Source organism: Diorhabda carinulata, chromosome 5, assembly GCF_026250575.1.
Source record: "Diorhabda carinulata isolate Delta chromosome 5, icDioCari1.1, whole genome shotgun sequence".
Classification (NCBI taxonomy): Eukaryota; Metazoa; Arthropoda; class Insecta; order Coleoptera; family Chrysomelidae; genus Diorhabda; species Diorhabda carinulata.
Genome location: NC_079464.1, coordinates 1,880,523 through 1,951,053, shown reverse-complemented (window position 1 = coordinate 1,951,053; position 70,531 = coordinate 1,880,523). Strand labels below are relative to the sequence as shown.

General features: G+C 34.4%; 3 protein-coding genes and 3 long non-coding RNA genes across 6 annotated transcripts; 4 read left to right on the top strand and 2 right to left on the bottom strand.

The window, feature by feature from the left end:
- Positions 1-10,228: 10,228 nt before the first annotated feature.
- Positions 10,229-10,818, bottom strand: LOC130894629 (uncharacterized). Its single transcript, XR_009059355.1, has 3 exons — positions 10,620-10,818; positions 10,397-10,568; positions 10,229-10,338 (listed from the first exon to the last, which is right to left on the bottom strand). It is a non-coding gene; the product is annotated as an uncharacterized LOC130894629 (long non-coding RNA).
- Positions 10,819-13,230: 2,412 nt separating this feature from the next.
- On the top strand, positions 13,231-14,760 carry LOC130894630 (uncharacterized). The gene is made up of 2 exons (XR_009059356.1): positions 13,231-13,262; positions 13,415-14,760. It is a non-coding gene; the product is annotated as an uncharacterized LOC130894630 (long non-coding RNA).
- Positions 14,761-19,158: 4,398 nt separating this feature from the next.
- On the top strand, positions 19,159-26,203 carry LOC130894628 (uncharacterized). The gene is made up of 3 exons (XR_009059354.1): positions 19,159-19,484; positions 23,827-23,999; positions 25,886-26,203. It is a non-coding gene; the product is annotated as an uncharacterized LOC130894628 (long non-coding RNA).
- Positions 26,204-45,976: 19,773 nt separating this feature from the next.
- Positions 45,977-48,207, top strand: LOC130894212 (matrix metalloproteinase-2-like). The gene is made up of 3 exons (XM_057800857.1): positions 45,977-46,586; positions 46,638-46,889; positions 47,942-48,207. The coding sequence occupies exons 1-3, from the start codon at positions 45,977-45,979 to the stop codon at positions 48,205-48,207; spliced, it is 1,128 nt and encodes a 375-aa protein (XP_057656840.1).
- On the top strand, positions 47,287-52,061 carry LOC130894211 (uncharacterized). The gene is made up of 2 exons (XM_057800856.1): positions 47,287-47,848; positions 47,942-52,061. The coding sequence occupies exon 2, from the start codon at positions 48,318-48,320 to the stop codon at positions 52,059-52,061; it is 3,744 nt and encodes a 1,247-aa protein (XP_057656839.1). The 5' UTR covers positions 47,287-47,848; positions 47,942-48,317.
- A 1,914-nt stretch (positions 52,062-53,975) lies between these two features.
- On the bottom strand, positions 53,976-55,232 carry LOC130894210 (uncharacterized). The gene has a single exon (XM_057800854.1). It carries the CDS (start codon positions 55,230-55,232, stop codon positions 53,976-53,978), a length of 1,257 nt encoding a protein of 418 aa, XP_057656837.1.
- Positions 55,233-70,531: the final 15,299 nt, after the last annotated feature.

Sequence of the window (70,531 nt, the reverse complement as noted above, 5' to 3'; positions counted from 1 at the left end):
GCATTTAGTTGTCTCCTACAAGATTGTCAACAACACCACCTTCATCTTCATCTCTCGAATCTTCGTCAGATAATACATTGGATTCGGGAGGTACTATGTGAACTGCCGAAACTACTACGCTATCAGACTCATCATAAGCAATGTCTAATGCCTCTTTCAATGTAATTCCACTAAAAGAGGAAGAAAATATGTTTTGAATCATTTTGTCTTGCGAAACGCCTAGCGGTCCCACATGGGACCACTCATGTTTACAACTAATTTAAAAAAAATTGGAAAAGAAATTTACTACAGATACATAGAGTCACACTTTTACTTACTACATATATCTTAGTAACATTTATCACTTGAAAAATATGACTGAAATAATATTTTCATGAATCGGATTTTTTACACTAAACATAAAATCACTCGAGTTCAACACAACCGTACAGAACTACTACTAATTCCAAGTAAAATGAATTTAGGTAAACGAAGGGATACGAGTGCCAGCTATGAATAGCTCACAATCCCCTTTCCAAAAAATTGTTTCCAAGGGTGATGAAAAGTTAAGTGGTTGCTGGGACCGTATGGTTCCGCTAGGCGCTAATGGGTTAAGGAGGTACGCACTATTTTATATCCCAACATTGTCATAGGAACTGACTTGTGGTTGCGTCACTAGCCTTCTTATATATTCCAATTTCTGCCATCTAGAAGTGAGTGGAAGACACCAGAACTTTCTCGAACCATCGAGATTATTCTGTACGTGCTATTAGCGCCATCTGTTAGCGTTAGAAGGTACTACCTATTTCCGCTTGTGTTCACCAGGTGTCGTGTCACATTACTCGTTATGGCTCGTACTCTACGACTAATCCAGAAATCACAGATAATGACAGGAAAATTAATAATATGCAATGTTAACGTTTTGCGGACTTCAGTTCGATTTGCAACCTTTTATAAACGTTGCGTACTTTTTCGGACTTTCTTTTTCATCAGTGGACTATTTCACTTTTTACCAATGGCAACAATAATAATATGGTTTTGGCCCTCGGAACTTACTGGAGTAATCAGTATGGCCCTAAGGCTGGAAAGTTTAGAGATCCCTGGTATAAAGGATTGTGTGTGAATAATTGCCTGATCACAGGTACTTTTAGATGTGCTTGAAGAAGACATAAACCAAAAAAAATTCTAAACTATCTTTCTGAAATCGGTTTGAACTCGCAAAACCTACTATGACAAGTTTTAGGACGATTTCTGTGGTACAGACATTTTCCATAATTATTAGTGCTTGTCAGCATAAAATCCATAATATTATGGTCCCATATCTGTTCAAAAACATTGATTGACGACATATGTTCAATACCAGAGGTTCCCCAACTTTTTTGTTTCGTAGACCCCTTGCCACATTTTATGGTTTTTATTAGACCCCCACCTGTTCTTTAAAAAAAAATAATAAATAAGTAGTTCCTATAGTGTAAAAGACAAAAAAACACATTTTTATACAATAACTAATTTATTAATTAAATTTCAAACAAAATGTGTTGTAAAAAAAACAAAAATGAAATTAATTCATTCAATGCGAGGGATGAACTTGATGCTTTAATAACAAATTATCAACATTTGGCTTCAATTTAGTAACATTTAATCTCAAATCTCCTCGGTTTACTATGTCCAGTTTGTTTCTTTTTTTTGTAATAAGATTAGTAACTGCACTGAAACCTCTTTCTACGAGATATGAAGACGGAAAGGCAATTAAAAACTTTCTCGTGATATTCCACACTCCGGGATATGTAGCAGGTATGTCTTTCTGAAGCCAAAATTGTTGATAACCCTTTCTGAACTCTACCTTAAGTTCTTCGTTTGTACTTATTCCAATTAATTCTTCTTGTAATGAGATATCCGTCTCCTCAATATCACCATAAGGATTAATAATCCATTGTGGTATTACTAGCGTCAAAATATCTTCGAATCTCGTTTCAAAATCTGAGTAGAGTGCATTCAAATGATGCACATAGACTGGAACATCGTCTTCTTGGCAGTTTACTTGGGATAAATTGGGAAATTGTGAAAATTCGCTCCGTCCAATGTTTTGCTTCATCATTTTAATTCTGGCAAGAAACGCTGAAATGACCGACTTTGTCTTAATCAAATTTAAACTGTCACCTTGCAACTGCAAATTCATCGTATTAAATTTAGCAAATAAATCGGTCAAATACGCGATGTCCGTTTTTCTTTTTAATAAACTTTCTTTTAAATTTTCATATCTACCATCGAGAAACTCTAGAACAGTTTCAAAAAGTGCAAAAAATCTTACCAAGCATAAACCTTTCGACAGCCAACGCACATTAGTGTGAAGAAGTAATTGGTGGAAGTTCTCGTCGTTATCTTCACACAACTGCGCAAATAATCGCGTATTCAACGCATTGCTGCGGATTCGGTTTACTGCGTCAATGACAAATTGCAGAGATTCATGCAATCTTTCATTCAAATTTTTAGCAACTAGGTGTTGTCTATGGATGACGCAATGTACTGCTAATACCCCGGGTACGCTTTCTTTTAAAAAGCTTATAAATCCACGATATCGATATCGACCAACCATGGCAGGTGCTCCATCGGTAGCTACAGATATTATATTTGATAGAGGAATTTCTTTTTCAATAAAATAATCCCTCAAAACATGAAAAATTGATTCGCCTTTAGTGTCGGTTGCCAAAGTTCTCGCAAATAGCAATTCTTCGTGGATATTTTGATCCATAATAAAGCGAACATATGCTAGTAATAATGCTTCATTTCCAGGTAAAGTTGACTCGTCCAGTTGTATAGAGAAATGGGTCGTTTGCAAATATTTACATAGGAAGTTTTCAATATCATCACTCATTTCATCAATGCGTCTTTGAACAGAATTGTTGCTTAAGGGTATTTTCTTTATGATATCAAACGCAGGTTTGTGTAAAACAGTCTTTATAACCTCTTCAACGGCTGGCAAAATTAACTGCTCTCCAATGGTATGCGGTTTTCCGGATTTTGCTATAAGTAGCGAGATATTATAAGACGCTCGAAAACCATCATCATTTCTTTGTGACGTCAAAGTGAACATTTTGTCCAGCGTGGGTCTCTTCTGAAGATTCTCTTTGAAAGTTTGAAAATATTTCAAATCTTTATCTAATTTATCTGGATGACATCTTCTTAAATGATCTTCCAGCTTAGATGGCTTCATGGCGTCATTGCTAAATACTTTGTTGCATATAAGGCACAATGGCAGTTGTTTATTCGACAATGATGGAATAAAGCCAAACTTCAGATAATCAACATTGTACTGTCTACATTTCTTTTTTGATTGGGACATGCTTAGTATAGGTTATCTGTGGACAACGAAAGCTATTTATATAACATAAAACAATAATTAAAAATTTAATTTATTTATTTTAAATTTTTCTTCAGTTCTAACAACAAGAACAAAATTAATATTTTATAAAAAATAATGTAAGAGGTATTTACTTTTCTTCGAAACTTCGAATCAAATTAGTATTCCTTTCGTTGAGGATAACAAAGTAAAACACAAAGTGCACAGTGCTATTATTCAACTGATGTCAAACACAGCAAAATTAACACTGTTTTTGATTGAACCTTTATGGTCCTAGAGCCAGCTGTCGAAAATCGAGACGATTATTTAAAGCATGAGATTTTCAGGGTAGATAGATAATGATATGAGGATTCCAAAAATCATAGCTTGCCTAATGTCCATCCACGGAATTGCCCCTAAAACGGGCTATTTCCGGTAATTATTTATAGTGCTGAAACAGTGGTATTTCGTTTTAAATTTGACTCAGATTTAAAGATCAGAATATATAGAATACAAAAAAATATATTATTTCTGAACAAGAAAATATTAAATTATCTCCGGCAAGCCTACGGAAACATAGGGCAAATTACCCTTAATTAGCCGCGCAATAGTGATACGAGAACAAATGTTGAATTTTTTACTAGTTATAATCGGAATTAAAGCACCGTACTATCATAGATTTGTAGATTATTTAATTCTGAACAAGAAAATATTTATTAATTATACGGCGAGTTAAAGAAAACAACCCTTAATTCGTAATTAATTAATAATTTTATTGAAATTATAGGAAAAATTAATTATATGCAATTATTTTGTACTCTTTTAGAAATTTGAAATAGATCAGATGATCGGAATTCAGTTAATTTCATTCATCATTATCTATCTACCCTGTAAATCTCATGCTTTAAATAATCGTCTCGATTTTCGACAGCTGGCTCTCGGACTATTAGTGGACCGAAGCCCTCACAAAGAATATGCTTGCACATACATAAAAACGGAGCGTGTCGTCATTGCTCTCTTATTTCTTTCTTAAAAACAATTCTGCTTAATCAAATTTCAACAACAACGGATGTTTAATATTCACAAATCGTGATTCTTTTCATTAGCTTAGATTAGAGAGTGATTTTGCTTCGATATACATTCGTTTGCTAACGTATTTGTTTTCCTTTGATGTAACGAATACAACATAAAATATATTAATAACTAATATAAAATTATATTATTATATAAAAATTATATTAAAATTTTGTAATTTTGAAAACTTCTATCTATTGACCCCCATTTTTATTTCATGGACCCCCAATTTATTTTTTTGCCTACATAGACCCCTTGCAGGACTTCATCGACCCCTGGGGGTCGATATGGACCACTTTGGGAATTACTGTTCTATACCATCAATTTTTACACCAGATTGAGTTACATTAAATTGAAAATTGGAGTTATTAGAGTTACCTCTTCCCAATTATCATTCTCGTTCATGTCTTATTCTGATATTTGATTTTCCTCTAAAGCTAATTCCTCATCGTTTTCGGACACTTCTGCTTCGATGGTTTCATCTAGCAATAAATTATATCTTTCGTCACTATCGTTGAGAGATGACGCAGAAGGTACATAGCATCATCGCCAAACTCTATTACACTAAGTTTATATAAATCAGTTTTCTTATTGAATCTTCCCCATTAGCATTGCAAATGGGAACCCTGATTTGCAAAGCAATTAATGCAGCATATTAGAAATCCAAAGAGATATCAAGTCGCCTCTTTTAAAAATCTTAGACGTGATGACAACAATCAAAATGAAGGATATCTACTAGTCACCTCTGGAATCATTTTGAAATTAGTTATTTTGAAAATGTATTCTGCCGTTCTTCAAAGGAGAAAACATCTACTATCCTGGTTAATGCCTCGATAAATATTGAATCACAACTCCTCTGAGGAGGAGGAGCAATGGCTGGCAATTGCAATGAGAGGTTGTAATTACTGATTAATTTGGACGTCATGGTTTTACTAAAAAAAATTTAGTCGTGTTACATGTATTCCTGGTAATTTTTATAAGGAGAATGGTACAAATTTAGAAAATCCCTTTCTTGATAAGTGTAGAAGTGTTCGAATAGATTCTTATATTTTCAACTTTACTTTGGAAATAATTAGTTATAAGAAGCGGCCGTGATATGAAAGAGACTTTTTTGTTAATTGTGCAATTTAATACTTCATAATACCGTTCAGAAATATCGAATAAAGCTCTGATTAACAAAACTCTAGATCTTTGAATCTACAACTTTAGCGACTGGCTTGATAATGACATAACTTAAAAATTACCAACCAAATTGACTATGAACTGTATTACTAACAATAATTTCCAGCATCATTATTAATTCTTCGGCTAATTGATTTTTTATTCTGGCGTACAAAGAATTTTTTCAAGTTGTTATGAAAAGAAGATATTTATTGAAGGATACATCTCCATTGTCGTTTTGTATGTTTCATGTACATTGTCATATTAAGACAATTGTATATTAAATAGTTTAAAATAAAAGAAAAAGTTATACAACAAACGTATCAAAACTATAAGATAATTTTCAGATCAAAATATTTATATGTTATCCATTTGTTGCTAATTATCTCCAATAAGATCATAAAATTTATATTTGACCTTATAAAACTATATTTTATATTATTTTCCGTTCAAGAAAATCTACCATAATTCTATAATTTTCTCGAATTATTTTTTATAGGTTTCCCTACCTTTTGAAATTTACGGGAAAACTTGAACTTTTTTTTACGTAAAATTGATGTTTGATACATTTGATCGTTAAAAATACATTTTACTACTTAGTTTGCAGTCTTCCAAGTAGTTGGTAAGTTTCTTTGGGTCTTTTTGAAATAGCTTTTCCGGTGAATATAGTAGTTGATTCATTTTTCGTTCGTTGTCATATTTTAAACAGTCTATTAAGAGGTGTTTCACTGTTACTTGTTCTCTTCTACAGTCGTGATAATTTTCAAGGGTTTCGTAGGTTCGGATTTGCTTTTCCTTGCCATTTTTCTTGAATTTTTTTCTTAAAAAATGCTTAGAAGTTGGTATGTATTATATAGTTATTCTTCACTAATTGATCGTTGTTACATTTTTGCTAATCCATCCACTTTTTCTTTTCCCTCTATTCCGGTGTGTATATGAATATTCTTGGATCCAATTTTCTCAACTTCATTAAGTGCTTCTAGAATGGCAAACAGTTCAGCAGAGTGGACAGATGTAATAGGAGAGAGTAAAAAGGATTTCGACAGGTTTGCGGAGTAGAAGATAGCTCCAATTTCATCTTGATTTTTCGGAACATCTGTGTATACCTTATAAAAGTTGTCGTATTTACCTAAGATTCTTATTTTATTACGTTTGTTGGTGTGTCTGATTTATTGAGATATATAGATCTGTAGTAGGGGGTATTGTCCATGGGGGATATCATCTATTGATGATATATCATAGATATTTGGAAATTGCAGATTCATACTGGATAGATATATGTTGATTCTGTGATAGAAAAGAGTAGTAGAGTTGGTTGAGAATTTCTTTTTAAAGTGTTCAGATACGACATTACGGATTATAGAATTTCTTGTATATACAGAGGCCGCGCCGCATACGAGATGCTCAGATATTGTCTTCGGTAAAAAAGTAGTAGGTCCCCAGTTTCTTTAAATAAGCTTTGGATCACTTCCAGTGATAGTAGAATAGTTTTTCTAGCAGAGCTGTAGACGTTCGCTCTGTAGTCAAGTTTGGATCTTATCAATGATATGTATATGTGTAGTAAACTTGCGTAGTCTGCACCCCAGTTTTTGAATGCTAGTGGCCTGAGCAGGTTAATTGTAGGTTGGCTTTTTTTCTTCGATTTCAGAATGTGTTTTCCGTGTTAATTTTTGATCAAGTATCATTCCTAGGAAGTTCATTTCTTTTACATATTCTAACTTTTCTCCATATGGATATAAAGTTTTGGGCTGGAGTTGAGTTCTTCTTGAGAAACATATTGTTTTAGATGTATTGAATCGCAACCCACTTGTTTTTGACCATTGTTCTATTGTGGCTTTTGTTAGTTTGATACTCTTATGCGTTGTTGTCATATGTTTTCGTGTGAAATCAATAACTAAGTCAATTGCATATAATCTGCATTTTACTGGTGATTTACAGTTTGCAATAATCGAATTTATCGCTGTGGTATACCATTTTCTAGTGTCTTCAACTAGAGGTATATTACATCTGCTCGCACTTGGTACTGTCGATGTTTTAGGAAGTTAGAGATATATTTCAATATTTTGCCTCGTATTGACCGGTCGTATAGTGTTTTAATTATTGAGTATTTCCAGGCTGTATCGTACGCTTTACGAATATCAAAAAATATTCCTATGCATTGTTGTTTTATTGCAAAAGCCTCATGTATGTCTGATTCTAGATCTAGGTTGAGATTGTACGTTTCTAACAGTTTTTTTCCAAAAGATGTCTGTTTAAGTGAGCCCCAGAATGTGGGTATTAAAATCTGCTACTATTAACTGAGGATAAGGAATTTCCTTTTGTAACTCAGTATGGGAAGGGGGGGGGCATGACGGGGACCTTAACGTTTGAAGGGGAATAAAAGGCTCAATTTTAATTATTTTGAATGATTATTTATTAAAAATAATTCTTACATTATTAATCTTTGGGAATCAGGAACTTAAGACATGTTACATTAAAAATAAGAAATTAAAAAAATAATTTTGTCAAAGTCATGGAACACTCGATTTTGACATTTGGTAGGTTAAGACGGGGTACCCACTGGGGCAAGATGGGGATGAGAGAATTATTTAATTTTGACCACAATACTCGCAAATAAACTCTGCCTCATCGTCCTAATCTTCTACTCCAGCACAGCTACAGTGTGCTCAATTCCTACAGTGGGCACACGTGACCCATCCTTCATTTGATTCCATGTATCTTCCGTTGCAGTAAAAACAAGGATTATTTTCCTCTTCATCATATTCTGGTGACTATTTTTATTCTTTTTTTTAATGACGATTTTCTTCTTTTTAGTCAATTTAATATTTTCGTTCTTTTTTTGTTGTTTCGCATCTTTTTTGCTCTTTTTGCTTTCTTCTACCTGCCTCTTCTTTTCGATTGATTTTTCCAATTCATTTTTATATGGAGAAGAAGTTATAATAGCTGATTTTCCTCGTTTCCTTTTCACGCGTGAAATTTTCCGGGTGGCAGGGTAAGGCATCACTTGTTGAGGACTAACAACATAAAATACTGATGGTGGAGTAGTTGGTCTTTGGTAGGGATGGCAAAAAATGTAAATCTATCGATATATCGATCATATGATATATCGAATGAAATATATCGATATACATATATATATATATATATATATATATATATATATATATATATATATAAAGTTAATGACACTTATGTTTTCAAAATATCTATGATATACAACACACATACTTTGTTTATTGAAAAGATTAAAAATCAAAACAAATTTAATTCTTGTGACAAAGAACTCAAAAATAATAATTTGGACAGTCTTTTTCCCGTGAGACGGTTCCTATTTTTAGTAGCGGTGCCTCCAGCTTTGGAAAATAGCCGCTCACTCGGTACGGATATCGCCACCACACAAAAATATTTTTCGGCCAACTTGGATAAGCAGGGATATTCCTTTATCATTTCATCCCAGGTTTGGAGAAGATCATCCTTTAAATTCCTTACTGGCAAGCTCAAATATTTAGCCAATTCGGTGTCGTTTCCTGACCTGACTTTTCCTCCTTTTTTGGCGTAAGCCTTTTTTTAATGGCGTTCCCATAAATCAAAATCATCCTCGTCACTGTTTCCTTCTTCGGAAGATTCCGATGATAAAAAGATATTTTCAAAAGTTGCATTTCGTTTTTAATGTATTTAATTATATTTCCTAGAGCTTAAGGATCTCTGAAATTTATTTGTTTAAATCGAGGATCCAGTATTGTGGAAATAGCTGGTAGGTAAGAACTCTCGATGGCACCGAATCTCTTATCAATTTCTCTCAATAAAGTTGCTTTTAATTGTTCACCTACTTCATACAACGGCGAATAACTTTTGTACTGCTCTGTTAGACAGTCGATCATCGGTATTATTTTACTAATTGTTGGATAATTTTCACCACTAATCTCCACTGTCATTTTTTCTAGTGGGCGTAAAAATTTGCATATTTCTTTTAAATGTTCCACTTCAGATGCTGTGATAAGGTCTGGAGCGTTTATATCAGATACTAAAATGTTGTAGAAGTAGAAACCTTTCTATCATATGATAAGTAGAATTCCAGCGCGTTTCAACATCAAGAATAATTTTTTTAATGTTTCCTTCTAAAGTTCCTTTTTCGATTTGAATTTTTCTGAGTTGTTCACTAGCTTTAACGCTTCGTTTAAACCATACTATTATTGATCGTACCTTTTCAATCATAGTCATTAAACCCTCTGTATTTGTTAATGAATTTTCACAAACCAAATTAAGAGTATGAGCGAAGCACGGGATATGCCGATTCTTTCCAAATTTGTCATCTATGGCTTTAACCATATTGGCTGCATTGTCCGTCACCCCAGCAATAATATTATTAAAATCAATTCCCCACATTTCACGAATATCGCCTAATTTTGAAGCAATATAGTCTGCTGTATGAGACTGTGTTAACTCCACAATACCAATTGTTGCTGACATTAACTTTGTATCGTAGACAAAGTGGACAGTAAAACCCATGAAGCTTTTAGTTTGCATATCTGCAGCCCATATATCGGTAGTGATGGTAAAGTACTTACATTTCTTCAAAATATTTTTAAATGCTGTTAAAATCACCTCATACTTCTGATCCACATTGTTTTTTATTGTATTCCTAGTTGGTACTTTGTAGAGAGATACTATATGCTTCAACAAGGCGTCAAAACCCTTTCCTTCCACAGTACTGAATGGAAAATTGTCCTGAACAATAAATTTCACTACTGCATCCGTCACCTTCACATTTTTAGAGCCACCGTCTAATAAGAAACAGAAAAAAAATCACAAAAGGTGATGCATTGTAGATAAAAAATGTACCTTGGTATAATGCAATGTTTTTGAATGTAGACGAAATTGTAGTCTGCTGGAATCCCGAACTCACGTTTTTATTTCCTGCACTAGTACTTGGTTCTGAATCTGACTCAAATTCCGGATTTGTTATAGTTGAAGCTGAAGAATGGTGAGCACTATCTTGCAGATTTAACTTTCCCTGCAAATTTTAAATGTTAAATAAGACAAAATAAATCATATCAAGCTTTACCTCATCTTGGCTTAGTGTAGGACTACTTCCAACAGTTTTGCTTCTTTTCTTAGATGTCTGTGGGTCATCGTAATCAAATCCGTCATCAGTTAAGTGTTTCAAAATAGATGAATGTTTTTGCTTCAAATGTGTTTGTAAATTTGTTGTGTTTCCCGAAGTTTTCAAAACTTTTAGGCATATGCTGCATTTAGCATTTTTGTCACTAACTTTTTGAAAATATTTCCAAATATTACTTCGCGGTGGAGCCATATTGTCAGTGACACTTTTACTTTAACGAACGATAAACAAATACATTGTTTGTATCCACTCTTTTCACTGTTTTCGCTTTTTACAATGAATACGTTTGTAACTCTGTGAATAAGTAGATGAAAACTGTGGTATTATCGAAAAAAACAATTGCTGGCGTATTTATCACAAATATTTATCAACTTTGTACGGGGAAAAATCTAACTAGCTAAATATCAGGCGTCTTCAAGTGACAATTTTTGTGTTTAGTTCCCTACTGCAACAACGTCGGGTTGTAACCTACACTTCTTCACGGTAGTACTAGATGGCAGTGAGTGTGCGGCGATGTTGGTTATCTTATAATAATTTTCGATATATTTTTAAAATTACTGATATTTATATCGCGATATATCGCAATTCATGTATCGATATAAATATATCGATACATTTATTCAAATATCGTTATATAAAATTTATCGATATATTGTTGCCATCCCTAGTCTTTGGTCAATTTCTATATTATTAATCCATGAAGAACATCCAGGTTCAGGCTCTGCCTCAATCATCAGTGATTGGTCCATAGTGGCTTTGTCAGATACTTCAGCTGTCGCATAATATAATAACCCCATTGGAACGGGCTTCATTGATGACATCAAGGTTCTGTGTGTGGGTGCTGTGGCGGTCTAACAACAAAAGCACAGGTTGATCAGGCCTAGCTCCACTAAATTAAATGAATTTCTTGAACCAGTCCAGGAATAACTCAGCAGTCACACATCCAGAATCGCTGCAAACACCTCACGCTCCAGGAGCAGCATTCAGCATTAGCTGCGGGTCCATTCTCTTTCTCGGATACACCATCATTGTAGGCATGTATTGGCCACTAGCACTGAAACATATTTCAACAGTTATTGTAGTACCTCAGTAGTCATAGAGGCGGTTCAGGCAGACACAGACATCCGGTCCAGCCGCTCTGACCGCAGCGCTAACCGCAAGTCGAAAGCAGTGATAACAGCGTTTACTATACTACGTGTAAACCTTCTAATTAAGATACATTAATTAATCAATTTATTTAATTAAACAATTTAATTGCGGTGGAACTGAAAGTTTTAGACTTTTGTGTTTGAAGGATTTTGATAATTTTAGCACATCGCGCGTCAAGCATCGTAGATAATGAAGGTCTTTCGTGACAGTAAGATCCGCATTCGATAATGAATATACTTAATTGTCCGCTCTGTATATAAAATAAATATACATTTATCATGCAAACTGTGGGTATAATGAATTATATTCCGCCTTGTCTGGCCTGTATGATAACGGCGAAAAGGGTGTAGTTACTAGATTATCCAGGTCGTCGAAAAAGTTACTAAACACTGTATAAATAATATTAAGAATTGTGCATTTGTTGTTGAAGTGTATAAAAATTATTTTATCACAAAGCCACAAAGGACGATAAAAACAAACAGGTGTGTGTGAAGAGGAGCCATTCTGAAGCATGTTTAAAAAGGTAAATCACTTTGTTAGGCATTCACAAGTATTTAACGCTTTTACTATTTATGTATCGTAATATTGTAAGATCCGAGGAGAGCCGCGAGCAAGGGTTGATAGAGAATTATGAGATCTTATTGTTCGATCGATCGTAAAATATAAAAAAAGAATATTTTAACACTCTGTATATAAATTATAACTCTTGTATCATTCGAAAAAATGTAAAAATATAGCGAAAGTGATAACAATATATACGTATTTATCATGTTTGAAAAAATATACCTTTTGTGGTTTTTTCATTCGAAATAAAACTATGGTCAAAAGTTGATGCCTTGAATCTTCAGCTTGCTAATAATCCATTTTTGTGGTTTTCACTTCCGTATGACTTTGCAGCACACAGAAATGCAGTTTTTGTTTAAAGGGCAGCCTAGAAATGATATTTTAAATTTTAAAATTAATCTTTTACAAAGATAACGGTTGCGATTTATATAAAGCATTTTGTTTTTCAAAACAGGAATGCTAAAAGAAACGTTATCATATTCTAGGTTTTATGAACAGTTTACTTCAAAAAGGAAATTCGTTGTTGCTATGGTGATTACTTCCAACGAGATTATCATGCAAACTGTGGGTATAATGAATTATATTCCGCCTTGTCTGGCCTGTATGATAACGGCGAAAAGGGTGTAGTTACTAGATTATCCAGGTCGTCGAAAAAGTTACTAAACACTCTGTATAAATAATATTAAGAATTGTGCATTTGTTGTTGAAGTGTATAAAAATTATTTTATCACAAAGCCACAAAGGACGATAAGACCAACGGTCCGTGCTGAAAAACACTTTATTGGGGTCGACGAAGTGAAAGTAGACCGTGTCTTTTTGGACAAACAAACAGGTGCGTGTGAACAGGAGCCATTCTGAAGCATGTTTAAAAAGGTAAGTCACTTTGTTAGGCATTCACAAGTATTTAACGCTTTTACTATTTATGTATCGAATATGTCTAATAAAATAATATTTTTACTGTCAACGGCTACAGAACCATTACACACACAGTTGTAGTGAGATTAGTGGTGTAGTTTATTTTAAAGGTACATGGTGGGGCAACGGCAATAGAGTCGGAGTAATAGAGATTTTTACACCTCCTAAACAATAGGTAATAAAATTTTTGTTATTTATGAAAAATATAGTTTCTCCTACTAACAATCCTAACAAGACAGCCTTGACGATTCGATATAAAATCGAGAAGCAACATCATCCAATTACTGGTAAAACTAACGTTTTATCAAAATTTACTATTTTTCTTGGTCTTCGCGATATTTTTTCTGAATTCCGTGAAAGTGTGTTTTTAACATATCTATTGAGGAATGAGTGTCTAAAAACCTCTCTCGAAACATATCTAACCGCAAGTCGAAAGCAGTGACAACAGCGTTTACTATACTACGTGTAAACCTTCTAATTAAGATACATTAATTAATCAATTTATTTAATTAAACAATTTAATTGCGGTGGAACTGAAAGTTTTAGACTTTTGTGTTTGAAGGATTTTGATAATTTTAGCAAAAAATGTTACGAATAATCACCTATTATATAATTTTGCATACAAGGTGGTAAAAAGTTTTTAGAAATTATGTAGTAATAGTTGATACAATATTTTTTCGAAAAAAATATTCCGAGACCTTCCTTGGCTATAATTTGATTTTCTTGATCATACACTAAAAAGGCGTAAATAAAAACGTACAATGAATAGTCCGTTTCCACATCACCTAGGCGGTAGGACTAACGATGCGCTGTATTTAATCTTTAACGTGGCAAATACATCCCCAGTAGGCCTACGAACCACTAGTTATTGCTGAATCATGTCTAGACTTTGCAGCATCTTTTCATGGCTCTTCATGAGTAGCATCTTTTAATGGCTCTTATAAATTAATGACTCTTAGATAAACTAAGCTATCACTAATTGGTGGCATCTTTTCTTGACTACTATTTGTTGGCGTCTTTTTGTGACTGTTTTAATGAGTATAAATGTAGAGTAGCATCTTTTAATGGCTCTTATAAATTAATGACTCTTAGATAAACTAAGCTATCACTAATTGGTGGCATCTTTTCTTGGCTACTATTTATTGGCATCTTTTTGTGGCTGAGTCTCCGAGATGATTCAGCAACATATCTTTTAATCATTATAAATGTAAACTTATAATATTGCACCTTGATTTAAATAAAGACTTTAAATAATTTTTCAAATTCTGTTTAATAATTTTAAAAATACTTATGTACTTTGATGAAAGGGTATAAGGAAGGGATAGGAAGGAAATAGCTATGAAAACAGCTGATGTTTATTACAGCTAGCATGTTAAATCGAATGTTTCCGCAGAATAGCTATGAACTGACCTCTCAACCTCACTCTGTTTTTCTTAGGTGGATAACTTTACAAAAATACTACTTAAAAAAGATTACCAATACTAGATGCATTGCCGTTTGTATCCATAAGGAACAGAGTCATAGTTTTCAATTCGTTTCCGTTTAGTAAAAGTGGTGCGGAATACTTTAGTTACCTCTTTGGTGACGACAGAATGGTTGGTATTTCTTAATATATTTCGAGTAGTTACCTACTCTTCGGTGGCATCGTTAAGGACCATATCTTTTAATTTATCGAAATTTACTTGTTTATGTGTGCTATAATTAAGTGTTATCCCTTTAACTTTTATAATATCAATGGTTTTATCTTTATCTGTTGAATAAACCCTATAAACATAGAGCTTAGGGCCGCCTGAGACAAAGTCTGTAATATAACTACCCTCACCGTATTCAGCTAGCTCGTCCGTCATCTCGCCGAGATAGCTTCCAATGGGTACTTCATACGTATCTCCAGGGCGCGAGACGTAGATAGCAGAATCAGTATCGTGGTACATTACTCTATCACCTAGTTTCTCGAGATATGAATATAGTTTTAGTCTAGCATGTGCGGTCGTGAAGGCTGCCAAAACAACATTTACGGTCGGTAGAGAAGTGTATGCCTCATCTTTAAAGGACCAGTTAACGATGAGAGTGTTCTCGTTAACTGGGAATATATGGTTAACTTCTTTGTAAGTCTCTCTAATTGTCCAAGTTTTCCGCAGAAGCTAGTAATTATAGATTTGCCGACTTGTCTACGCCCAGAATTGTACTCAATTTCATCGGGGTTTAGCTCTACTCCCTCTCTGTCAAAATATTCTTTTATATACATCTTTTTGTCTTCATCAGTCTTACATTCTGGAGGCCACCCGCTAGCTTGTTGTTTTATTTTTAAAAATTTAGAAATCTATTCAGCAAAAAGACCGCCAGACTTTGTGGAAGGATCGTACTGTACCGTTTCATATTCCCAAATTTCATATATATCTAATATTTTATAGCCTTTTTCCAAAGCTTTTGTCACCTCGTCCATTACCCAAGTCCCCGTAATTGCACGCTCTTCGTCCGCATGACTACACTCTTCCTTTAACATATTTTCACAACAAGTACGGCATAGAGGGAAAATTAATTTATTGTTTGTTTTATATGGAAGAACGGGATGATAGAGATTTGTAGGTGGTAACACTTTACATTTAATTAATCCATTTGTAGTCTTTAGATCTAAAGCATAACATGCTTCTCCCACATAAACCTCTGGATGACCTATGGGGTATTTTCCATATTTGTTTATGTACGGATAGAGGCTGCAAATATCCCGATAATTTATTTTCTCCCCTTCCTTACAAGAATAATATAATTTTGTGGCGTCTGTTCGCCCACCGTAAAAAGCGTCACGAGGCTCTAGAGGTGTTTGTGAAAAGAGAGGGTGTTTTTCAGTATATTTGCTGATTTCAGAATTTTCGGACATCTCCCGACGAAAATCACACTCCCATTTCACAAGCACTTCGTAACCTAACTGTCTTAATTTTTCATTTTTTGCCGAGGTTGCTTCGTAACGTTGTTCATATGTGAGGGATGGATCCTCATAGGTAGGTGTGCCACGTTTGTATTTAATACATTTTGGACACCCATGAAAGTAACAACCCTCAAATTCAAAGACTTCTCGTGTGGTATTACAGTACCCGTCCAACTTAAGACCGTTAATAACAACTTCTCTGCCCCGAGATGCGTGTTCTATTTTTATACCTCTCTGCCGTTCTTCCCAAATCAGCCATTGAATTGCTATCTTTGATTGTTTATCCCGACACCTATAGCCATTCTTTGGAATCAGACCGATGGTATTTGGCTTCAAAAAATTTCTGCGGAATATCTTATTACACGCCCCGGGCTTCTGTAAAAGGATCCACCCCTCCTTCTTTTAAAAGCAAATCTCTGAATTTCAAGCATGAGCGAGCGAGAATACTGACGTCGTCAATGCAGTACGCTATGATTTCTTTTTGGAAATCAAAAACGTAATTTTGCTCAGAGAGACCTTTGTGCCAGGATATAAGTTGATTTCTAGCATCCTCTTTCTCGTCTAATTTTGGAACATATTTTAAACTGTGAGGGTCATAGTATTCGAGAGCAGGTAACGGACCAATATAGTTCCAATTTTCTTTTTTATTAAATAAATGTGGAAAGTACCCTTTTTTTATATTTTTTAAATCAAAGACTTTGGGTAACTTTGCTAGAGGCATCGGAAAATAATTTAGCGAGTCGATAAAACTGACGTTACCCACTTTTAATTGTAATAGTTTTGTTCCTCGTGTAATTAGTTCAGGTGTGAGATCTGTCTTTGTCATTATATGATTTAACATAAACTGATTATCGTAGAGTCCACCTGCATGACCAACTACGATGATTTTCTTGAATAGAGTGCGCTGGTTTAATACATATTCCATAAAACGAGCAACGGGGTCTATTTTTAGAACTTGGTATCTAACACCACAATCACACCATTTTATATCTGTACCTATACATAGTGCACAGTGTTGTTCAAACACACACAAATTACAGTTATGACGATGAGTACCGTCAGGCATAACCTCTTCTTGTGTACACTCGAGGTCGTAAAATATGAAGAGAGTACCGTCCATTGTGGGTTTATGTGTATCTATTGGCATGTAACAGTTGTGGGGAGAGGGTTTAAATTCTCTACACACTTTACAGAAAATCTCACCACATGTATGTACTCTATCTTTCCTAAAAGTTTTTAGGCATAATGTACAAGCTACCACCCGGTCGCAGAGTTTAGTCTGAATGTGATAAGCATAACAATTTTGCCCTCTAAAATAGCGATTACAGTTGGTGCACACAATTTTTGTGCTAAAAGTACAAGGTGGAACTTGTTCATAGGCAGGACAATTTCTTTCACAGAGGTGTGAGGTCTTGTGTGTGTAGGGGCTGTGACAATTTTCGCAGAAATATGAACAGCAAAAAGCAGATGTTAAAGAAATTATTACGTTATAGTGATTTTCGTGATACAGCAAATTAATTTTCTTACAGCCACCTATTCCTTCAAACACGACATCACGACCTTTTGCACCATAGTTGTAAACAGTTAAAGTATAGTCTGTCAAATATTCTTGAAATTTATTCAATTCTGGTATACCACCACCCTCTTTGGGTATCTCGATACCACTAGATTCTAATAGCTCTAGAGTTTTTTGCGTCTGAAGCCCCGTAATTTTACGAAGCTTCGTTTTGTCGGGGTCATTATCAACATATGCTTTGGCCACAACTATGGCTCTAGCCAGGCATAGGTGGTCTTTATTAACTATTGTTATAATACCACTACGACGAGCACATTCTTCGTCAAAGTTGTTATATTTACGCCCACGCAAATTACCTTTACCGCTAGGCATTTTTACAGTTGTTGCCCCGAGACAAAACGTTTCGGTATCGAAAGCCGACGAATTAGACTGGTACACTTTCGAAATCATATCCCATATATCTTCAAACTTTATTTGTGAAGCCTGTCGAAAAGACAACCATCCATCGCCACGTGTAAACTCTTTAGAGCAAAAAGTGAAACCGATCTGATCACTTGACTCTGTTCCTTCAGTTACTCTAGCGACAACGCCCTTAAGACCGTCTTTGATCCATTTTAATAGATCATAGTCTTCGGGAGCCGGGCGAATCTTAAACTCTATATGTCTACCTGTTAAACCAAATTTACGAACTTTCTTAACAATATTTTTGGTTACCAAAAACTTTTCCATTGTTTCAAACAGTAACAAATTCTATAAATAAGTCAAGATAAAAAAATGAAAAACACAATAGTGAAAAAAGAAAAGTTTTTCGACAAAACTCAAAAACCTAAAAATGTTCGATAATCAAAAATTCCAAAAATTTTTCAAAAGTCGAAAACTCACAATCAAAAATTATTTTAGACTTACCGCAAGAGCATGTCTGAAACGTCACGAGAGCTAGAGAGAAAAGAGGCTTAGCAGCTCTGTGACCTGCTTTAAATAGAGAAAATTTGTGGGCGTGGCTTGAATGCTGTCACGTGATCTTCTCAAGAGAAAATATCTTTTTCCGAGGTTCTTAACATATGATTTGTCTTTTTGAGGTTCTTAACATATGATTTGTCTTTTTGAGGTTCTTAACATATGATTTGTATTTTTTAATCAGGGAATTACTACTGTGAATCATTTATAAAGATATGGGTGTAATTTTTCGAGTTTGAAACGCTTAAACCAGCGTGTGGTTAGATAACCTCACTTTTATTATTTCGATAACGTCTGGCTCTATCAGCTGTTATGATTAATGTGGAATCTCCTTTCCAAAATAAGTATATGATGGTAAAGTGACGCGCTTGCATATAAACATAGATAAGAAAAATGGTGATAATTTGAACAGTTTTAATTGAAAACTCTTATCTCTAAAAAAGGTATTGCGCAATTTTAGATAACATTGCATAATTAGTGAAAATGTCTGAAAAGTGGCGTGACAAGCATAAAATAGTGATAAGAAAATTATTTGAAAAATTTCATTTGAAAAGTTTATTGAAAACTCTCTAAAAAGGTATTGCACAATCTTAGATGACATTGCATAATTAGTGAAGAAAGTTGAATAAATTGTCTGAAAAGTAGCGTGACAAGCATAAAATAGTGATAAGAAAATTATGATTATTCTTCTCAGTGCAAAATTATAGTTTAAAGTTGTTGCTAGTTAAGAAAATTATAATAATTTGAAATCCTCATTGAAAAATGATTTATAATTAAAAAGGTACTGCATAAACTTAAAAAGCTAAGTATAATACCGAAAACTTTTATAAAATTGCTATAATTATTCATTAATGTAAAACTTGTAATATAGGATAATTAATATTTAGAGGTGGTTTTAGAAAATGGTGCAAAGTAAAACAATATGAACATTTTTATCTAAACACTATTAGAGTTTTACTGAAGTAATTTTCAAACAAAATGTTTCTGTGCTAAATCCCGTTGAGTTGGATTGATAGATGGAAGATATAGTATCCCACACGTCATTAATAGACATATCTTTGGCTTTCTTGAAATTAATCCATCCTTGTCCTTTAGCGAGGTCTTTGGAGCAGAAAGTGAAGCCTACATAAGCTTCGGGCGACAATTCTTCAGTTCCTTTACGAACAATTTGGTTGATAGCCTCTTTTACCCATGCTACTGGATCGGCACCTTCTGAGATCTCTTTAATTCTAAACTCCAAAGCTCTGGCTGATACACCAAAGCGTTTACATGTTTGTGATTCATCTTTAATTATTATAAATTTTTCCATAATATACGTCTATTCACTACAAGAGGTAAGACAAAAATGGGGTACGCGCGAATGAGCTGCTTAATATATAGAACTTTTTTTCTTGAACCAACATTCTTTACACCAAGCTGTGAACTTGTAATATTCGATTCCTTTCCGGTCACAATTGTACTCTTCATCGTGCTGGTATACTTCTTTTTTCTGACAAAAAGAACAAAAACTTAATCCGCAGTCGCTGCAGTTACACGCTTTCCCCCAAGCACAATTAGGCATCTTCACTCTAGAACGGTTCGTCTTGAAATGACTACCAGAGCCTTTGGAAATGTCTTTTATTCGATTATGTCTGCTCGCCTGAGCTCTTCAATTATTTCCCAAATTCTTCTTCTTTGTTTAGATATTTAAGTGTGTTTACGAGATTATTTGGTCCATTTGGCATCTTCGCTGTAGAACGGAATTCAACTTATTTTTATTCGATGATACCTGCTTCAACAAGTACGTTTGGGTCTGTCCAACCTTGGAGCCACGTAGTTTGTCTTGGATATTTCCTCACTTTTCTACGGCAATTGTTCTTACATAGAGGCTTAATAATCTCATCAAATTTAGTTGATCGTTGTTGATGTTTTAAAAACCCTCTTAAATCTCTATGTACCCCCGACAGTTCCAATATTTGCCTATATAGTTGCAAATCGGTGATGGTAAAAGCTCGCGGGGTTCTGCAAAACACTATCTGTTGTAAGCCGGGTGTATTTTTAAATATTTTGTTGTCTACAATTAAATTTTCGTCATTGAATTCTAAGCGAGAGCGTCCAAGTAGCCATTCTCTATTTTCAAGCACAGGTCCATATATCGAATCATTGTCGTTGCATGTAACACTGTATTGATTTGATGGTGGTTGCTCTATATCCTGTAAATCGTGATTTGGTTGTTCTGTTACGTGTTGTATATGTCCGTCTTGATGTGATAATATAGTTTCAAGTGGTTCTGTCACAGGTTTAAATATACGTTGAAGCTGTTCTTCATGGCCACGTTCAGACCTTTTAAGTAAATTATACTTTTCTCGAACAGCTTTAGCAAGCTTTGACACCTGTTGCTTATATGACATCCTGATGTTAAATGAACATTATATGCGAGTGAAGTTCTATTTACAGCATTGATATCTGCCTTTCCACTGACACGTACCTGACTGACGTATATCTGACACATACCTGACATGTACCTGACGTGTATCTGACACGTACCTGACACGTACCTAACACGTACCTGATACGTACCTGACACGTACCTGACACGTACCTGACGACGCTGTGACGCGTAAGCTGACGCATCTGACGACGATGTGACACCTGTCAACGTTATCTGTCATAGCTGTCAACGTTATTTGACCCATCTGACGACACTGTAACGTGTAAGCTGCCCCATCTGACGACGCTGTGACACGTAAGCTGACCCATCTAACGACGCTGCGACACGTAAGCTGACCCATCTAACGACGCTGTCGCTTCTAGCAACGCTGTACCACGTAAGCTGTCGCTTCTGCCAAAGCTGTGACGTGTAAGCTGTCGTACCTGACTGACGTACACCTGACATATATCTGACACATACCTGATACGTATCTGACACATACCTGACATGTACCTTACATGTATCTGACACGTACCTGACACGTACCTGATACGTACCTGACACGTACCTGATACGTACCTGACACGTACCTGACTTGCAGTATTTAATCTTAGCAATAGAAACCATTGAGCAGGTGGTGTCTTTCTTCTCTCGGGGGTGGTAAAGATACGGGAAAGTGTAGAGCGAGAATACTCCTTTCCAAGGGATGAGCAGACATATGTACCACCGCTCCCTAGAGAGGAATAACATACCTTATTGTGGAAAATAAGCGGGTATTTGTAACATATACTTTTTAATAGTTTTCACTCATGCTTCTGGTAACTATCTGTCAATGTTAACCTTATTTTTCAACGGAATATAAAATAGTTTTAGAAAAAACAATTCATGCCTTGCTCATTTTTTGTTTCAGTTTTTCGAAATAATTATAGCGCTTTTTAAAATAAAAAATTTACAAATTTTGACATAATTTTCTAGGGATTTTTTCTTTTCTATTATGATTTCTCAATTTTCTAATGTTAGAGGGGATAGCTAAGTTGGTTGTTCATTTTTTTGTTTCAGTTTAATTTTTCGAAAATACTTATAGTGTTTTTAAAATAAAACATTTTTACAAACTTGACATATTTTTTCTAGGGCTTTTTTCTTTCAATTTTCTAATGTTAGAGGGATAGCTAGGTTGATTGGATGAAAGTGGCTATTATTGTGTTATTAAAATAATAGAGGAAGAATATACACTGTTTAGAAATAAAATGCATTTCCTCTAATAATTTTCGTCTTCTGACGCGCTAGTCAGAACTTCACAGCTAAAAATGATTATTCTGTTTTTATTCTTTTTTAAAATGTATTATCATTTCAGTATATTCTATATCCGAATTTAAATGTAATGATATAAATATTTGTGTATTAATAACTTACTCGTAGAGGACCGGCTCTCCCAACAACTTCAACATATCATCGCTACAAATAATTATATTTAATACAATTTTACATTTTATGAACACTTTTCAAAATAAACACCACTACTTATTTTTAGCAGTTGAAACTGTAGTCTTTTAAAATTATTTTAGAATAAAATAGACCGTTAAAAGCTTACATTTAATTCATTTATGTTAATTTATGAATAATATTTGGTAAGTTGTGTCTGTTAGTCAACATAAAAAGTTGTCCAAGGGTGACCAAGTGGGGAGGTAGACACAAATTTCTATAAAACTTGACTACTTCACCCTCAGGATAATGGGGGAATAAAGGACTTTGGTTAAGTACTGGGTGAGGGTAATTAAAAACAAGAAAAACTCTATTTTTTATTTTTATGTTTCCATCTGAAAAAATGTTACTACAGATTAGTACATACAAAATATAAAATTTCATAAAGTTTTATATATTAAATACTTACAACCGGCGAAGTTCTCATCAGATCTCTGAAAAAAGAATATGAAATAATTATTTCTGTTTTAATATAAAATTGAAGATTAGAAACTCACGGGTCATTTAGGACCAAAAGTCCTGATGCCGTTGATACGCTAGAAAAAAAGAAAATCGATGATTTTTGGATCGGTTTTACATTTTGAGTACTTACAATTCCGTTGGCTCGCTGTAAAAAAGGTACGTTTTTAACATACTAATTTTATTTTAAAACCTCTTGTTTACTTACGCGTTATGTCGAACCAGACACCCTGCAAAAAATATGTTAAATTTTCGGTTTAAAAATATTATAAAACGACCTACATCTATTTTTAATTACCACAAAGGGGTCGGGGGCACAAAAGACCCAGCGGGTACCTACCGGTGCCCGCTGGTATGTAGCCGATTTCTTAAATTTTTCTACAAACTCGTTCCTAAAAACATAATTCATTAATTTTACCAATAATATAAAGTTGATTACACTTACATGGTCACTTCTAATTTAATAAGCTTTAAAAGATATCAGCAGCTTTTATAAGCCACAAGAGTTCTTTACGGCACTTTTGATTTTATAAATGATTATCTGAGGTTTTTTCTATAACACTCACTGATTATTATTTATTACTATTATTTTTCTTTGATATCTCATGTGCATTTTGACCATCTAATGTTGAGTTATTGACTTGCTGGAATGAAAGCAACTATTTTAAATAGGTAGCACCACACATTTTTCGTTGTATTTTTTGTTGAGAATTCGTGTATTTTTGAAAAAACACCATCTGCTTCTGTATTCTATTACAAAATTTTAATATAGGATGTCTATATAGAGAAAGAATAAACACGATGACCCCTAAACCGATATATATGATTTGGACTACCACTCAGAAAATGTATACGGAAACGAAACCTCAACACATCTATCTCGCAACCCAAGCACTTGGCAACATCTCACATATGATGAAGACTTTTCAATATTTATATTATTAGGTAAGACTGTGTAAAATATTATAACTACAAAAAGGTACAAAAACTTACAGCTCTAAAGTTAAAACTTTGGGTCTCCTAAAAATTCCTTCGTCATTTTCCACAAGTTTCTAAAATGTGTCACTGCCTTATTTTCATAATCTATTTGGTGTACTCCTCGTTTAATGTATTTTGTTTTCTTACTCCTTGTTTCTTAAAAGGGGTTCGGTGCAGCACCCGTGTTACCGAAGTCATCATGTTTATAGTTATATACATATGTATTTACTTTTATATAGTTTATGTCCACAAATCGCTACGTCAAAAGTTACACAAGTTAGCGTTATCCTTTTATGATGTACTATATATTATAGATACAAAATGGATCTTTTAAGATTGTCTACAGTTTCATTTACCCTGTGGTTGCTTCAAGATTGAGAAAACTTATGTTTCTGTATTCTACAGATTTTTAATATAGGATGATTATCTCTAGAGAAAGAATACAACATCAATCTCATTTTAGACTTCTATTTGCCACGTTAAAGATTAAATACAGCGCATCGTTAGTCCTACCGCCTAGGTGATGTGGAAACGGACTATTCATTGTACGTTTTTATTTACGCCTTTTTAGTGTATGATCAAGAAAATCAAATTATAGCCAAGGAAGGTCTCGGAATATTTTTTTCGAAAAAATATTGTATCAACTATTACTACATAATTTCTAAAAACTTTTTACCACCTTGTATGCAAAATTATAAAATAGGTGATTATTCGTAACATTTTTTGCTAAAATTATCAAAATCCTTCAAACACAAAAGTCTAAAACTTTCAGTTCCACCGCAATTAAATTGTTTAATTAAATAAATTGATTAATTAATGTATCTTAATTAGAAGGTTTACACGTAGTATAGTAAACGCTGTTGTCACTGCTTTCGACTTGCGGTTAGATATGTTTCGAGAGAGGTTTTTAGACACTCATTCCTCAATAGATATGTTAAAAACACACTTTCACGGAATTCAGAAAAAATATCGCGAAGACCAAGAAAAATAGTAAATTTTGATAAAACGTTAGTTTTACCAGTAATTGGATGATGTTGCTTCTCGATTTTATATCGAATCGTCAAGGCTGTCTTGTTAGGATTGTTAGTAGGAGAAACTATATTTTTCATAAATAACAAAAATTTTATTACCTATTGTTTAGGAGGTGTAAAAATCTCTATTACTCCGACTCTATTGCCGTTGCCCCACCATGTACCTTTAAAATAAACTACACCACTAATCTCACTACAACTGTGTGTGTAATGGTTCTGTAGCCGTTGACAGTAAAAATATTATTTTATTAGACATATTCGATACATAAATAGTAAAAGCGTTAAATACTTGTGAATGCCTAACAAAGTGACTTACCTTTTTAAACATGCTTCAGAATGGCTCCTGTTCACACGCACCTGTTTGTTTTTCCAAAAAGACACGGTCTACTTTCACTTCGTCGACCCGAATAAAGTGTTTTTCAGCACGGACCGTTGGTCTTATCGTCCTTTGTGGCTTTGTGATAAAATAATTTTTATACACTTCAACAACAAATGCACAATTCTTAATATTATTTATACAGAGTGTTTAGTAACTTTTTCGACGACCTGGATAATCTAGTAACTACACCCTTTTCGCCGTTATCATACAGGCCAGACAAGGCGGAATATAATTCATTATACCCACAGTTTGCATGATAATCTCGTTGGAAGTAATCACCATAGCAACAACGAATTTCCTTTTTGAAGTAAACTGTTCATAAAACCTAGAATATGATAACGTTTCTTTTAGCGTTCCTGTTTTGAAAAACAAAATGCTTTATATAAATCGCAACCGTTATCTTTGTAAAAGATTAATTTTAAAATTTAAAATATCATTTCTAGGCTGCCCTTGAAACAAAAACTGCATTTCTGTGTGCTGCAAAGTCATACGGAAGTGAAAACCACAAAAATGGATTATTAGCAAGCTGAAGATTCAAGGCATCAACTTTTGACCATAGTTTTATTTCGAATGAAAAAACCACAAAAGGTATATTTTTTCAAACATGATAAATACGTATATATTGTTATCACTTTCGCTATATTTTTACATTTTTTCGAATGATACAAGAGTTATAATTTATATACAGAGTGTTAAAATATTCTTTTTTTATATTTTACGATCGATCGAACAATAAGATCTCATAATTCTCTATCAACCCTTGCTCGCGGCTCTCCTCGGATCTTACAATATTACGATACATAAATAGTAAAAGCGTTAAATACTTGTGAATGCCTAACAAAGTGACTTACCTTTTTAAACATGCTTCAGAATGGCTCCTGTTCACACACACCTGTTTGTTTTTATCGTCCTTTGTGGCTTTGTGATAAAATAATTTTTATACACTTCAACAACAAATGCACAATTCTTAATATTATTTATACAGAGTGTTTAGTAACTTTTTCGACGACCTGGATAATCTAGTAACTACACCCTTTTCGCCGTTATCATACAGGCCAGACAAGGCGGAATATAATTCATTATACCCACAGTTTGCATGATAAATGTATATTTATTTTATATACAGAGTGGACAATTAAGTATATTCATTATCGAATGCGGATCTTACTGTCACGAAAGACCTTCATTATCTACGATGCTTGACGCGCGATGTGCTAAAATTATCAAAATCCTTCAAACACAAAAGTCTAAAACTTTCAGTTCCACCGCAATTAAATTGTTTAATTAAATAAATTGATTAATTAATGTATCTTAATTAGAAGGTTTACACGTAGTATAGTAAACGCTGTTATCACTGCTTTCGACTTGCGGTTAGCGCTGCGGTCAGAGCGGCTGGACCGGATGTCTGTGTCTGCCTGAACCGCCTCTATGACTACTTACCTCTTTCCGCAGCAATAATGGATCCCACTTGTTTTCTGCCTTTTCGTGCAATTATTTTCGACCTTGTTTTAGGCACCACTGAAATTCCTGTTTCATCAAAGTTATAAATTCTGTCCAGTGAAAGTTTGTGTTCGTCATAAACATTACCAAGGAAGTTAAAAAACTGTTCAACAACCTGCTTATTAAACCCAGCTGCCCGTCCAGCTGAAGTACTTTCTGGTTTTCTGATCGATAGTTCTGGATGTCTCCTTAAAAATCCCTGAAGACAATTTTTGCCAGCCTCTCCTTTCTCACAGTTAATCATATGTTTCTTCCCATTTTTCACTGCTAAAGTGTACGCCAACACTCTTAAATCTTTAGTTGTAAGTCCGTAAAGACGACTTTCCATATCCAAAATATAATTAGAAGTTCGGTCTCTTCTTCTTCCGAAAATGTTCGACTTTTTGGGTCCAAAGGTACTTTAATTCACGAGCCACTTTTACTTTTCTTTCCAGGGTAGTTTGTGGCACAAAAAATGTTTTTAATGCTACTTTATACCCCATTTGCCCACTAATGATCATATTTACTGCATTTCTCATACTTTCTTCATTCCAATTTCCTCTGTCCGTCTTTCTTTTATAATACTTCACCATGCTTAAAAGAAAAAAAAAAGAAATAAGTTATTGAAAATTAATTAAAACATACTCTATATAATTTAAAAATCAAAACGGGGTACCTATACCCCATCTTGGCTTTCATGCTTTTTTCAATTAAAGAACTTACCATTAAAAAACAACTCAGACTATTATAACAAACATATTCTTACCTGCTAGTATAATAATGGATGAACAAAAATAACTTTCAGTGAGCTCTTGATATTTTATATTGAGATGAAAGGCACATGCCACACAAAACGCGAAAATACAAGCAATTTGATAAAAACAGGTTTTTGGGCGCTAAGTCACAAACACGTAAACTCAGTAACCAGTGACAATGCTGACTGAGAAACAATGCAACGGCGCGTCATTACGAGCTAGAACGGCTGTGATTGGTCGTTCGTACGACACGTGAGATCCTCCGTCCCGTCTTGCCCGCTACCCCGTCTTACCCCCCTTTCCCTAATCTCTTCGGTCGTCGGCTAATTTTTCAAATTATGGATTCTATTTTTAAAATTTGTTTTTTGTTAACTAATTATCATGGGTTTACATTTTGAAATTAGTAGTTGTAGGTTTCCTAGATGGTTAAGTACCCATTTATATTCCATTGAATGGAGGTGGTGAATTTTAAAAAAGGTTAATAGGTTTCAATTGAAGTATAGGCATCCAGTTGGGTTTGGTTTTCGAGATTAATCTGTTTGAAAATTGTGTTCCTAATTTGAGTTCATCTGGTTTTGATCTTTCTATCTTTAAAATAAGGATATATTGTGATAAGTAGGCCTACGACTTCTGTTATTTCTTTAGTATATATTTCACAATACTAACAGGGTCTGTGCAGCCTTCGGAATTTTCAAATAGATCTATAAGCTCTTCATAGGTTACAGGATAATAATTATTGTCTGTTGTCTTTTTTGATTTAGTATTTCCAGACTGTTTAATTTTCTTCTCGTTGTTTTTTGGTTTTGTAAAAGTAAGTGGATGTTCAGATGTTGTAGGGGACGGTGAGAGTTCTGCTGCAGTTTTTTTAATATCGCTTGTCCAGTTCAAGATTGGTTTATTTCAAAAAAAGCGATTTCTCAGGAGAGCTGATTAAAGTTTATGCTTTTCTCTTCAATTGATATCCGATGATTGCATTATCCGAATTATCCGGCTTTCGAGCCGAGGTATGGAGTTGATGTGATTTCGTACACCTTCCTTCATCTCAGGCGGAAGAGTGGGTTGCTTATGGTGTTTTCCTCTTTGGTCTGATTCAAAAATACCACCAATGTTGGATTTTTCTTTTCTTATCGCAGTGTTGAGAGCTCGAGCACTGATATTGAGAGTGGCCAAGAAGAAGATCTTGCATACACGTATTTTTTTCTTATCAATAGTAAAATAAAATACTTTGTTAAGGGCTCTTGGTGTTTTATCTAATCGGCCATAACGGTATCGGGGGTTGACTTCAGAAAGACAACTGAAAGAACGCTCTTTGCAAATGGATATTCGAGAGGTTCCAGTATTTAGTAAAAATTTCTATGCGCGTTTCCTCGCTTATGTTGGCTGCACAATGAAAGCGACATTTAGTTTCATTGCACGGTGGCTGTACCTTCCTGGCTTCCCTCAACTTGACGAATTTTTCTTTGGAGCCATCAGGATTTTTCCGCACTCCCAATGATTCGTAACTTCTTCCAGCGTTGCTCATAGTCTTTGCAATGTTTCTCTTCCATTCTGAAGTGTTCCTTTTCCTTTTACGTACAGGTTTCTCCGCAGTTTCTTCAGAAGAGGCAGGAATGGTTGTTCGTACTTTTGATAAAGGCAGTTGTATGTCAAGCTCTTCAGAATAATCAGAAAAAGATGCTTCATAATCAGGATCCCTTAAAGAATCGTCACAGTCCTCTTTCAAGCAGGACATCGCACTAGAGCGCGAAGAAGACGAACTGGAACATGAGGAACAGCTGCTTGATGAGGTCGATCTCGAAGAGGAAGACGAGTTAGATAGTGATAATGACCTGGATCGACGCCTGGCAGTTATTTGGGGACCTCTTTTATGGACAGCCACATCTGAAATCCAAACATAGGATCATTATTCAAGGAATAATCGAAAATCAATTTAAGTACTAGTATTGAACTTTTACTGGGTAGGTTTCATTTTCAATAGGAGAATGGTTACCTTCATGGACATGACTAGTATCTGAAAACAGAGAATAGACATTATGAAATATTTTCCCCAATCTATTAAATATACTAGTATCCTAGTATTAAAATTATGCAGCACTACTTTGAAAAGGAGCAACATCTTGGTCGTTTACTGGGAAGGTTTCAGTCTCAATTGGAGGTTGATTACTTTCATGAATATGATTAGCATCTGAAACGAGAGAATAGGCATTATGAAACATTTTCCCAAATCCATTAAAAATATTAGAATTGAAATCTCACATTACTACCTTGAGACGCCGCCGCGTCTTGGTCTTGGTTTTTGGGGTAGGGATCAGTTTCAACCGGAGGCTGATTACATTCATGGCCACTAAACATCGTGGGTTTTATCTCAAACAGTGTTGTCTGAAAGTGAGCATAAAAAAAATCCTATATTGAAAATTTAACTTGAGAGGAACAGCAAGGTTTTTAGATAAATTACTTATTAAATTTTGGTTAAACTTTTATGGTTAATCGGGAGCATAAAATGAAAAAAAAAACTGATTAATGTTATATTTTAATTATATTACCTGGTTTTCTTTTTTCCCCTCTTTGTACCTGATTATCCACAAAAACATAACCAAGATCTAAAATTTTATACGCAGGTATATATATATATATATTTATATATATATATATATATATATATATATATATATATATATATATATATATATATATATATATATATACCTCAGGGGGTCGCACTGCGAATACGGGCGTGGCAAGCCCGAGGTACTCTAGCTAGGCTCACATCTCACTCCCAAGTTGTGATCCTTCCCAAAAACCTTCAAATTTCCCTTTTCTCATCCTCCCCGATGCTATTAGGTTTACGAGGGCTAGGGGCTTCCTCTTTCTATCCTTCCCAAAAAAAGAAGAAAGAAGAAAAAGAAAATATGATATATGAGTCAAGCCAATGAAACAAAGTTTACGGTGCAAGGGAGGGACACCCTAGTACCGGTCGGTGTAGAGAGTGAGAGAGCGGGCTCTTACCGATCGTCAGCCAACTACCGCTATGCAACCCAAGAGGGCGACCAGGCTGGGCTGCTGGATACTGATACTGGAAGAGCTGAGAAAAACCCATTCGAGAAAAGTTCTATGATCGACAGGACACCCCCATCGAAGGTGAGAACTCTATCCTTACCTGATCTCAGCCCACCGGGATTACTGGGAGATCGATCGCTGATTATAGAACAAAAATATAAGAGAAAAAAGGAAGAGAGCACTCTGAGCCTTTTGTCTAAAACCAAACAAGCAAAGAAAACTACTCAAGACGTCGGAGCACAAATCTTGAACATAGCGTATAACTTAACAGAGGAAGCAAAAGCTCTAAATCGCACTGTCCATGAAAGTTCTAATACTAAGAAGGAAATCAGGGAAATATCTGCGAAAATACTACGCCTAACGGAGCAATTCGGAGGATATAAAATTCAGGAAGCCCTAAGAAGCCTCTTGTATAAAAAGCAGACAAAAGAAAACGCCAACGAAGAGGCTAAAATAGAACCAGCTGCTAGAAGTAGCACAGATATAGGAGTACAGACTGTTAGTATAATGAAGCAGAACAAGGAAGCGCAGACTAATAATATGGATGTCCAAGAAAAACAAATGACGCTACAAGAGATATCTGCTCCTGGCATAAATAAAGACTCTTTGCAAAGCATTGTTGAGGTACCCTGGGACGAAAAGTGTTTTGTCCATACAAACGTTATCCAAGATAACCTAGAGAAGATAGCGGTTTCAAATAACCTTGTAGTGTATCTAGACCCAAAAACGGCAGGAAAATCAATGACCATTCGTAAAGTTGCAGAAGCCGTGCCTGAAATTAAAAGACTGGGCTTAATGAACAAACCAGAACCACAACAAGTAGCTTATATTGAGTCTACTAGCAAGGTACACTTTGATGAAACCAATGAACTACAAGAAATTGCGAAGAGTATATTTGTAGCCGGAATAGACGAATCCAAAGAAACAATGGAAGTGCTTTTTGAAATATATTGCTTAACGGCAAAAATAGCCGAACTTGCGCAGAAAAAAGCTATAAAGAAACTTACGGTAATATTTCAGAAAGAACTGAATTTATCTGAAATACGTAAAGCAGTAGAAATTGCTCTGATGCAGTTTGAACTAAATGTAGAAATTTTTGTCTCAGACGGTATGACACTAAAAAAAACAAAATAAACGAAGAGAGTCAAGGGACGAAGCTTTATATATCGAGAGAGGAAATCGTTCTTATGCGGAGCTTTTGAAAGCAGTTAAAGAAGAAGTACATAATAGAAACTTGAACAATAAAGTAAAGGCAGCCCGAATGACAAAGGCCGGAGATTTGCTACTTACAATGGAGCGAAATAGCGGAGGAGCAGACGACATAGCTAACGCATTAAAAGATATAAACGAAGAAGGGAAGATAAGAAAACTTGGGGGACAGGAACCACGAGCGGTCTTACACGTCAGAAATATCGACGCGGTCACAAGTAAAGAAGAGATTGAAACAGCGTGAAGTCACTTATGGCCGGAAGCGAAACAGATTATGTTTCAGTCAGTAATCTTCGTCCTGGTTTCCGAGAGACTCAGATCGCAACCGTTCTAGTTGACAAAAAAACTGGTAAAAAACTTTCGGATAAGGGAAATATAAGAATAGGTTTTGTAAGCTGCACCGTTAGGCAGAGAGTTAATGTGCTAACATGTTACAAATGCTGGGGTATTGGACACACGACGTGGCAATGTAGCGGACCTGATCGATCCAAATGCTGCAAAAACTGCGGAAAGGAGGGACACCAAAAGAATAAATGCACTGAGAAATCTTACTGTTTAATGTGTAGTGAATCTGGTCACAGACCACACACCATGCGTTGCCCAAGATACCGAAGAGATATCACAAAAGGCGATATAGTGGGAACAGGCTAAGAAATGGCTAAATTTGTATAAATAAACCTAGGTCGCAGGCGACCTGCATACGATCTGCTAAAGCAAACAATAATAGTGAACAATATAGACATTTCAATAGTGAGCGAACCGAATAAAATACTTATAAAAGACTCAAAATGGTACGTTGATGAAAATTTTGATGCAGCTATAGGCATTACCAATAATGATATTCGTGTCCTAAATAGCGGACGAGGAAAGGGCTTCGTGTGGATTGAATACACAGAATTAGTCGTTTTTAGTTGTTACATATCACCTAACCTTACATTAGAAGTATTCGGAATAATTCTGAACCAACTCAAAGACGCCATTGGAACGCGCAATAAGAAATGCTTAATAGCTGGAGATTTTAACGCGAAGGCGGCAATATGGGGGTCGATTGAAAATGACAAAAGGGGTGATATGTTGTCTGAATGGGCCGCAGGCCTAGATTTGGTTTCACTAAATCATGGAAATACTCCTACTTTTTCCCGAGGAAACAGTTCATCACATATAGATGTCACCTTTGTCTCAAATGATATAAACAAAATGTTTGGGAGTTGGCAAGTACTGGACCAAGAAACATTGTCTGATCACAATTACATCTTTTTTGAGATACCGTCTTTAGAAACACAAAAAGTAGCTCCTGAAAAAATTATTAAAGGATGGAAAATAGAAGGAAAGAAAATCCAATACTTCATATCTGAGATAAAACAAAAAATACGAGAAGAAACAGACACCCTAAACCCTCAAGGTCTCATGGCGGCTATTAAAAAGGCTTGTCAACGCACATTTCAGCCCACATACAACCAGAAAACCAGTATACTGGTGGTCATCACAGATCAGTGAGGCCAGAAAATAATGCCTTTGTAAAAAGAGATACATGACACGTGCAAACAGAATATCCGGAAGCACAGTCGAAGAAAGAAAGAAAGCAAGAGCCGAATATAAAGAAAAAAGAAATTACTTGAAAAAAATGATAAAAGACGCGAAGAAACACTCCTGGAAAACTGTTATAGAGGAAGTTCAAAACGATGTTTGGGGAAAAGGCTACCAAATAGTGACAAAAAGATTTCTACTAAGACCGAAAACAGAAATCTCACAGGATATCATACTTAAGGAAGCAAGTGGACTATTTCCAAAATATGAAATAACCACCTGGCCACATATTGACATGGTGAGGACGGATATAATACCATGGACACAGGAAGAACTTGTAACGGCAGCAAATAAAATAAAACCAAAGAAGGCGGCTGGACCAGATAAGCTATCACCAGAGATAACTAAGTGTGTAGTGAAATACCTGCCAGAAAAGTGCCTCGATGTGATGAACAGACAACTGTATGCGGGGGAATTTCCCAAAATATGGAAAGTGGCGAAACTAGTGCTAATAGAAAAGCCTAAAAAAACGGACGATTTAAAAACGTCATACAGGCCACTATGTCTCCTGGACTGCATGGGAAAAATTCTTGAACACCTCGTCAAAAATAGAAATCGCAAATGAAGCAAAACATGTGGCATGGGCAAACCGTAAGATATGCTTACTTGTAACGTTAGATGTAAGAAATGCATTCAACTCCGCACCATGGAGAGGAATAGCTGACAGCTTGAAAAAGCGAAACATATCGCCATATCTAATGCGCATGATCACAAGTTATCTAACGGACCGGACACTACTTGTAGGTAATACCATTATGGAAGTAACCTGCGGTGTCCCACAGGGCTCGGTACTTGGCCCTCTCCTTTGGAACTTATATTATGACGACTTGTTGCAACTGGATATGCCAAGTAGCGTAAAATTGGTGGCCTACGCTGACGATCTTGCAGTAGTAGTAACAGGAAAGATAAAGACACAGGTAGTAGTAGAAGCTAACATCGCTATTCAAAGAATAGCTGAATGGATGCATTTGAAAAAACTTGATCTTGCACCTGAAAAAACAGAGGCGGTACTTTTGGGTGATCGAAAGGAAGCAAGAAGACTCACCATCGAAGTCTTGAATAACGAAATCACTACAAAACCGCAAATTAAATATTTGGGTGTAACCCTAGACACAGGTGCTACAATGAAAAAACATATCGAAATCGTCTGCAAGAAAGCAGAAGCATCTGCTTTGTCTCTAAGTAGAATAATGCCGCAAAAAATGGGCCTACATCAAGTAAACGAAAAATGTTATGTGCAGTAACTCACTCGATTTTGTTATATGCGTCTCCCGTATGGTATGAAACGCTGAAATATGCCAAATACAGGGATATTTTCCATAAAGTGCAAAGAAAGTTAGCTTTGAGAGTATGTAGTGCTTTCTGCACAGTCTTCACAAACGCGCTGTTAGTGATTTCAGAAATAATACCTATAGAACTGCAGGCTGAGGAACGATACAAAACAAAAGGCAAACAAAGAAATGAGAAGATAGAGATACGTACTGAAACATTAAATCGTTGGCAGGACAAATGGAAACAAGCAGTAACTGGACAATGGACTAGAAGACTGATTCCAAATATTAGAACGTGGGTAAACAGAAAACATGAAGAGGTGAACTACTATCTTAGTCAAATGTTAACAGGACATGGCTGTTTTGAAGCATACTTCCACAGGTTTAAAATCAGTAATACTGACGGAATGCACGTACTGTAGCGAAATGGATGACGCGGAACACACATTTTTCGTATGTGCAAAATGGAACCCACAGCGAATTGAAGTTGAACAATGTGTAGGAGAAACACTTACTCCAGATAATATTTTACACCATATGTTACAGGATGAAAAAAAAATGGAACATAGTATCGGTTATGATCCAGAAAATAATAGAGACAAAAGAAGAAGATAGAAGTAAGCACAGATTAAAATAAGTGTAAAGCAACGCTCGGAATGCTGAAGTAATACTTAACGGTAGTTCCAGCACTCTTCTCAGCAAGTGAATCCACGTATGAGGGGGAAGGGTTTAGTCGGTCGGCAGTACAACAGCCAATAGCCAACCCGACACTAACTAGGCACAATATTGATCAGCCTAGATGTCTGAGAGCAGATTCCTAATCCCCTCCTTTAAATATATATATATATATATATATATATATATATATATATATTGGATATTACCATTTTGCATCCATAAATAATTTACTAAAAGTTGGATTTACCTTGAGTTCGGTTTCTGCTTTTCAAGGCCAAAGCCACCATTTGTTTTCCTCTGTTCATTTTGGTTTCCTGAAAGAGGAATCAGTAATCCTTAGTAAATAAACAAATAGAAAAACAGCGACTTAGTTATCGGAGGAGAAGAGTGTTGAACAAAATAATTCTTCTTAAGGTTCGTATGCGCTACATGAAGAGAAAGATATCTCCATAATAGATCACTTACCAAGAACAATATTACTAAAAATTTCAGTGTTAAAGAGGGCTATGAGGGCTATCTCAGGTTGTCTCCAATAATTACTGGAAATTTAAGAGCTAAAGAGGGCTATCTCAAGTTGGCTCTTTCTTGAAGAGAATAATCTAGAGGGAAATAAGTTAATTTACCATTCAAAATAGAGCCATTATCATAAAAGTTCAGTTTTGTACTAAAGATTGATATGAAAAAGTTACTTACTGTCGGTTTATCACATAATAACCCACTATTGCACAATAGAACTCCACTCTCTCTATGTGTGGCAAGGATCAAAACTAAAATGATTCACTCTTGCATCTAGGTGTGATCCACTAAGTTTTTTAAGAAATGGTCTTCCACAGAGTTAGTAGAGGCAATTTGAAGATAATTCATGCAAAAAAAAGAAAATCGCTTTATTTTGAGTTAGACCAGTCTTGAACTGGACAAGCGATATGTGGTTTGGTTGTTTCAATTTGGCTCTTATCGACTGTCGCTTTTTCTTTTTCTTATGTAATTAGCTTCATAAGTATTCGAGGTTTGTGGTTTGGGAACTGTTTCACTGTTTGGGTATTTGATTGATCCTGTTCATCATGCGATATGTTGTTTGGTACTTCCTTAGGTTGATTATCGTCTAAATTTTTTGGTGTCATTACGGTTTTTGGGTATGAGTGCGTTGAGGTAGTTATAGTGTTTGGCCAATCTTTTGTGGTATTTGTGGATTGTTTGCACTGTACGCATTCTTGATTAGCAATGGATAAAAATATTTTAAAAGTGATTTCTTCGTATGTGATTAAGAATGAATCAGGAAAATATTGGTTGTTCAATGGAGATATGAATATTTGTCTTCTAAAACTTAGAATATGTTGAAATGCTAGATCTGATATGCCTATTCGCAAGAAGGAAGTGTGACAGAGTATTAATTCCTAGTTGTTTAGTTCAAACTCAAGAACTGAGTGAAGGATAGAGGGGAAAACATTGGATAGGATCAATCTTTGACTGTAGTAGTAGCAATCTTTGACTGACGCGCCTGTAGTAGTTCTTGGGTAATTTGGATTTTACCCTGATCGTTTATAAATGTATTCACTAAACTTTCATTTTCCAAATATATACATATTCTATTATTGGAGAGCTTTGAGCAAAAGACTATATTTGTATTTTTTGACTTAGAGCCCTTACGGTAATCTTCTAACCTAGTGTTTTCGATGACATCAAAAGTTGTTTGTTTTAGTTGGTTGGCTGGTTACTGAGAGTATGATTTCGGTTGTTGATTTATTTTTCACTTGGAGTATACTCATTTTGAGGTAGATTGTTATCAATTTTTAGTATCATTTAAATTTCTTAGTACCGATCTGACAGAATACTTTCTATCAGGTATCAAATATCAGGATTTAGTTTTAGTTGAAGTCTTATTTGTCTATTTATTGCTGTTTAATGAAAACTGGAATTCTTCCTGTTTGTTTTGGTTCACTTTGGAATTTACACTAATTGGTTTTAACTACTTATTCTATTTATCGTATCAGAAAACACGACTGTACACTGCAACGGTTCGATGCGGAATACCTTGTAACTTTGATATAAAATTACCAGAAATACGTGTAGGGTAAGTCCGGGAGAGTTGGCTCCGATTTTTTTAAAATGAGATAAAATCAAAATCAAAACGAATATTTAAACGCAAAATATGTATTACATATAAGAACCAATAAAACATTAGGTTATAAACTAGTTTTAAAGAAAAGGCAAACAGGTAATGAAAAAAAAATTTTTTCTCTTTAATACTGTCTGGGCCAACTCTCCCACATACTATGGGCTAGTTGGCCCAAGGATATAGGGTGAGTTGACCCAACAGAAATGTGTATTTCTACTTCCTTTTTTTTGATAAATTTTTACCACAAAGGTCACATAGGTTCAAATATTTCGAACAACTTTCGTGAAACCATATCTGGCAGTTTAGACATTGAATCCAATCATCGGCTTTCGTGGTCACACTATATTTTTCACCACATCCAAGGCATTCTGTTGCATCATCTTCGTCCGGACTATCATCAGACTGAGTCACTAACCCATCTAATGCATCAGTATCATCGTTTGTTGATTCATCTTCAATTTTTTGATTTTTTCTTTTATTCTTTTTTTCATGCAGAGCCTTCCTCTTTGATGTTTTTCTCTGATCTTCTTCTTTCTTCTGTTTAAAAGCAGATCTTTTTTTTTCAATGTGACTTGGGGATGTTAAAACGGCTGCCACTTGCTCTGCCTTCTTTCGTACTTTCTGAATGCTAGCTGATGAGGAGCTGGGCACCGGAAAGAATTTGTTAAGAAGTGTTTCGAGAGTGTTTTTATCGGTATTTATCAGCTCCGGTTCAGGTTCTGACTCTAAGGCTGAAGTAGAGGGCATTTTATCGTCTTTTGTTTGAGTGGTATTATTAGATTCAGTAGCGTAAACTAAAAGGTAAAAAATTAGTTTAAAGAGAGGTCTCTAAATTTACTCTAACCTGCAGAAGTATTGGGATCTAATTTTTCATCTTCAGAATCCAAGTAGGCATACTCTGGTATAGCACCAGGATTAAATGGGCAGATTCCTGTAGACACAGCGTTATCAACAGTTGCTGCTTTTGACCACGCCTCCGACAACAATTGACCAAATTGTATACCAGAAATTTTCCTACCAGGATTTGCTTTTACAAATGTATTGCAAGCTTTATTCCAAAAGGCTTTCAGGCTTTTAAAGAAACACCTGTCCAAGGGTTGAAGGAACTGAGTAGTATGACCAGGTAGACAAAACAGAATAACATTATGTTCATCGGCATATTTCAGCATTTCTACCGAATTACAATGACTGGCATGACCATCCAGTAAAAGTAGTATTCTTGCTGTTTACTTTATTATTTTACCCAAATTTTCGCTTTCTAGCAACTACTTTATTCCATCACTTATTCTTCTGTATACATTTCTATTCTTAGCTTCTTTCATATTCTTCCCCTGTCATACTCATTGTCTCTGCAACATAAGACAAGTTGAGCCTTATTGTCATTTCATATATGGGTCATTCTAAGTTAAGAGGTACTTTCGATGGCCAAGACAAAAAAAATACTTTTGTTTTATATTAATTTCATAATTAACCTATTCATTACTTAAAACTAAATGTTTTCTACGTGGTCACTCAAATTTATTACATAAATGTACGTAGTTTAGTCACAATAAGCTCTAATATAAGAAAAAAGTCTCTTCCCTGGTCTGTCCCCCAACCGACTTTATTTGTAAACCAGTAATTATAAATGTATTAAAATTCAATAATTACTTTAGTATCGTTAATTTTATATAGAAAAATAACTTAGTAACAGTATCTTACAAGTAAAATCGCTTATATTCCAATTTTTTATAAAAAATATCAAATTCGAAATGTGTCCTTCGTGTTTCGTGTCTTGTCCCCTGGCTTTTTGTTTTCGTTTAAAAATCAGTTTTTTTTTGCTAATCTGTGAAAGTTGGGATCTTGAGTACATAGGATGTAACGTTAAGTCGACTGCGCAGTCATTTTGTTGGCCATTTCAGTCACGCCACTCGCTGGTTGTAGAAGTGTTGAATGAATGTAGTCTTTCCTCTGGTAAGTTTTATTTCGCAATTATTTGTTAAAATACTAGTATATACGTCAATATTCAATATGAATTGTGCATACATTGTTATGCTTGGTTGTGAATGGGGAATTCTCCTCAATTTGGGTTTTTGTATTAAATGAAAATTCACATCAAATAACTATAGATTAAATATAAATTAATTTTTAATTCACTCTCTAAATACCTAAAATAATTATTAGAAATGTTGGTTTTTAAACTTTAAAGCGTTTTGTTGCTACAGCACATGTTGGCAACAGCGCTTTAGCATGCCTTCTTCGAGACAGAAACGGAAGATCCCAAAAACACAAACACGACAGAGAAGGAAATGAAACAGCTGTTTATGGAATACATGTGGTCCTATGCCGTAAATAACCTAACTATTTGTTACGGTTGTTGTTGTTGCGGTTATACAAGTTAGTTTAGTTGTGATTTTTGCGAGTTTATTGTGAATTTTATGACTTATTAGTGGCTTATTTAAATTTTATGACTAGATACAAACATTATATTATTTCATTCCTTCATTGAGAGTAAGTTTAAAAATTAAAGAATGAAAGGTTGATTTTTATACAGTTTGTATTTTCAGGATAAATAATCAATATTTCAATATGAAAAAGCTGTGTTTTGTACCTTCATGTTTAAATTCATCGGAAAGTACACCCCACAAATTATTTATATTTGTTCCGAGAAACCCAGTAGTGAGAAAAACTTGTTTGATGCTGTTGGGCGTACATTAGTAAAAACAACATCATATTGTTGTGAAGATCATTTTAATGTAAGTAATACAACATATTTAATATTGTGTTTATTGAAAATACTATAATTTCACTTAAAAGAAGATTCTATAAACTTTTCTTTTTACATGAGAACTGGGAAAAGTCCACGTATTAAAACTGGCATCACACCTCATTTATTTCTACAAGATAGTTGCAAAGATTTCAGTTTTCCACAACTTCAACAAAAACAAGAAATATCATCTGAGGGTGAGGAAAATAGTGAACCTGAACATCCATGCATCTCAACTACATCTAAAAATACTAGAGATGAAATGTACTTGGAGACATTGCCATTTACTTCTTCTAGTACTTCTTCATGGTTACAAACTACATCTAGTGAAGAACAATTTAACAGTGATCTAAGTGAACACGAGGAACAAAATGTAGACTTTAAAAATTTGAGTAAAAAAACAGAAATCCTTGCGATTGAAATGCAGCCTCGATTTTATTTAGGTTTAACTAGTGAAGTTTACTATTTAGTGGAAATTATATATATTCATAAGCATATATCAGAAAGAGACATACTAGTAGTTTTGAAAAAGGTTAGATTAAACGATACATTTTTTCGATTAGGTTTGGATTATTGAGATTGTACTTTTATTTTTCCTATTAAACTTACTATATATTGCTGTTTGTTTTTAGGTGTATATACATTTTTAACTCTTTTTGAGATAAGTTATGTACAACTAATAAATGAGAATACAACATTGTGAAACTATTTTATTTATAAATCCTAGTTAACTTTGGAAATACGTAATTTTTCCAGAATAGTAAACTATTTTCAATTAACTCGTTACAATAAATTTCATTACACGTAACATTATGTATATAAATTTTATTATTTGTTTCAAATTCTGGATCTGCAACTGCAAAAATTGCTTTAGTCTTCTTACACATTTTCATTTGCAACTGCATCTGACCCATGTATTTTTCAATAATTTTTCCATCCTTGACAAAATTACTTATACTAGTCAATGGGCATTTCACTTCTAGGACTGCATCACTTGAAATGGCATCAGGCGAGGCTCCAAAGACTGGTAACATATTATTTAAAACAAGTCCACATTTCGTCGTTTCAATTCCACATATATTTTCAATGCATTTTATAACCCTGTCTTCTAATTCTAATCCTCTCTCCATGGCTTTTGTCTGTACAATTTTTGTAGCACCAAAAATTTTCTCGAGTAAAGAACCTTCTGTTTTACATCGGCTTGCCTCATAAATCTTCGAAGCTGTAATTCTTCCAAATCTTAATTCATACCAGTTTGTATTTTTGGACTGGTTTCTTGTAGCCTCGGAAGCAAGTGCATAATCATTTGCATCCATTTTTTTTAATAGTATTCTAAGAAAAATTCTGGAGTTATGTCGATATCAGCATTTTCTATTTGACAATGAATAAATAGCTGGTGTAACGATAAAGTAGGATACAAAGGACCTCTATCCATATTTAGTAACAAACTATCTATGGATTTTCTTTATTATGTTCTCTAAAATTCTCTATTACTACAGATGAGTTTTCATCAGTCATTGATGGAACTTTTACCATCTCAGACAATTTCATAAATTTTTTCAGCGAACCTACTTTCGATAATTCTGATTTCTTCCAATAACATAACTGTTCCGTAGGAGATGGTTCTTCACTTCTCCTATGCAACCAAAATAAAAACGCTATCGTATGTTTACAGCCTCCTTTGGCAGCAGCATAATCCTCACATTCACATAGATTGATTATATTCTCATTCTCATTTACTATGACATTTACATCATAAGCTTTTGAATGTACTTTATCTTCTGGCGTTATTTTTGCTTTGATCAAACAAATATTATTGTTCCTTTTTAATTGCACATATCCAATGGCAGAATCTCCATATGATTGTCTTGCTGATCTAAAATCAAATTAAAAAACATTCAGTATATGAGAAAGGTATTTATTTGCAAATAAACTAAAAATACTAAGTTTATTAAATATTTTAATATGCTATATTAAAAATGAATTCTTAGCTCATGTGTTTTTTTTCACGTAATTCCACACTTATATAGTTTGCATTTTCAACAAAATAATTTGCTATCATTTCTGAAGTAACACGGGGTGAATTGCTTGAATCAGCTTTAATAAAATCAGTTTCAACCTTAGCCATTTTTACACTATTACACAACTATTTTCAATCTTTCACTTTGATAACTACAAAATTCATCAACAAATATGTAAACAAAAATTTGAGGTTATATTTATATATGTTTATTAAAATACAGGGCTTGCTTGCTTTCTTTGTCGTTTTAAAAGTAACAGAAAAGGAAAGACAAAGTAAATAATCAAATGACCAATCAGATTACAGATATAATCACGTCTACCTACGTTATTCAACCAATTAGAATTGAGAACAAGTATCACACCTATGCGAGGTTGCCAAATATTGAACTAGAAACAAAACGCTTTAAAAATTAAATGTCCAATCTTTTTTTTCAAATTTAACAGGGTAGACATTTCTTTTTAAAAAAAGTACCGAATATGTGTCGTCTAAAATTCGTTGAACTTTCATTATTTGTAATAATTTAACATGACTTTGGTTATAGGAGAATTCCCCATTGTGTACGAAAAACTCTTTTACGGCTATTTTAGGTATCAATCGAAAATGTATCTTCCCTGGCTTATTTCCCATGGCTCTTTTGATGGCAGGGAAGATACCTAATGTCCAGGGGAAATACATTTGTACGTGTTTTCATTAATACTTCTATAGTTTTTTCTTAACCTTTACTGGCATTATGTCTATCTTAGCTTTACAATGTAATATGACTTTTTTACAGAAAAAATGGTATCTCGAAAAAAAATGACGCGCGAAGAACGACTCGAAAAGAAAAGGATTGCAGAACGATTACGATACCAAAAAATAAAAAATTACCCGGATAAATACGCTCAACAAAGAGTTAAGGAAAGGGAAAAATATGAAAAGAAGAAAAAAAAAGGAACTATTAAGATAGTGAAGCAAATGACACCCAGAGAGCAGCGGAAGGCTAGAAAAGTATGGAGAGAAAAAGCAAAAATTCGTAGACGTCGTTTAGCACTCCTGCTGCTGTAATACCACCATGTTCGAATAATGAAGACCCACCGCCCCCTCAAAATATAAACAGGCGAGCACATGCAGCACAGCAAAAGTCAATTCGAGCAAGAAAAGCTAGAAACCTAATAATAAGAAAAAAAGGATCTGAAATAGCTCAACTTAGGTCTGCAAACCAACGCTACATAAAATAAATAAAACGGATCAAAAAACCACCAATTAGCACACCCAACACCAAAGTAAATTCACTTGCAAAAGCAGTAAGTACAGGTGACAAAGAAACTATAAAGAAGAAACTGCTTTTCAGTGAAGTTATTACTCAACAACTTAATAAAAATTTTTCAAATCTCACCACTGACCAAGAAAAAAGGGTCTTCAAGAGAGTGTTAAGCGGGAAAATAGTAAAAAAAGTTTTTTCGAAAGAAATGAAAATGAAACCCTTCAGTAAAATAAGCAAGAAATTAAGACTGATAGACATAAATCGCAGCTCAAGAAAAAACTGTGAGAATTTGAAAACGAGCATAGTCAAATTTATGGAAGATGATTCAAGCAGTAAACTTTATGCAGGAAAAAAAGATTTTATAACGAAAAAAGGCGAGCGTAGGCAAAAGCGTGTTATGCTAGATACTTTACTCAACTTGCATAAACGTTTTGTGGAAAAGACACATTAAAATATCTTACCCAATGTTCTGCAACCTCCGACCATTTTGGGTCGTCCAACCACGCTGTGACAGTCGTAACACTTGCATGTGTGTTACACACAGCAATATAGATTTAACACTGAAATCACTATACAACGCTAAGATAATATCTATCTCGAATTACGTGGACCTTCTAGATCAAGTTTGCTGTAGCAGATTCAATGAAAAATGTTTATCACGCGAGTGCGAGATGTGTTTAAACAAAGGTCTACATTACAAGGAATTCGATAACTCTATTCCACTATTTTACAGCAAGTGGCAAAGTGTACGCCAAGACATCGTCGATTTAAAAACTCAAAAACCACGAAGTGTAACGAAATGTGTTAAAAGCACACTACAGATTCTACCAAGGGACTTGATTTTAGATATGGAATCAAAGATGGAAAAGTTTTTAAATCACGAACTAAATATAGTGCACCAATATCAAACTATACAATCGAAAAAAGAGTCCCTTACTGAATCGGAAGCAATTATACACGTAGATTTCAGTGAAAAATACCTTACGAATTACGCTGAAGAAGTACAGTCCTTCCATTTTGGAGGATCGAGACAGCAAATAAGTATGCACACTGTTGTAGTCTATACTAAAGATGTCGTCGACCAAGAGCTAAAAAGCCAATGTTACTGCACTTTGTCACAAAATTTATCACACTCACCTCCTGCAATTTGGGCCCATTTACAGCATCCCATACTTGACTGTCTGCCGGATACTATTACGAATTTACATTTCTTGAGTGATGGGCCTGTCACCCAATATCGTAATAAAATGATGTTCAAGGTTTTGGCAACAATGCTAGAAGATTTCTACCCTAATCTTCAAAATTTCACATGGAATTTTCATGAAGCAGGTCACGGTAAGGGAGCTCCCGATGGAGTAGGTGCTACTTGCAAGAGAACTGCAGATAGATTAGTTGCGAGTGGCATCCATATTTCATCAATAGATGACTTTGCTAAATCCCTGAGAAAACCTGCCCGAATATTAAAATTTCCAATATATGCCGACATATCGAAAAAAGCAGAAAAATTAGGATCTATTGAAGGTATAAAGACTTTTTCAGGCACCCTAAAGGTTCACCAAGATGCCGGTTGCGTATTTATACCTAATTGCCTGACATTGAAAAGTTTGAGCTGCTTTTGTGACTCTGAGTTTAAATTGGGTACTTTGGATTATCCACAAACACATCCTAAATCTCGTATACGTGTTGATATATATGGAACTAGTGATTCAGAAGATGAACCACTAATCAAATTCGCATCTCAGTAGATGAACAACGTATGCACGACTACAGAAATAGGGAAAACCGTGTGTTAGAGAGAGAGCAGCGAGACAATGTGTAAGAGAGAGAGAGAGAGAGACTTCGTTTTTGCGCATGCGTAAAGTTATATATTCCTTGCGATGATAACAGCGGGAGCGCTGATATACCAGGTCGGTTAAAAAAGTCTTTGGGTTTTAAAAAATTATATATACCATTATTATTCGCTAATCTTGTAACATAAAAGTATAACGTATAAATAAAAAGAGATTTTTGTCAATGTAAGGTATCACGCACGTAATCGAGACAGATTCGTTGCGATGATATACCAGGTCGGTTAAAAGTCTTTGGGTTTTAAAAAATTATATATACCATTATTATTCGCTAATCTTGTAACATAAAAGTATAACGACTACAGAAATAGGGAAAACCGTGTGTTAGAGAGAGAGAGCAGCGAGACAATGTGTAAGAGAGAGAGAGACTTCGTTTTTGCGCATGCGTAAAGTTTCGTTGCGATGAGCGGGAGCGCTGATATACCAGGTCGGTTAAAAGTCTTTGGGTTTTTTAAAAATTATATATTCCGTTATTAATGTGATTGGAAATTAGTTTTTTGAGGATAGCAGAAGAGTGAAGATCATGTTAATCATTATATTAGCTGCAGTACTATGTCCAGTACTATGCGTTGTCGACCAACAGTATGCTATGAAGTATTTACACCGGTTCGGGTACGCAAATGAAAATGATTTGACTAAACTTGAGGATTATTTGTTGAGTTTTCAAGTAAGATATAATATCCCTGCAACGGGAGAATTAGATGAAAATACAATTCAACTTCTAAATAGACCAAGATGTAATGTGAGTGAAGCAGCTTCCGACGATGATCATTCTTTTAGAGTTAAATCAAAATGGACAAAATTTGATTTGAAATGGTATTTCCCTCAGGCAACTCCAGAATATCTTAAAGTAACCAAAAAGGCTTTTGAAGTGTGGAGTAACAGTTCAAAGTTTAAATTTGAATTAATACACAAAATACGGCCTTATACTCCCGATATATCTATTACAGTTGTACGGGGAAAGCACTATTTTCGAGCAAATTGCCAAGGTAGAGGTGAGTGCTCCAGTACATTTGATGGGCCCGGAAAGGTGTTAGCACATGCTTATTTCCCAAAAGGCAACAGTTGTATAGAGCTTCATATTGATGCTGATGAGAAGTGGGATTTAAGTTTGGATGGATCAAGTTCAGAAGGTCAGACTAGCCTACTTATGGTATTAATTCATGAAATTGGGCATATTTTAGGAATTGCTCACAGTGATATTGAGACAGCAATAATGTATCCATGGTATCAATTCAACATTGCTCCTAAATTGGATGAGGATGATAAAATGGCCCTTGAAGCTCTTTATGGGCCAATCAATACATATGTAAATAATCCTTTCAAACCCACATCAGCGCTGCCACCGACTACAAAGACACTTGCACATCAACCAAATGAACCGGATAAAAATTTATGCGACATAATACCGGAGTATATGTTCATTGCCATGGCTGGTGAATTTGAAAATTACCATTTATATATTATTAATGAAAATTCCCTATGGAAAATTGATTTGAATTCGAAACTTATTCCCTCGCAACCAGAAATACTCGATGATTATTTACCTGAAGAAGTGGGTCCCATAATTCAGATTTTTCAAAGTTCTTCAGATAATTTAATAGCAGTCAATGACCGTAAATACTATGTAGCAGATTTTCCCGCTCTACAAATACTTGAGGAAAATAATTTAATTATACCTAAGAATTCTCAAATAAACACAATGTTTCAAAGCAATCATGGGAAAATATATGTATTTTATAATAACAGTAATTATATTGAATTTGACATGAACTTGAAAACTGTTCGGAATAGAGGACAAATAAAAGATATTTTCCCTGGACTACCCACAGATGTTACAGGAGCATTCCAGTACATTGACGGACACATGTACTTTTTCAAAAACACCACATACTACAAATATAATGAGTTTACCAAAAAACTTGTTGCAGCCGGACCCTTTAATTGGAACGTGTTCGATATTCCATGTCCAAATGGAGACCTTTTAAATCATCTCAAAATTTTATTAACAAAAATAATTTCTTTTTATCAATGATGTTGTATATTTTGAAATAAACTCTTATTAAAATTTTTTTTCTGGAAAATTCCCGAACGCCAATCTTAAGATAACTTTTACCTATTAATAAGAAATTTTTTGATAACGCAGGAAATTGATAAGAATAATCGGAAACCATATGGACCACATTTACAGGAAATTACAAAATTACAAAATTGTCGCAAATAAAATATTTTTTCTAGAACATTCTATCACAATCGTATGGAGATAGTGACATGAGTATAAATAAGATTTTGCATTGTATTGGAGTCGGTCTCTTCCACTGCCAGCAAGAGAAAAACCAGCTCTGAAGAACAAATACTAGTATCTGTTAAAAAATTGTGCCTTAACAAAAAAAATGTAAGTATTTTTTTTTTTCTTGTGGGTTACGCGCTCTCTCTCTCTCTTTTCAGATGGATTTAAAAAAAATTAACGCAACGTCTCTAATTACAGAGAGAAAACCAATAACAAAAATACAAGATCTACCTTTGAATACTCTGAGGGCTATAAAGAAGGCAAAAATAGTCAATTCCAAATTCGGAGAATCAGTTTTATTGGATTTAGATACAGAAGTAGTGTTTTTACCGCAAAGAGTCACAAGTGTCTACAAACCAGTCATTGAAGAATTTGAAAAGGAAAAATACGGAATTATATTCAAGGGATTAGTGGATGTTGGAAAAAATCAACGGCTAGCGTCATTTGAAATTGAGGAACTATAGACGTGCCTAAGACACACACACAGAGAGAGAGAGAGAGAGAGAGAGAGAGAGAGAGAGAGAGAGAGAGAGAGAGAGAGAGAGAGAGAGAGAGAGAGAGAGAGGTGAGTACCATGAATATTGTAAAAAAATCTGAAAATTTACTGCAAGTCATTAAAAATGTCAGAAAAATATTGTTTGATAAGATAACGGATAGAGATGTGGAAATTTGGTTGAATCGATTGAAAAAACAAATTAAAGTATGTAATTTGGCAATTAAAAAAGGAGGACTGCATGTAGGTACAATTAGGAAATTACAAACATACATAGGACATTTCAAACATTTTAAACAACTTATTTCGAATAGGAATATAGGTATGGGGCTGAATAATAAACTGAAAAATAGGGTTAAATGGGAAAATGTAGCTTCTGCATGTACAAGAAGAGTTAAAACCGGACTTATAGTAAATTTATATCATAAGGACTTAACGCAATTTTTAAATGATTGTCAAATAATTTTTAAAAATAAAATAAGGGAAATTTTTAGGAAAAAATATTCTGTTGTTAAAGTTTATGTTTGTTTTTGTGGAGAGTTCATTAGAAAATCTGGTGAAAATGAAATTTCTAGTTTCCATTATTTTATGACTAAAAATTCTATTATTGATGTATCGACCGATATAGAGCGATGGTTTTTCGAGAACGTCAAAGATAAAATTAATTTTAAATTATCAGAATTTCAAGAGAGGGACTCTGGTTTTGCATTAAGTAAAATTATTTCTTTAGAAGTAAATATCAATAAATTTGAAATTGGAAACGGCTCATCTTATATTAAACTTCCAGAACCTATTCAAAAAAAGCAAGGGTGCATAAACATTAAAAATTCTGACCAAGCATGTTTTTATTGGTCAATTGTTAGTGCTTTGTACCCAGCCAAAAATCATAAAGAACTCACTTCCTCATATCCATATTATAGCACAGTCTTGAATACACAAGACTTGGAAGCTCCGATGCCCCTGCATCAAATTTCAAAGTTTGAAAAATCTAATAACATTTCCGTCAATGTCTATGCCTTGGATTTAATTGAAATAAATAATAAAAAACCATTTTACAAAGTATATCCAGTAAGACTTGCTAAATCAATACACGAGAAACATGTAAATCTTTTATTAATTCAAAATACATATTTTCCAAAGCTAAACGATTATGAAGCACCTCCTATAGATAATGACAATTCAGAAATCACATATCACTACTGCTGGATCAAAGATTTGTCACGTTTAATTAATAGTCAGTTAAGTAAAACTACATATAAAAAATTTATTTGCAATCGCTGCATAAATTATTTCAGTAGTGAAAGTAAATTGAATGTCCACTTGAAATTATGCTCTGAATTAAATAATTATAAAATGTCTTTTCCAAAATATGAATCTGTTAGTTTTAGAAATTATATATATAAACAAACTACGCCTTTTGTAGTTTATGCCGACTTTGAGTGCATGCTAGAACAATTTACAGATAAAACACAGCTTCATAATAAGACAAATAAATATCAAAAACATATAGCATATAGTGCTGGTTACTATGTAAAATGTAGCTACAACGAAGACTTAAGTTTTTTCAAGAGCTACAGAGTTAAAGATTGCATGGATTGGTTTGCAAATGAATTATCGAATTTAGCTGAAAGTATTAAATCAGAAATTAAAACTATTACACCTATGGAAGAAAAACCAGATTTACGTGTGGCAACAATGTGTCACATATGTGAAAAGGGTTTTTCCTCTACAGATATCATTGTTAGAGATCACGATCATTTTACGGGGAAGTTTAGAAATTTTGCACATCAAGCATGCAATTTAAATTTCAAAAAACTGTTTGTTGTACCTACAGTTTTCCATAACTTAAGTAACTACGATAGCCATTTCATCATTTCGGAATTAAGTAAAAGAGGAAACATCAGTTTACTCCCCATAAATAAAGAAAAATACATTTCATTTACACTTAACGATTCAGATACAAATATAAAATTTCGATTCATAGATTCACTGAGGTTTTTGGGTGCTTCCTTGGAAGAATTGGCTGCTACATTGAATGATAATGATTTAAAAATTTCCAAAAGAGAATTTAGTGATTTAAGTGTCGAACAATTTAAATTAATAGCCAAAAAAGGGGTTTTCTGTTACGATTTTATAGATAGTTGGGAAAAATTAAATACTTGTGAACTACCACCAATAGAGGCATTTTATAATAAATTGGAGGATAAAAACATCAGTATTGAGAAGTATTCTCATGCTCATGCAGTGTGGAAATCATTTGATATTGAAAATTTGGGTCAGTATTCTGATCTGTACTTAAAGACCGATGTTTTACTTTTATCAGATGTTTTCGAACAATTTCGAAGAAAATGTTCAATTACTTATGGTTTAGACCCTGCATGGTACTATACAATGCCTGGATATACTTGGGACTGTATGTTGAAATATGTAGGATGTAAATTAGAGTTATTGCATGACGTAGACATGATCATGTTTATCGAGAAAGCAATTCGAGGGGGAATTTCGGTTTGTAGCAGTAGATTATCGAATGCTAACAATAAGTACATGCCTGAATATGATTCTACAAAACCCTCAAAGTACTTACTCTACCTGGACGTCAATAATTTATACGGGTGGGCTATGTGTGAACCATTACCATACGGAGGATTTGAATGGTTAGATAATGAAAATTTTGATGTTATCTCTGTGGCAGATAATTCTTCCGTAGGATATATATTACAAGTAGACTTGGAGTATCCACATGAATTACATGATCTTCACAGAGATTTTCCATTTGCTCCCGAACACCGTAAGCCTACAGGCTCAAATTATTCCAAATTAATGACAACGCTTTATTGTAAAAAAGAATACACAGTTCACTATCGTAATTTAAAACAAATGTTAGCCAACGGTTTGAAAATTAAAAAGATACATAAAATTCTGAAATTCAATCAATCTGCATGGCTGCGGCCCTATATCGAACTAAATACTCGTTTGAGGGCTGCAGCTACCAATGACTTTGAGAAAAATTTATATAAATTGGCAAATAATGCTGTGTTTGGAAAGACGATGGAAAATATACGGAAGCACCGAATTGTAAAACTTGTTAAAACCTGGAATGGCCGATACGACGCCAAAAATTTGATATCTAGTGTTAGGTTTCATAGTCGAACAGTTTTCAATGAAAACCTAATTGCAGTAGAACTCACTAAATCAGAATTGGTTTTCAATAAGCCTCTTTATGTTGGTATGACAGTTTTGGATTTGTCGAAGCTATGTATGTATCAATTCCATTATGATTACATGATTCCGAAATTGGGTATTGATAGATGTAAATTAATGTACATGGACACAGACAGTTTTGTGTATGAGCTCATCTGTGATGATGCATATGAGGAGGTGCTAAAAGCTGATTTAACAAAATTCGATACTTCAGATTACCCCATCAATAATAACTATAATATTCCACAGGTAAATAAAAAAGTTCTGGGAGTTATGAAAGATGAAAACAAAGGCCAAATTATGACTCATTTTGCAGGCTTGAGGTCTAAAATGTATTCTTTTAAAGTTCAATCAGGTGCAATAGTAAAAAAGGCAAAAGGAGTTCGATATAATGTAGTAAAAAACAAAATAAATTTTGAAGATTATGTAAACTGTTTAAATGATTTCAAAGAAAAAAATATTACTCAACGCTGTATTAGGTCATATGCTCATAACGTATATAGCATAGAACAGACAAAAATTGCGCTAAGTCCTCATGACGATAAAAGATATTTGATTACCAATAGTTATGATACGCTGCCGTGGGGTCATTATAGTATTCCAGACTTACTCTCTTGTAGATAATGAACTCCTCAACATTAAAGGAATTATGCATCATAAAAATTTGTGAAACGATAAAGTCAGCAGCCGATTTCGCAGAGCAATCCCCTCTTCCTCGGAAATTGACCGAAAAAATTGTGAAAAAATTTCCTGTTTACAAATGGAATGCGATGATAAAAGAGGCTGAGAGTAATCCAAATTCTTCATCCATTGGAATAGAATATATTGACTATAATAAAGAAATACCGTTACATTTAAGAAACACTATATTAAGTAAAACAAATTGTTTGTTCAAACATGTTTGAAGAATCTACTTACTGCGTATGGTCTAGTGGATATTGGCTTCCACAATATCGTATAAATGTTTGTAAATCATGTTATTTTGTATTTAGAACGGTCCATAAATATTTAAAAAAGAACATTTTTGTTAATTATGATCACTGTCATGAAGTATTTGATGGTGACGAAATTGTTGAATGTGTATATCAAGAAATGTCCTATTGGTGTCAGAGTTGTTTTAACAAAGTCTTATTCATGATAAAATCACATGAGTCCTGTATTAATAATTTACATGAGATGCCTAGAAATAATCGTTTTGATGATTCTGATATAGACAGTGACATTGATACTTTTGAGGCCGCTATGCAGTAAAAACAATATTCATGGAATGTATCTCTCTCTCTCTCTCATAAATGTAGAATATTGTCTTATGTTTTCTTATAATAAAATTATAATAAAATTATTTTTAAAATTCTTGTGTTTTTTTTTGTTAGTTTCCAATATATCTTTATGTAATAGCAGTAAAACAATATTCATGAAATGTATCTCTCTTGTCGTTGCGTCAAACGTCACATCGTTACGTCAAACGTCACGTCGTTACGTCAAACGTCACGTCGTTAAGTCAAACGTCGAGTGCTGCGTCAAACGATCATCAAACGTGTCTACGTATGAGAATGTTCTCTTTCGTAATATGTCTTCAGAAGAGTACAGACGTCGAATTGAAGAGTTTATTAATAGCATTGGTGAATTAAAGAAAGATATTGCTTTCTATGGAGATAAAAGTGAGGTTATGAAACAAATGCAGAATCTTAGTTTATCTGATAAGAAAGTGACGTGGAGCAGTCTTCACTGGGGGGTGCCTGAAGAGGTCCATCAGTTGGCCCGTAGACTGCCGCAAACTACTTATCCGTTAAGACGTATTCAACCTACACCATGTTCAACAGAACAGAAGGGGATATAAAAAATGAAATTAATTCTGTTTTTGCTATGTCATGTGTAATATTAGTGGCTGTATTTGTTTTAATTTTAAAAATTATTTTGAAAATTGTAAAACGAAAATTCCAATCTTCATGTAATATAAAAGTTGATGAATATACAGAGTGTTTCATTTAAACCCATATTTTAAAAAAAACTTTATTTATAATGGTAATACAGTATTTAAAAACCAGTGACGGAGACGTTGTACATTTCTTTCAGTACATGAAAATAGTCCAGATGCGTGACAGGGGTTTGGATCTTGAGCAAAGTTTCCAGTTTCACAGGGTGTACCATCAAATTTGCAAACGTCAATAATATGTGGAAAATATATGTGACATTTCTTTTGCAGAAACTCGACTTTTTGTTGTCCTCGAAGGTAAATGTAGTCTGCGGCATACAATAACTTGCTTTCTAATATTTCATTTACTTTAGAATATTCTACATCTCCTGAAGAGTATCGAATGCCGTGCACATTTCTTTCCAAGTATGATGTGGTCTTTTTGTCCTCGTTACTTAATGTAGAAAACGGTTGCGGTGGTAAAAATATGTAATGTGAACTTTTGAAGCCAATTTCTATGGTGAGCTCTTTGGCAACGAAAAGACCGTCTACGACAAAACCTTGAATGTCTACAAAAGCTACTCTCATGTTGCGGTCTGCTCGAACACTAACTCACACAACATCTAGTTCAAGCTTTTAACAATTTCGGTGAGGGGGAAGTATTCCATTACACAATCGTGAATTATGATGCAATAGACTTTGGTATTTTCGGGAAAACCTATGTTTGCTTCAATGTCAAGTTTCACATCGACTGTGGATGCCTTCATGCTTTCCTCCTGTTTTGAACAATCGATAACAAACAATGCTCGTTTCTTGAAAGAAGAATAATCCAGCAGGGGGCGCTTCTGTGTGGAGTTGGCGTAGTTGGGATAGAATTCAGTATAGTTAAAATAGGCTTCATTGTAATCATTTTTAGCGAAATCCAATTGCATTCTTTCATTGGGCCAATAATCCCCATTAAGTGACAGTCTTATACTTTGTACGTCGGCATTGTCAAATAAAGTCGGGTCAGCTGTACTCAAGTTACGTTTGCCGGTTTGAAAGAAAACAATAACAAAACGAGGTCTTTCAACTGAAGTGGATGTCTTGACAGCCCAAACTTCATGTCTTGCTCCTTTGGTAATTGAGGGTAATTCGTGTAACTCCCACTTCCTAAATGGAATAACTATAGGTTGATCTTTTTGAATGGATTTCATGAGATTTAATTTTATGTCGTCATTAGGAAAGATATGTTTAACTTTTAGCTCAACGCTTGTAATGTTTATTTTAGCTGTTGTAGTGGAGAGCGTTCCAGAGGCATTCTTTTCAGTAATATATAAGCAATCATTATCATTTCGTGCCCGAACTAGTCGTATTGTTTGACGCCCACATGTAATCATTGAATAATCGTTGAAAATGCTGAAAATATGTTTGAGAGGTATTTGAAGGTTGAAGGACTTGTCGCTAACATTCAGAATAGGATCTTTCGGGTAATTCCAGCCGGCTATAGCCATATGATTGGAATCTTCTTGGTTATAACAAGTCATAGCACGTACGGCACTCACTATTCCAGGGTCCCGAACTGTTTCCATTTCCCTGGCACTTTCACTGTACGTACATGAATCGAATAGAAAGGCTCCAACATTATTTGCTAATTTTACGTCACCAGCTCCGTGTATTTCAAGCGAACCTTTAATGCACAACAATGTTTCGCTCATTGCAAAGAACGAATCAACCTGATTAATGCTAAACTCCACAATGTCACTGCAATTGAATGACTTTATAAATGGAGCATAGGTTCTGTATTCAGCCTTTCGAATTGAATCATCAAACATCGGCTTACGGTAGATATCAAACATTGGAGGCATGTTGTCGTTTTGGCGTTGACGTTTTCCATACATTGTTGTCATTTTTTTTCAATTTAAAACCCAACGATTGCAGAACCAATTTGTTTGCGAACGTGAGTTGCTTCAGCTTTGATGGTAGCTTATCTAATGAAGTTGAATGCTCTGTAGACTGTCTTTTATGATTTATTATTAGTCCCATTTGCTTCGCGCGCTCTAAGCTCCAACACCAACGTACTTAGTTCTCCACGAAAGTTTACAGGCTGACCGTCTTGGTCTAAAGCGATGACGGTGATATTGGTTATTTCACGTTGTGGTATAACAGGTAAATAGAGCAAATTATGAGGAATTTCGTCTATGGAATATCCTGGATCCACTTGTATGACGAATTCGTATATAGTATGAGCAGGTCTGTTTGCATCGAAGGCTCCAGTGGTAATGTTACAATCGAAGCGAATACTAGATACTTTAATGATTTTGACGGGGAGATCTGACGAGTGTATTTTGTTTGCGTCGAGTATTTTCGGTGAAAAACCCAAAATTCTCCCAAGACTATTATCTTCTTTGAATGAAATTTTGTATTTACTGGAAATTTCACATTTCAACGTATTGTGATTGGGTTTTAGTGAAAATATACCCTCTGGTCTAGTTGAATTGTCCACACCCAATTTATCTCGTATAAACGCTTCAAGATCGGCAATTTCGTAACATCCTGTGGGAAAATCAAAACTTTGAAGCTTGCCCTTGGTATCGTAGTAGTAAAACTTACAATTTTCAATGTTTGGTATACTGTGATAAGAATGAAAAGATCGCAAAGCTATTTCGTAATCATTATTCGGATCGAGCACAATAGGCGTAGTAGGTTGAAAGGTAAATTCATGATTGATGCTGTTTACTCTCAGCAACTGTGACATGGTGACTAATGGAATTCGGGTGATGTTTTGAATTTAAATAATACTACTTGTTTATTCTATTTATTGTTACAAAGAAAACAAGTGGCTTGAGAACTCGGAGGACCATCACAATGTGTTGTCCAATCAGGCCGGTTGTAATGGATGAAACAAGGTAGTCGTATTTGTAGTTCAAAATTTCCTCGATATTCATTGGGAAGTTTATGCCACATATCCAACAATTCCCAAGGTCTTACACACTCTATTAGATGTTCAATGGGAAAGTGCTTTAGTTCTTCGGCAGTAAAACTATTCAATGTTTTTCCATGGTAGATATGTTGTAGTAATAGTTCTACGCTCGTCATTGTTGCTGTAGAAATTTCAAACACAAATGTCCGCAATTTATTTGATTGTAGTTTTGATATTGGGTATTGTTGTAGAAAATTCTCGCACTCTTTCCCCCCAGATATTCAACAACTTCTTTCGGCGGCTTCAAATTACCAAATGAATCAAAATACTCTACATCGTTGTTTATCTTTCTGTAAGCCACCCAATGACTCCCACTATTCTTAGAGACATCTAAATTAACCACTGCGCATTCTTGTCTTCGAGGGCCGTCTTTGGGGAGGGTGTCTCGCATGAAAACTCCTCGAAAATGTGGTATTTCAAGTAATTTTGCATAATGCGCAATGTCAAAGTCAGATAGTGCGTGATTGGGTAGCTTTATTAGTTTTTTTTTTGTTTTTTTAAATACAATCCAAATCCACCTTTTGAATACTTTCAAGTATAGGCCAGATCCTACACGTTCCATAGCCTTATTATGACGTACATCTTCCTCCAATTTCTTTTGCGCATGCTTAGCATCAATGACGGTTTTTGCAATCCCAGCAGCACCACCTGACAAAGCTCCAAGTGCCGAAAGACCGGCAAACAAAGGAATAAGTGGTAGGAAACCTCCGGATTTCGCTACAGGTATTACTCGAGGAACCTCGACTTCTTTTTTGCCACCAAATTCTTTAATAAGTGCTTTGGCTGCTCGTAAGGCAAACGTTGCGGTGTCTTTCAAAGATGTTCCTCTCTTCAATGACTTTCCCACTTTCAGAATAACATCTCGATGCAAGGAACGACGTTTGCGACGACAACCCATTCCCAGCTTTCTTTTCACCTTCATTCCGCCTGTTACAAGTAATGCAGCAGCTTTCTCTCCCATTGAAGCGTCTTTTGATTTGACGCGTGCCCAAGCTTTATCTTCAAGTATCTGATCGGCTTTGTGTCGTTCTTCGAGAGACTTATTCTTCCAGTAAGAAATATCGTGTTGTTTACAAGCAGCGTCCAAGGGGTTGATGCCCGTATCTCCACGATCAAGACGTTTTTCCAATTTTGTACCAGCTAAAAAAAAAACAATCAATTTTTTCGGAAAAAATAGTCTTAGCGGTGGTTTACTTACGTCCACAGTACTGATAGCTAGGTAAGTGAAGTTCAATAGGTAGTTTATTGATGAGAGAATTCAAAATACCCTCTCCTTCAAACACCAACATTAAGACTGACACGCTTAATTGGTGACACCTATATTTAAAGAGTAGTACTACGAAAAACGACACACACAATGAAAATAATTCAACAAGAGCAGACTATACCCATTGAAAATCTGGATTTCACCTCAACACCAACTGTTGGCAAACATGGTAAATTGTTGCCAAATTCTTTCCGTGCCATTATATGTGGCCCCAGTGGGTGTGGTAAGACGAACGCCGTGCTGGCGCTCCTATTCAATCCAAATGGCGCGAAATTCAAAAATGTTTATGTCTATTCAAAATCGTTATTTCAACCAAAGTATCAATTGCTACAAGAAGTTATAGCGCAAGTCAAGGGTGTTGGGTATTTCCCATTTAAAGACAATGAGGAAATAATTAGTCCAGAGAAAGCTCGACCAAATTCCATCTTTTTATTCGATGACGTAGCCTGTGACGGTCAGCAGAAAATTCGTGAATACTACTCCATGTGTAGACATAAAGATATTGATGCTGCATATCTTTGTCAAACATACTCAAAAATACCGAAACAGCTTATTCGTGACAATTGTAATGTTATTGTGTTATTCAAGCAGGATGAGGTGAACTTGAAACATATATTCGACGAACACGTATCTCCAGACATGACGTTTGACACATTCAAAAATGTGTGTTCAAAGTGTTGGTGTGATCGCTATGGTACTTTGGTAATTATGAAGGATTTTACCCTTAATGGTGGTAGGTATCGCAAAGGATTCGATAAATATATAAAATTGTAAGCTGCATCTTTAGTCCATACCAAAATGTCTGACGATAAGGTTGCTAATGCATTGCGCAAGAAAAAAGTGTCCGAACTTGCCAGATCGATTCGCAAAAAATACTTGTCGTTGAAATTAGGTAAATCAGAGCAAGATGAGTCTATTAATAAACTATTCAAGCCGATATCTAAACCGCTTGAAGAAATTGTGCAATCCTCAAAGACATTACAAAAAACGATTACAAATTTAAATCCAAAAGAGGAAATAAAGAAGAAGGAAGAACCACCTGATGATGTGTTTACACCTTTTCTCGAAACGGAACCGGTGGCCGAAACCGATGAATTCGGAAATATTACACGTTCTGAATCTCCAGAAGAGATGCGCCCCGAAATTTCCCAGGAAGCTATCGCAGACTATTTGGATCAATATCCAGCCATCAGTCATCAGTTCATTGAAGATTACTTCCAAAAAGATGATAAAATTGATAAAAATTATGGTCCGATATACAACGATGAAATCGGTTGGTCATTAGGCAAACGCCGAATTGCATTTGATGGAAAAACCGGTAATATAAACATACTACCTGAGAAAAACAAAGGAGGAAGATATGTAATTGGAACACCAGGCTTGTATGAGCTTCTATTTTACCGAGACCCCAGTTACAATGATCAAGATTTACAGAACTATAAAAATCTTTTGACAACAACTGAAGTTCATTTAGACACGTTAGATCGTCTTAAGGGGTCGAGTACTGAAAAATATCACTACATCATAAAACCTTTATTCAAAACAAAATTTCTAACGACGACGAATAGATCGTCGCAGGTATTGACTCGTCTAAAATCGATTCCTTCAGCAAAAGGAAAAGGCATCGATCGTTTAAGATATAATGATAAACCTATGGAGTATATTTATTGGGATGATGCGAATGAATTGGTGGAACGTTTGAAGTTGTTGATTGCTTCAAAAGAGGCAGGTAATACGTCACACGACAACGAAATAGTAGCAATTATCAATGAACTCAAGGAGGCTGATATAATAGAATAATACAAGTTGAAACTTGTTCATTTTAATTATGCCAGTCGATAAATTCGGACATAGACATCAAACGTCCGATGCGCGTTTACCAGTGAAAATTACGTTTCCTCATACACAGGACGGTAATATTGATATTGAAAATATGAAAATTTGTAATGTTAAGGAACCGACAACAAATAGTGATGCTGCAACAAAAAACTATGTTGATGTGCAGTTGAATGACCTACGTGCTATCAACTCGCCATTAATTCAAGCACATGGTGTGATGCTGCAGCAACAAGACCGTGATATAAAGGATTTAGCTGTAGGATTGAACGAAATGAGAAATGAGCTTCATAAGACGAAAATCCCCATATTACAGGCGCACATTACTAACTTACAAAATAAAACTAACGAAATTGATACATTTATTTCGCGAAATCCCCCTGTAGCAGCTAGGGATATGGCTACGAAGAAATACGTTGACGCGTCAATTGTTGCAGCCAAAATATTTATTCGAAAAGAATTCACTGCTTCTATTAACATGTGTGTTGAGAGCATACGTGAGTTACAAAAAGAAATTACAGAAAATACCAGATCCGTCTCTGATATGAAAACTAACGTTTCGGGCATTGTAAACAATATTAAGGTTATGAATACGAATATCGTTAACCGCATTAACAGTCTGGAGCTGAAGCTAGCTGGTAGTACGTCATAATATGTATTCTAAAGAAAAAATTCATCTTGTAAACGAACTCCACAAACCGATTCGGAAAAAATTTCCTCGGAGACGCACTATTATTAAGGGTCTTGACGATCTTTGGCAAATGGATCTTGCGGAGATGAGGAATTTTGCATCACAAAATAGGAATCATAAAATGATACTGGTCGTCATTGATTGTTTTTCAAAGTTTGTGTGGACACGCCCACTAAAAACGGAGACCGGAGAGGAGATTACTCGGGCATTCTCGGACATTCTCGCTCACACTAGACGAATACCGAAAAATCTGCAATCTGATCAGGGAAAGGAATTTTACAACAGCAAATTTCAAAATTTAATGAGAAAACACAACATAAATCATTATAGCGTATTTAGTACAATGAAAGCCTCTATGGCAGAGCGAGTTATAAGAACGCTAAAATCGAAACTCTACAAGTATTTCAGTTTAAATGGCACCTACAAATGGATTGATATTCTGCCTGAAATAACTCAAAACTATAACAATACAAAACATTCCACATCAAAATATAAACCTTCTCAAGTCAACAAATCCAACGAAAAATCTATTTTGAATAACACCTATAGTCATTTAAAGATAGCCGGTCCACGAAAATTTAAAGTTGGCGACATTGTGCGCATATCCAAGGCAAAGCATGTCTTTGAAAAAGGATATACACCCAATTGGACTACAGAACTATTCAAAATCACCAAAGTTAAAATTACCAATCCTGCTACGTATTTACTTGAAGACATGCAAGGTACACCAATCAGCGGCTGCTTCTATCATGAAGAACTACAGAAAACATCGAATCCAGACATTTACTTAGTTGAAAAGGTGCTCAGAAGAAAGGGTAACAAAATGTACGTCAAGTGGCTTGGTTTGGATAGCAAACACAACAGTTGGATAGAAAATATTGATATTGTATAGATTTTTCCCCCCCGGTTCGCCGCGCTAAAAAAACCTTGAAAGAGCTCTCTATAAATTGGAGTGAGCTTTGGATATCAAACTCAGTTTTAGCAACATGAGTTCCCAAGATAGTGGTATTGTCGACATCGAATCTGATTCGAGTAACTACAGTTCAGAGTTAGATAGAATATTGGAAAACTATGAGACTGCTGTCAAGTCTGAAAACATTTACCTGCTTTCAACACAGTATCCAATTTCGGGGTATGAAGTAAAATGTGGAATAAGTCCTGCAAGATCATTCACACCTGCTGTTATCTTATCTCAACATCTTAAGTTCAGCAAAATATCTTTCAGTACTTATGAATGGAATACCTTTATCTCAATTATGTCACAACAGATCTTTCTTCATACCGGAGACGAGTTCAAACCTGATTCATTACCATGTGGAGATTACTGTACCATCACCCCATTGAATTACGATGACAGTAAGGTAATTTTAGTCAAGAAACATGGTGTTGAGTATTACATGGATGAAGAAGAAGTATCGCAAATTTTAGAATTAAATAATTTAATTATACAACGTATATCTGTGTTAGAAAATTTGAATTTTTGTGAATATTATTATAATGTTTTGGATTTCTGTAAAAATACCTTCTCCGAAAGTCCTTTACAAATTTTATACGCATTTTGTTCTATTACACCAAACGATATGTTACACAATGCTCTTAGAGAATTTGTATACTTTTATAAAGTTAAAGTTATCAATGATTTAAATAAATAATTATTATTGTTATTGTTGTTTTTTTCATGTTACTTTTAAGTCACCCGGTATACGTTACTTTTAACTGTATTTCAGTAATAAGACGCTATCAGTTAACCGCAGATTTTTATATTACAAGATTAGCGCTCCCGCTGTTATCATCGCAACGAATCTGTCTCGATTACGTGCGTGATACCTTACATTGACAAAAATCTCTTTTTATTTATACGTTATACTTTTATGTTACAAGATTAGCGAATAATAATGGTATATATAATTTTTTAAAACCCAAAGACTTTTTTAACCGACCTGGTATATCAGCGCTCCCGCTGTTATCATCGCAAGGAATATATAACTTTACGCATGCGCAAAAACGAAGTCTCTTTCTCTCTCTCTTACACATTGTCTCGCTGCTCTCTCTCTAACACACGGTTTTCCCTATTTCTGTAGTCGTGCATACGTTGTTCATCTACTCATCTCAAAAACACAAGAAGAAGCCTCAAGAAACTCTACAGCATTCCGTACCTACCACAAGCATTAAAACCAAACTGCACAATGATGATATCCAAAACCCTCAAGATTTGTAAAAAAACATTCTACAATGGGGACTTTGTGCTAGTTAAACTTCAAGATAGAAAAACAGAATATCGTTATGTTGCAATGTGCACAGGTGTTGAAGAAAATAATGAAGTTCAAGTTGTATTTTGTAAAATCTGTGATGGTGCTGGAAAAGGAAAAACCTTCAAAATTAATGATGACGATATTTTTTTATCACTTGGGATCAGGTTATAGAAGAATTATCTACCCCTAACTTAAAAATGAGAGGGCAACGTATTTTTTTATGTTTTTAATGAATCTGTCGATGTCTTTGAACGTGGGTTTTAGAAAAAATTAAGCATTTTTTCCAGTTACCTTTCTAAATTAAAAACATTTTACTAGTCTAAGTACAAGCAAACTTTAATACTGTTATTTAAAAGAGAAGTTTATTTTTATTCCATCATTGTCTATTGATAGTAAAGTTATATATATATATTTGTTTTGATGGAAAGAGAAAGTAAGAACCTTTTCATGTTTTGTACGTAGCGCTTAAGAAACATATGATGTTATAAACAAAGACTGCTAAAAAATGAAAAGCCTGATTATAAATAATTAATGATTAAAATAAAAATGAATAAATAAAGTTGTTTCTTAAAAATAACCCTGTTTTTATATGTCTATCTCTTCTCTGTTCATTAAGTATCCTCCCCTGAGCATCTTGTCTCTCCCCTGTACTGAGTATTTCCTCTGGTCACTTATAAAACGAGATAAAACCAACAAATTGACTGGCCACTTCGTTAATATTTTCAACTTAAAAGTTTCCAGAAAAAAAAGCATAGTTAAATAAAAATATTTAAAAAAATGGTATGCCTTCACTTCATACAACGTATTACCTCTTAACTTAGAATTACCCATATAACAAATGGACTTGAAATTTAATTTTTATTATTCTCCTCAACAGTCAAGGTGCTCTATCTTCCACTTGTATATTTTCTCTAAAACATTCTGTTCTTTGTTCATTATTATTAATTGCGTTAAAAGCCTGCGGGAAGTTTATTGTTTGTTTTAGCAAGTGTATTTTATGAAAAGTCAATTTGTTGGTGATAAAACCACTTTAAGGGTAACTTCCTTGTTTCTGCGCATTTCGAGTTGTCGGTTGTTTATAACTATTTCCAGTAGTTTAAATGCGGATTTCCTTATTACTGGTAACACTACTCTATTAACATCTTTTCGTCTATATTTCTTTCAGGAACTAAGAATTACTTTACTGATAAATGATGGTACAAAGAGATAGTCACAAGAATTCATCAATTTGTTGAATGATGCATATCATGTCGGGATTTTCCATTTTTCCAAGTCTACAGTGTTTTCCGATGAACCAACATTGTGTTTGAAAGTATTTTTCGGTATTGGTCCCATAAAATCCGCATTGGATGGGAAGATCATATATAATATTCACTAAAGCTTAACGTTTGGTGTGAAATAGGTAAAGGGATCATAATTCGATTCTTTTTAATCTTTCTATACCCGTGCCAAATGTTTTTACACCTATACCCGCGCACGATGTGACAGACCGTAATTTTGTGTCCTATTACCTGGTTATTTTTTTATACAACCGTTTATCCTTTTCCTATTCTACAGGAACTATAGGATGTAATAAAACAAAAAATATCAATTGTTAGCTTAAATTATTTATTACTTCAATGACTATCAGTTTCTCCACAACTACCTAAAAAAGTCACATTTTTTTATAGTCTAGGAAAACAAACAAAACATTTTGTATTTTTAAAAAAAATATAAAATATGTTCTAATTCTTAAAAATCACTTATCTTGAGACTATTACAACATAAATTTAGTTGAATATTGAAGTTTGCGAAACAGTCAGAACATACCATAACACCATGCCCTAAACAAAAATACTTGGCACAAATAGCGCAGTTGTACCGCGTTCCTCTAGTTTTCTTTGATGCGCAATATCTACATCGGCCAATTTTATTGTTGTTAGATGCAGATTTAAGGCCATCTAATTTACATACTTCATTGAGTCTTAACCTCAGTGTCCTTGGCAGAGAAAGAGTGAAAGCTCGTCGCCTGAGGTGAGGATTTAGTAAGTCATAAGACAGTGTGTCCAAAAACGTTCTGTGGCTAATCTTCTTGTTAGAATTATTCATTAGGTATAAAATAAACGAATTTATTCCTGCGACGTTCATCAAGCTGTAAAATATTACCATAGGCTACCTATTTGTACCTCGAGCGACATTATACGTCTCACACATTTTGTCGACACACATAGTCCATGATGATGTGTGGTTTGCCCGTGTCTTCATCAATATTTTGATCTTAGTGAATGCTGGACAAAAGTATAGGTATATACGATAAACGGCTGCATTTGCCACGATGTCCAAATACACTGGATTTTTCAGCTCGACCTCTGTTTGGGTAGCTCTTTTCTATTTTTTCGTACAGTTCCAATCAGGCCTCAGCTTATATTCGTGAACGAGCTTATCCAGAAGTGGAATGCTTGTGAAAAAATTATCACTTATGATGTTACGACCAGTGTTTCGAATACATTTACTTAGACGCAAAACTAGTTCTAAAGCCGAGTTATCAATTTTATAGGGACCTTCAGGCTGTTTTCTCCATACATGTTTTATGTATAAAAAATTTTAGCGTCTGTCGAAGCGTAGATTTTAATTCCATAATTGTTTGGCTTCGATAGGCCTAAAAGGGCAGCGACCTCTAAAAGCTTCCAACTTTGCGTTGACTGTTACAAACTGTAATATTTTTTGAAAGATTCTACGACCTCTTCAAACAACTCTCTGATGGGAGCAAGCTTATTCACTGCTACGCGCTCTACACGAGTTCTTGTCATCACACCGAAGACACCGTAGTAATAAATAGAATCTGTTGCAACTCAAAGCTAGTCAAAATATTTCTGGGGAAGACCCGTCAGTTTTGAACAAATCTTTGGCATTTAGTCGACTACTTCTTCTTACTCCTCCAAAGAGTAAGAAACCCAACAACGCTTCAATTTCTATTGGATCGGTCTCTGCGCAGTCCGTTTCTCGTGAAAACTTATCTTTTAGGCGGTTTATTTGTGCACTGAGCAATCCGAATTCAAACACTTTCCGAGAATAATAACCTCCATATTTCTAGCAGCTCTTTCGTATTTCTAGCTTCGCTCATTCGGCGCCTAAACTAGCTTGATCCAAGAGCTTTACTCCACTGTGTACGCCCGTTTTTTCCGAAGTAATAGTCTCTGTTAGTTTCATAATCTTCTGACTCTGATTGAGAATCATCCTTTCTGTCCGAAGACTGAATTTCATCTTCAAAATCACATGTTTCTTAATGGGTGAACCTACCATTTTCAACTTCGATATCAAATTCATCATCGTAATTGGAGTCTGAACCTTCCTCCTCCAACAAAAATCGAATACGTTAATCATTCATTTTTAAAGAATGTATAAGCTAAAAATTTCATAAATCTATACAGTAGTTGTAAACAAATAAAATGTAGTTCAAATCAACACATTAAATAACATAAATACTCATAAACAAAAAAATATAACTTATGTTAAAAGTTGATCATATACCCGCGTCGGTGTCAGAGACCGATCAAGCCGTAGTAGGCCTAAACGACTGCGTGCCACGTACTAATCTAAAGGGAGCCCCAAAATCATGCAGCTAGTATAACGACGAAAAACTGTTTCGTCGATCTCACAGACATGTGCGCGAGTATAGGAAGGTTAAAAGAGACATGATAAATGGAGATATATATTCACAACTTTTTTTGGGTCATATAGTATTAGAATCTATTCGTTTACTTTCCAATCGTGTTAATCATTTATCAGTTATCAGAAGAAATTTCGATTCAGCACGAAGGTGCTCAATCTCATTATGCGACTATGGTTGGACACTACTTGAATACTGTATTTACTTACGTAGATATAGTTAGACCAAAGAGGTTATATTGAGTGGTCGGTGAAATTATTGGAATTATCTCCACTGAATTTTTTTCTTTGTTCTGTTTGAACTCTATAGTTAAATGGATTTATCTTGGAAAATATAAAAACTAAGAAATCGAATCACAGCCAAGTGAAATGATTCAAAATTCATTAAGCTCATGACCTCCAGAAAGGCAAACCATAGCGAAGATGCGATTTGAACAAGCAGACGATAATTTTTTGCCAAGTTTTCTATATGTACAGATCATTGAAGGGCGCTGTCAATATGTAGATTAAGAAACTTGATGAAATTTGAGAATCGTTTTAAGTCACTGTTGAGTTTTAGAGCTGGTAAAGCTTCTTTATAGGATAAAACCGAAGTTTTCTCAGTGTTTGAACAAAGACCAGGACCTGGACCACTCCAGTTTACACTGGTGTCATCTGCGAATAAAATGAATTTACCATTAATTCGTAAATCTGTGACACCATCAATGAATACCAAAAAAGAGCTGGACCCAAAACTGAACTCTGAGGTAAATTTGGTTTATGTAATTTTTTAGGTTTTCTCATAACCAAAGTCAATTTGACGTTAGCTCTTGCGCGAGCCGTCGCTAAAGAGAGTTCATAAAAAATTTTTCTAAAACATGAAATGTTATTTAAAAAAATTGAAAAATTCTAGTATCTTCTCAACACTTGATAGAATCAAACCCCGTAGAAAAAGGTTTGATCACTATTTTCCAATTAATCAATTGTAAACTAACAAATTTTTTCCTAATTTTCGTTGCTATATATAATTGGATGAAAGGTGTAAATATGAATTTTAAACTTCGTGGAGTTTTTTTGATATAATTATATACTTCATAAGATCCTACCATAAATGTTCATAAAAGTTGATTAATAAGTTAATCATAAATTTTTATAATTATTGTGAAATTAAATATTAATAAAGAATGTTGATATTTTTTAAATCAATATTTAGCTATGCCTGTTTGCATATTAAACAATGGCAGTAATTGGCATAGGTTATGAATTTTTTACGTATTTTGCTTATAAAATTGTTTTAAACAGATAAAGAAATTAAATATTTTTGAAAAATTATTCTCTGCTATTTTGTTTTCTAGAGAAAATTATGATAGTTTAGAAAAGAATTTTTTTCTTGATTTAATTTTTATTTGTTCAAAATCGATTTTTTGAAATTTTGAAATTGTTTGAATAATTAGTTTAGAAATAATTTTGTTTTTGAAAATTATAATTTACACTTTCTAATAGTTTTTTTCTAATAATTATTCAATTACTTATTAATTCAACAATTTGTATAAACAAATATCGACCAAGGTTCCAATTTGTATCTGAAGCAGAAAAAAATTATAAAAATAGGATATTTTTTCATTTATTATAATATAATATTAGAAAGTATTAGAATAAATAAGAAACAAATTTCAACGTTAATTTGAAATTATAAATCATAAAATATAAAGTTTCTAGAGTTAATTCCGAATCGATTGAGTTATCGCTTATATTTCTATGATCTTCATCTCTATGTTCCACTTTTTTGAACTTGTTGACTAGGGTTGAATTCATTAACACACAAAACTATTGAATCACAATGTTCATAACATATTATATGCAAAAAGCAATACATACTAAAGAAAATCTTAGTGTCTACTATCATGGTTATTCCATTAGCAATGGGCACATATGAGATTATAAGTGTACACATAAATGTAACGTTTTGATGTACAAAGTGAGCCATGACTGGCGATGATGCTATGTGTGTGTTGCATATAGATGAAGTATTTGGACATAATGATTCAAACATATTGAACATCTACGTTTTTCACGACATTTACAAAATTGAAAAAAGTACAGAAACACTGTTTAGACTACCACAACACCAACACTCTTCAATTATACTATCTGCCGCGCGTTTCGATAACCACCTAATCATTTTCAGAGACTAAGAGTGCTCTTGTTATTCACAAAAAGTCTCAATAGTGGAACGCTGTAATGCACAGAAATCTTCGTAATCCAAAACCAGTTAATGAGTCTGAATAAATCTTTTCGACTGCATAGTTAAAAGCTTAAATAATGAATTTGAAAAAAAATCTCGTTATTTACTACAACATTTGGAATAAACAAGGGCTCAAAAATTCTTGAATATAGAGCAGAAGAACTTATTCACACACCGAAAGAAAAATTGCGCATAAAAAATTTTTTTTGGAGTTACACAGTTGCCTGGAAGAATGAATTTTAATTTATTATTTACATCTATCTATCTAATTTTTATGATCTTCTTACCAGATAGTCCCAATTTCTATCTTTTTTCTTCTTACTTACCGTTATGTCTCCGACTATGCGATTCCAATTTTACTGGTTCTGAATAAAAGACTAAGTCAAGAATGTCAACTGGTTTATTCGAAGTACAGAGAAGGAATTATTACAACGTGGTACAATTGCCTACTAGCGCGTACCAGAGGTAGAAATAAATTAAATTAATGACGTATATTAATAATAAAACTGATGCTGGATATTTGAAAATTATTATTTCCATACTATACCATTCTTACATAAGATAATATTAGTTTTCTATTTTCTTCATAGGAATCAACTATTCTCACACAACTGAATTTTCTCTTCTTTATGATCCGTTATTTTTCATCACCATAGATTTATTGTGTCTGTGTGATATCCAAATACAACACATATCCTTCATTAACGTCATCCTTTCAGATTTTCTTTTTGAAGCTGCATTATTATTGCGGCTCTTGTAATCTCTACTAATCTGACTTTATTCGATTTGTATATTTTCAATACCTTGGACACAAAGTGCATTCTCCAAATTTATCATGGCATCGTCTGCATCAGTGGATTGTGGTTCAGAGGTTCAAGGCTTCCATTAATAAATTCCCTTATTTTTCATCACAATTTTTAATTAACTGTACTAGCTATGGATTATTATTCATTTGATTTTCGACATTTATCATAACTGAAGTATGAACGAGACATGAGGTGTATCTAACAAAATGAAAACTAGTTGATAGTCACATATTACACACAATTATTGCATAAAATACGAAAGTAAGAAGTGTGAAACTCCTGATTCGAAATGAATTTTATTGATTTATACGGATATATTAATTGATTGAGGTAATACAGCAAATGCCAGAGCTTTTACCGTTCGACGTAAAATTGATCATCACAATTTTTAATCCAATGATGAACTTTATAAACGGCTTCGCTTAGAGAAATTCACCGCTCATCTTATTTTTCAAGAAATAGAACATAGTTTACAAAACGAAACAAATCGGCGAGTTGCTATCAGAAATATTCCTACCTTCGACATTTGGTGATGAAGCACAATCTTGAGCCAGTAATTATTCGAATTCAGTCGTGGTCGCACTTCCCTACAGGGAATAATCGATGCTCTGTTTAAATTAATATTGCAGATCGTCATGTAATATACCGCCTTTGGCCTTTGGGCATTAGTTCCATTCGCATACAATCGATAATGCTTGGAACATTTGGCTGTCTAAAAGATTTATACGGGAAGTATACCGCATAATTTGACAATAGCTCAAAAAATTTTGTGTCAATTTAAGCAAAGAAATACTGACAAAATTCAGTCGCGATGCTGTCACCCATCAGTTTAGACAAAAACGTTTTTAAACAATCAAAAAATCGAAATAATTGGTGATTTGACGTATAGTTCTAGTTTGGCACACAATGAATTCCTTTTATTCCCGCAGATCAAAAGTAAACTTGGAGGTACCTCAATCGTAATGGAAAAAATACTTCAATAATTGGTTCAAAAGCATGTAAAAGGGTATTGATCTCAATAGAGAATATTTTAAAAAATAATAAAGTCATATCCAATTATAAATGTTTTTGTTTTTTTTTTGTTTTTTTGTTTTATACTAACCTAACTTACTACTACTACTAACCTACCCTAACCTACATTACCTATCCATCCAATTGTTTTCTGGGCCTCTTGTGTTTCTCTTAGTCTTCTTTATTGTATTTTATGATTTTCCTTAATTCTTCGTTGGGGTGCGTTGCCAACTCCTCGAATAGCTTTACTACCCTTTGGTCCATAATGTCTAATACTTTTTCTGGTCCCGTTTCTCCGTATATTTCCTCGCTACTTGTTGTCCAGTGAACATTTAGTGCTTGTCTCAGCGTTATGTTTTGTTGAGCCTTCCTGTTTGTTTTGCACGTGTGTCCCCAGGCAACAGAGGCGTACGTAATAATCGGTATTATTATACTCCTGATAAATCTGAGTTTTGTTTCCGTCTTTAGCTTGCTTTTTCTAC

Bases quoted from the DNA above. Each gene is read 5' to 3' on its own strand.
- LOC130894212 (XM_057800857.1), top strand. From the start codon at position 45,977: ATGTTAATCATTATATTAGCTGCAGTACTATGTCCAGTACTATGCGTT. The intron at 46,587-46,637 runs GTCAGACTAGCC...GGCATATTTTAG, and splicing joins GGATGGATCAAGTTCAGAAG to GAATTGCTCACAGTGATATT. The intron at 46,890-47,941 runs GTGAATTTGAAA...CTCTAATTACAG, and splicing joins TATGTTCATTGCCATGGCTG to AGAGAAAACCAATAACAAAA.
- LOC130894211 (XM_057800856.1), top strand. From the start codon at position 48,318: ATGAATATTGTAAAAAAATCTGAAAATTTACTGCAAGTCATTAAAAAT.
- LOC130894210 (XM_057800854.1), bottom strand. From the start codon at position 55,232: ATGTATGGAAAACGTCAACGCCAAAACGACAACATGCCTCCAATGTTT.